The sequence below is a fragment of the Colletotrichum jinshuiense genome, chromosome 6 (assembly GCF_051148585.1).
Source record: "Colletotrichum jinshuiense chromosome 6, complete sequence".
In the NCBI taxonomy this organism is placed as follows: Eukaryota; Fungi; Ascomycota; class Sordariomycetes; order Glomerellales; family Glomerellaceae; genus Colletotrichum; species Colletotrichum jinshuiense.
Window position 1 is genome coordinate 2,803,710 of NC_139313.1, and position 60,948 is coordinate 2,864,657.

The 60,948-nt window shown below is 29.9% G+C and overlaps 8 protein-coding genes across 8 annotated transcripts; 4 read left to right on the forward strand and 4 right to left on the reverse strand.

Moving 5' to 3' along the window:
• Positions 1–42,349: 42,349 nt before the first annotated feature.
• On the forward strand, positions 42,350–42,928 carry EsH8_VI_000710 (NADH dehydrogenase 1 beta subcomplex subunit 9; the record flags this gene model as incomplete). Its single annotated transcript, XM_083271963.1, has 5 exons — positions 42,350–42,372; positions 42,443–42,575; positions 42,662–42,740; positions 42,808–42,849; positions 42,906–42,928. The coding sequence occupies 5 exons, from the start codon at positions 42,350–42,352 to the stop codon at positions 42,926–42,928; spliced, it is 300 nt and encodes a 99-aa protein (XP_083127137.1).
• Positions 42,929–43,762: 834 nt separating this feature from the next.
• On the reverse strand, positions 43,763–44,312 carry EsH8_VI_000711 (histone-fold-containing protein; the record flags this gene model as incomplete). The annotated part of the gene is made up of 3 exons (XM_083271964.1): positions 43,763–43,818; positions 43,871–44,163; positions 44,257–44,312. 3 exons carry the CDS (start codon positions 44,310–44,312, stop codon positions 43,763–43,765), a joined length of 405 nt encoding a protein of 134 aa, XP_083127138.1.
• A 2,436-nt stretch (positions 44,313–46,748) lies between these two features.
• Positions 46,749–47,386, forward strand: EsH8_VI_000712 (histone-fold-containing protein; the record flags this gene model as incomplete). The annotated part of the gene is made up of 4 exons (XM_083271965.1): positions 46,749–46,911; positions 47,027–47,098; positions 47,154–47,241; positions 47,296–47,386. 4 exons carry the CDS (start codon positions 46,749–46,751, stop codon positions 47,384–47,386), a joined length of 414 nt encoding a protein of 137 aa, XP_083127139.1.
• A 363-nt stretch (positions 47,387–47,749) lies between these two features.
• On the reverse strand, positions 47,750–49,939 carry EsH8_VI_000713 (uncharacterized protein; the record flags this gene model as incomplete). The annotated part of the gene is made up of 3 exons (XM_083271966.1): positions 47,750–48,206; positions 48,274–49,750; positions 49,819–49,939. 3 exons carry the CDS (start codon positions 49,937–49,939, stop codon positions 47,750–47,752), a joined length of 2,055 nt encoding a protein of 684 aa, XP_083127140.1.
• A 976-nt stretch (positions 49,940–50,915) lies between these two features.
• Positions 50,916–52,460, forward strand: EsH8_VI_000714 (cysteine protease ATG4; the record flags this gene model as incomplete). The annotated part of the gene is made up of 4 exons (XM_083271967.1): positions 50,916–51,486; positions 51,562–51,730; positions 51,796–52,023; positions 52,073–52,460. 4 exons carry the CDS (start codon positions 50,916–50,918, stop codon positions 52,458–52,460), a joined length of 1,356 nt encoding a protein of 451 aa, XP_083127141.1.
• A 323-nt stretch (positions 52,461–52,783) lies between these two features.
• On the reverse strand, positions 52,784–54,516 carry EsH8_VI_000715 (uncharacterized protein; the record flags this gene model as incomplete). The annotated part of the gene is made up of 3 exons (XM_083271968.1): positions 52,784–52,909; positions 52,968–54,345; positions 54,407–54,516. 3 exons carry the CDS (start codon positions 54,514–54,516, stop codon positions 52,784–52,786), a joined length of 1,614 nt encoding a protein of 537 aa, XP_083127142.1.
• A 2,224-nt stretch (positions 54,517–56,740) lies between these two features.
• On the forward strand, positions 56,741–58,553 carry EsH8_VI_000716 (SPX domain-containing protein; the record flags this gene model as incomplete). Its single annotated transcript, XM_083271969.1, has 5 exons — positions 56,741–56,783; positions 56,948–57,115; positions 57,210–57,959; positions 58,031–58,330; positions 58,411–58,553. The coding sequence occupies 5 exons, from the start codon at positions 56,741–56,743 to the stop codon at positions 58,551–58,553; spliced, it is 1,404 nt and encodes a 467-aa protein (XP_083127143.1).
• Positions 58,554–58,781: 228 nt separating this feature from the next.
• On the reverse strand, positions 58,782–60,736 carry EsH8_VI_000717 (pyridoxal phosphate-dependent transferase; the record flags this gene model as incomplete). The annotated part of the gene is made up of 3 exons (XM_083271970.1): positions 58,782–60,435; positions 60,519–60,613; positions 60,689–60,736. 3 exons carry the CDS (start codon positions 60,734–60,736, stop codon positions 58,782–58,784), a joined length of 1,797 nt encoding a protein of 598 aa, XP_083127144.1.
• Between the last annotated feature and the right edge of the window lie 212 nt (positions 60,737–60,948).

Sequence of the window (60,948 nt, forward strand, 5' to 3'; positions counted from 1 at the left end):
TATGCTATACTTAACTTTAAATATAAAATCTATACTAAATAAAAGTAATAAAATATATAACTTAAAATACTTTCTTAATAATATACTTACTACTTAATAGAATTTATATTAAACTAACCTTTAAAGTAGGCTTTTAAAGTAATGTTTATAAAGTACTTCTAAATGCTTTATAATTAGATAATTATAAAATATATCTTTATTCTTATTATTTATAGATTTATTACTTTAAAAATAAAACTAGAGCCTATATAGATATATCTTTATATCTATATAGTAGTAAAAGTAAGTTATATTTATTTAATAAATATATAAACAGCTATAATAATAAGTTTATAATGCCTATTAATAATAGATAGAAAATTTAAGGTTTTTATTAAGCTACTTTCCTTTTTTTAAATAGAGTATTATAAATCTTAATAAATTTAATACCTATTAGTAATTAATATTTTCTATACTATCTATTAGTATAATATTTACTTTACTACTATATATATAAACATTACTAACGTTATTAATAGGCTGTTAATCTTCTACTATTTTACTTTAGTTAAAATTATATAAACCCTTAGTTTACTGTTTCTTTTATATTATTATACAAATCTTTTTAAACTACTATATTATATATATACTTACAATGATCTACTATATACTATAAGTTAAGATATATATTATTATTACTAGTATAGTAAAGCTATATACTAGTATGTTTATTTTTAACTATATAATAAACTCTTAAGTATTAATTCTAATAAATTATTTAAGAGTCTTTAAAGTTTAATATTATATTTTAAGTATATATTTAGAATATATTATCTTATTATACTTATATAATACTTATAAGCTTTAGTTTTATTATAACAATAAGCTAATAAAAACACTATAATACCTAGTTATTACGGCTTTAATATATAGAAGTAAACAAACTATTTATAACACTAGTATAGCTACTAAAGCTTTAATAAATAATATTTTATAACTTTATAGTATACTATAGCTACTATACTATAATAAAATAGGTTTATAGTTAATTATATTATAATATTTTATTACATAGCTTTAAACTAAGTTACTTTAATTTATAATACTATAAAATACTTTATAATAATCTTTATATATCTTTATTAGTATATAATAGATTACTTTAATAGTAATTTTATATAAATAATATTATATTAGACTAGCATAAGTATATAAAACTAGATTTAAATTTCTTTTATTACTATTTACTATACTACCTATATTTAAAAACATTTTTAACTTCTAAATTTTAATAAATATCTTAAACTACTACTAATATTTTATTTTCTTTTACGTTTTTACATATTTAATTTAATTTATATTATAAAGGCTCTTTTTAGAAACAATTAACTAATATTAATTAATTTGTTAGTAAATAGAATATACTTAGATTTTCTTTAATAGTTATATTTTTAAATAGTTAAATATATTAATTTACTTTATAATATTTAGTTTTAATAGTGTTTCTAGTTTAAAATATATATATTATAAATAATTATATTATAAATCTTATTAAAATATAGTTTACTAAATATGTTTTAGTTAATATATAAAATATTTTTATAGTATTAATTATGTAACTTTCAAGTTAAGTTAAATAATACACCCTAGTATATTATAAGACATCCTTATAAAGTAATAATTATATTTCTTTTTCTAAAGTTATTAGCTAGATCTTGTTAACATGTTTTTTACTTTATATTATTTAAACTATAGAGTTTAAATATATTTATATAATAAAATATATTACATTATATTAAAAACACTTTTTACTAAAATAATACAATATACTATACATAGTAATATTTATTAATATAAAGCTTTATAAGTTACTTTATATATATATTTAAAATCAATATCTATAAGTATTTCTATATACTATAACCTTAACAGTGTAAGACTTTTATTAAAAGCTATAGTATATTTAAGTACTATATTTTAAAATAGCTATATAAAAAACTTATTAATACCTTCTTTATATTAAAAGAATCTAATGCTAGCTTCTAAATTATTTTATCATCTATACAGCTAGTTATATCTATATTATATTAAAATGAAAGCAGTATATAAAAAACCCTAAAGAAGATATATAAATTAATGTATTACTATATAATCTTAGTTGTTACAACCTTTATATATAAAGTCTTAATAGCTTTATCTCTTAATGTCTTAATAGAGGGTTTTCTCTTTAAATAATAGTATATTTAATGTTTCTCTAATAGTTAGAGGTCTATAATAGTTATGAAGACTCTAAGTAAGTTTCTTTAGCTATTTATAAGTCGAAGTATAATTAAATACGCTTTATACTAGCGCCTAATTTACTAAGTAAGTCTTTCCTAATATAAATAGTATATCTTTTTTATAGCTAGGCTATTTACTAAGCTATAAACTGTAATTGCTAGTATATATATATCTAAATAGCCTTTGAAATATTCCTTTTCTATAAGCATTATATAATACTTTCTAAAAAAAACTTCTTTCAATATATTATACTATAAATTTATACTAGCAACTTAAAAGAACTATATTATAGTATTGTAGTTAAAACAATTAATATAGAAAGTATTAATAATAATAACCCTATAGGAAAAACTTCTCTATAGAGTTAGTAAGTATACTGAGTCTATATTAGGTTGACTTAATACTATCTTTAATATACTTTCTAAACACTTAATTATCTTTATTATAGTGTTATTTAGTAGCTATAGTATATTATAGTGTTTTAATATAGTGTAGTAGACTATAGTGGATTATGTTTAGAAGACTAAAGGAATAGGTTTTACTAATATAGTGTTGTAGTTGATATTAGGATTAATAATTATATATATTATAAGCTATTAAATTGAACTTAGGCTTTAAAAATATAGTAAATTATTATTATATATTTAATGTGGTTGTTATCTTAGTAGTATAACTATAATAGAACATTAAGAGTTATATAGATTTACATTATAAGCTAATTATATAAAAATATAGAAGTTTAATATTAAGTATACTTTATATTATATTATTTTTTAAATCTAACTATCTATTAATATAACTTAGTAACTATTACTAATAAGATTCTATAGCTCTCTTATAAAATAAATATAAAGTAGTTATATTTATAATAGAAACTACTATTAAATACCCTTTAAAATGTTTAGTTAACCTATTAATTTATTTCTTTATATTTATACTATAGTAAAAAAGTAATAAAATTTATAATATCTATATTTAGTATTAATAATATTTATATATTAATATATATAATAAGTATATAGGCTAAATAAGTAAGTAAGCTATAAAATCGTTTTAAGATAAAAAAGACAACTATAAATTAATACTAACAATAGTAATTTAATTAAAACTACTAAGAATCCTCTTCTCTAGATATTTACTTATTAAACTAATATATTTAAGTATTATATCCTCTATTTCTATAGATAGTATATTACTATTAATCTATTTCTAGCTTTAGTTTATAACTACTACTTTAATATATTTCCTTATAAACCTATACTTACGTCTTTATCTATAATTTAATATCTCTTATATTAGCTATAGTAAAGCAGCCTTTTTATTTAAACCCTTTTTTATAGCTTTCTAGTAACATCTAAACATATTATTTTCCTTATAAAAGATCTAGTTTTTAGATCTTAAAAAAGTAATCGAATATATAAACCTATATATTTATTTAAATAGATACTTTACAGCTTTAATAATTAACGTTAAAAGGCTATTTTATTAATATAAGATTTAATTTTTAATAAGTTTTAATTATAAAGATGTTTTAATTAAGTTGTTTAATATTTAAGAAATCTATAGTAGTAGTATTATAAAGATTAATCCTAAAGGCGTTAAGGTGTATAATTTAATATCTAGCTTAAATAAAATGCTTTTTATATTAAAAGAAATAAATCTTAACCTTTTAAAACTACTTTAGATATTTTTACACATAATAATATATATAAATGCTTTATAAAATAAAAAAAAGAAATCTTCTTTTATAATATAAATATTACTTTATTATATTTTATCTTTAATTTATTAACTATATATTAACTTAAAAGGCTTAAAACACCTTATATTTAAATACTAAAGGAGATAAAAAGAATAAACTAGTATATAAAAATAATTATAATATTTTCTTAATAAGATATTTTAAATTATATAAAATAGTTACTTCTATATATATTAATAATAAAAAGGTAATATATACCTTTTAAAAGTAGTTTTATATAATAATTAAAGTATTTACTTAATTTAAGCCTTTTTTATTTATTATATATTTATCTTTAGATATTATAATAACCTAATTATTTAAGAAATCTAATTTAATATATTAAGTTAAAAGATAATATTAGCTTATAATAGAAATATATAATAGAATATTATAGCTTAATAAAATAATAATTTAAATAACTAGAACCTATTTATAATTATTAGGTTATATTATTTTTATATTTAATTACCTTTTAGTATTTATTATAAGTATTTTAGATATAATCTAGCTTATTTTAAAGCTAGTCTTGTTAAAATTATAGATGTTAGATTTCTAGATATTATATTTTATAATTATATTTTTATAAATATAAACTAGATGTAAATATTATTTAGATCTTTATATTAAGCTTTTTTATAGTTATATTTATAAAAGAAATATACCTATAGTTATAATTATTATTTAATAAAGTTTAAAGCCTATTGCTTTCTAACTAAAGATATATTATAGCTAGAAAGTAGTTAATTAGCTGTTTCTTTTAAACTACTTAGCTAGAAAGAAAATAATTAGGTAGCTAGATTAATAATCTAATTAACTAAAGTAATCTCTTCTAGTAGCGTTAAATTCTATAACCCTAGTATAAAATTATATTATAATAGTATACTATTAAGTTGACGTGTTAATATAATATAACTAACTTAGTATATTTTTACTACTACCTAGATATTAAGTTTTAGATCTTTTTTATAAGCTTAAATAGCTAGCTGTAATTAAGGTATATTACTAGTTGATTATATCTTTCTCTATAAAGGAATAGATAAATAAGTTTAGACGGTTAGATTAAAACGGTTTTATAGCCTACTTGCTTATCTAGCCTATTTACTTATTATATACGTTATATATTATTAGTATTATAAAATATTATAAAGAGTATTAATATTATATTTTATTCTCTATAACTATCTTAAAGGGTTTTAGTTAAAACTATTAAAGTGTTTAGTTTATAGTATATATATATTTAACTATTTATAATATATATAAGGTTGCTATTTATATATATAAGTCTTTTCTAGCTTTTATAGGGTTTTTAATTATTTATTTAGTTATATATTTAGTAATTAATTTAATAAATTAACATTTAGAAAGAAACTATTTAAAAGGTGTCTTATATATAATAAAGATCTTATACTAGATATAAACTAATATTAGTAAAGCTTCTATAAAGCTAGAGTATATATAAAATAGAAAAGAATAGTTTAACTAAACTGTCACGACGGCGAATTCTATACTGGTTGACACACAGCTGTATTGCCTAATTGCGAAAACTTCAAGGTGAAGAAGAGAGAAATCTATCTACAAGGCTGGGCTGGCTGGCAAGGCTTTAGTGGCGAGGCGCCACAGGCCCACATCACGTGACCCCCGGGTCCACCAGCCATATTCAGCCACTGTGGCCCACTTGTACGCCACAACCTCATGCCGCGCTGTGGCTGCCACGCCGCGCCGTGACAAAACTATATTAAATATAGTTCTCAAAGCTTTATATTTATAGTAAAGTCTTTTTAATATTTACTAATATAAAAGATATAGTCTTTTAATAACTTTAATATAACTAAAATATTATTCTATAAGATACTAGTTTTTAAAATATAAGAGTTTTAAACTAGCTAGATAAATTATTTAATATTATATAATAATACTTAAAAACTAGATTCTAAGGTCTATATATAGTGTTATATAGCTTTAAATTGTTTTAAAATAGTTAGTAAAAGAATTCTATATTTTTGTATATTTCTTTATATTTATTACTACTCTATTTTATAAATAATTCTAATTATTATCTATTATATCTATTATTAATAGGTTATTAAACTTTATAGTTTAGTTAATTAGCTTAATAATAATATAATATAAAGGAAATTAATATATAGGCGTTACATTTATATAGTCGTTATAGTTTAGCTTCTTAATTTACTAAAAAATTAGATATATCTCTACTAAGGCAGTAAAGACATCTATAGTAATATTTCCTTTTCTGTTTTATTCTTTAACTACTTCTAAGTAATTCTCTTTTAAGATTTATAAAAGCATTAATTATAGCCTCTTTATATCCATTTATAAATATTATATAAAGTGGCTATACTATATATTTATACTATAGACTATTTCTTGTTTAACTAATATTACTAAATAGACCTATTATCTTTATTATTAAATAGTACTTTTTATTTACATAATTATCTTTAAATACTAGACTATAATAGCTATCTACTTATATTTTTAGTTATAGTCATTTCTCTACAAAAAGTATTAAAGTAGCTTTTTATTTATTATTAAAATAAAGTTAAAACTTAGCTTTAATTTAAACTAAACTATCTTTTATATTAGCCTTACTACTATTAACTTATTCTAACTTTCTATAAAGCAGCCTTATTTACAACCAGCTAAGGCTTAACTAGTATATACTTTACTATTTCAACTAGCTAGCTAGCTTTTTTAAAGTATAGCTAGCTATAATACAATAGGCTGTATTATGATTTTTAGCCTGCTATAAAGAGAAGTTGTAATCTTGAGGTTAAAGATGTAATAATATAAAATATTAAGTTTAACTAAAAGAGAATAGTTATTATTAAACTCTTTAAAGGGGGCTAGAAATAGCCTTTTAATAAAAGGTATTACCTTTTATACTAACTAGTATTACTTTCTAATTAATAATAAATATATTAATAAAAGCATTATCTAGAGTTTATTAAGATATTTTAAGCTGCTATTTATATACTTTTAGTCTATAAGTATTTTATCCTCTCTATAGATCTATATAAAGTATAGCGTTTAATTACTAATTATATTCTATATAATATTAATAAGTTAATATAGATAACTAAAACTATTAAAAAGGTAATCTTTAATATTATTATTATTTAACCTTATATTAAAATTAATATTAAGGCCTAGGTTTATTTATTTAAAGTTTTCTAGCAGCCTAGTAACTACCAGGTTAAATATATTAAGAAAACAATATATATAATAAGTAAACGTAAAACTCTTGTATTTTAATTATATAGTATAATATAACACACTATTTAAAAGAAATATAAATACTAAAGTTTTAATACTTTTAAATAAAATAATGTATCTATTATATTCTTAAAGGGTATATATATTATATAGAGGTATTTAAAAACTAGTTATTAGTTATTAAACTCTTTATAGAATTTAGTTTAAACCTTTTTAAAAGTATATTTAGTTTTAGTAAATATAATCATATTCTATATAGTTAAAACCCTATAATAGATATAAAAAATTACTTTATCTATTTAAGTATTAATATATATTTAGTCTTTATTACTAAGTTTAACTATTAGTTATATTACTTAGTTAACATCTTTTTTATTAAACTTACTATTATTACTATTATAGCTGTAGTCTTTATTACATTAGTAAAGGGTTTATTTAATTATTATAAAAATATTCTTTATTTTAATATAACGTCTTTATATTTTTATAATTAGAAATTAGTCTCTAGAAATAATATTATTTATTAAATATATTATTTCTAAAGATCTTTACCTAATATTAAATATTAAATAAATTAACTTTTTTATTTTATAAATATATTATATTAATATAGACTATTTATTTAGATATTTAGTAGCTGGTTTTTAAATATATAGAAACTTTATAAAAAGAAAACTACTATATTCTATAGTATACTAGCTTAGTTATCTTTTTATAGTAAGTTTTTATAATTAAAACTTAAGATTTAAACCTTTAATAAAAATAAAAATATAAATATAGTCTTTATAGTATTCATTATATTTTTATATATATTGTCTTTTTTAAGTTACTAATCTAGTTTAATTATTTATATTTCTTATAAAGTAAATCTTTGCTTTTTTCTTTTTTTTAAAACAACTATTAGAAAAAACATTTTTTTAAAAGTTTTATTAAATATATAAAAAGCAATTTGATTTATAAATATAGTTGGTATTTAAATATAGTAGCTTTTAGTTTTTATATAAGATTTAATAATATTATAATAGTTATAATTTTTAAAAAAGCAAATATTTTTATTATAGAGTATTATTTAATTTTACTATAAGCTAAAATAGAATAACTACAAACTACTAGTAAGAGAGAAAAATATTATAAAGATTCAGCTAGATGCTTAACTTAAATTAAGTAAAAAGGATAAAAAATAAATAGTTAAGTTTTAATATATTATAAAACTAAATCTTAAATATTATAACCCCTATAGCTATAGATTTCCCCTTTTTATATATAAAAGCTAATTTATTCCTAAAGATTTACTAATTAGTATTAATATACCTAAAGTTTCTCTAATTATTATTCTCCTCTTTAGCTTTAGTCTTTAAAGCTATATATAACTTGATTTATTAGCTTACTAAGCCTATATATAGGTTCTACTAGTAATAACCTTTATATTTATTATATCCTATATTACTACTAATTTACTACTTTAGTTATAGGTTTTTATAGTTTCTTTATTATTATTTCCCCTTTTTAATTTATATTTAGTTTTATTTTTATTTTATTTATATAATAAGTATAATTTCTATAGCCTTTATATATTTTAACTTACTATAATTATAATAATAATATTATTCTTTTTATAATAGGTTTAGCTATAGGCTTAAATTAGGTAAAAAGGATAGGTGTAGTTAGTTAGATATAGCGGCTATATTATAAAATAAAGCTTAAAGATTATAAATCTTATAGCTGTAGATCTTCTTTTTCTAGATATAAATAGCTAACCTATTACTAAAGATTTGCTAATAGATATTAATACTTTTATATTTCTTATAATTATTCCCCTCCCCTTTAGCTTTAGTCTTTAAGGCTATATATAACATATTTAATCTATTTATTAAGCTTATATATAGGATCCTATAAATAACAACCTTTATATTAGTCGTCTTTATAATTCTTTATATTACTATTATTAGTCTATTGCTATAGTAATAGGTCGTTATAGTTTCTTTAATATTACTTTCTTTTTTCCCTTTATTACCGTTAGGTTTTTATTTATATAACAGGTAGAACTCTTATAGTCTTCATATATTTTAGCCTACTATAGTTGTAATAATATTATTATTCTCTTTATTCCTTTTTACTAATAGTTTTATACCTACCTAGTAGTAAATATATATATATATATAATATTATTATTATTTACTTTTTCTTTAGTAATAACTTTATACTTACCTAGTAGTAAATATATAGTAAATACTTTAACTACCTTCTCCTAGCTGGTTTCCTAGTTAATATATTAATTTGTTAGGTATATATTTTCTTTTCTACTTCTAACTAGCTATTACTTTTATATCTTTTTTATTATTACTATGCAAGTTTATTTTAATTTTTCTAACCTTTTATAATCTCTTACTAACTTTGTTTTATTCTTTTTAAATTATTTAGTTTTACTTTTTACTTTTACCTACCTTTTCTAAGTTTTTATTGAATTTTTTTTATTCCTTTTATTACTACTTTTTTTTACTACCTACTTATTATAATATCTACTATTGTTTATATTACTAATATATATTTAAAGTATAGATATTATAAAAAGAATAGCTTTATTAGCCTTACTAGTAAGTATCTAGTTTATATTTATTATTTTAGTAATTTTTATCTAGATATTAAGAATATATATTATATTACTAGGAGTTATAGTATATATTATTTATAATAGTTATAAGCTTTATAAAAAGAAATAATTTATTATGAGTTTGTTTTCCTTTTTATAACCTTTAACTATTTATACTAACTACTAGTTTTAATATATCTATTATATTATTAAGTTAGCTTATATAAGGTAGACTTATATAGCTAATTATATTTATAACCCTTTAGTAACTATAAAAGGTAAAAATAGTAATACTCTTCTCCTTTAAAAGTTAGGTTTTTTATAAGAGTATTTTACTATTTAGATCCTTTAAAATATAAGTCTTCTCTATTATACTTTTTAGAATACTTTACTACTATTATCTATAAGATAATATCTTTATTAAATATAATAATATTCTTTACTAACTAGATGCTATCTAGCCTATATATCTTTATAATAATAGTCCTATTATTAATCTTATAAAACCTATTAATATATTTAATAATTATTATAATACTTATATTAAGTTTTTTACTTAAGAAGGTAATATAATGTAGTTTTTATACCTCTTATTACCTTACTATTACTTACTTACTAACTATATTAATAACCTTATATAAAACTATATAATTATAATTATTAGTAGCTATCCTATTAGCTGTAATAGTAATACTAAAATACCTATTAAATATAAAGGTCTTAAGTATATTTATACTAACAACACTATTACCAGGATTTTACTAAGGTATTACTATTATAAGTCTCCTATTAGTCTTTAGTCTTTTATTATTATCTTTAATAGTAACTTTAGTAATAAAGACCTTCTTATTAATTACAGCTTTAACCTAGCTTTTTCAAAAGAAATTAGGTTTTATAAGTTAGTAGAAATAGAAAAAGAGTTTATCTCTTATAACCCTTTATTAGTTGCTTATATAAACGCCCTTCTTGCTTACTACTTACTTACCTTTTACTTTATAGCTACTACCTTTATTATTTTTATAATAACTTTTACTTTAGCTATATCTTTATTTACAGCCTACTACTTTAATATATTACTAAGTATTTAGTAATAAAATATTCTTTAGTCTATATACTTTAGTATCCTTCTATTAGTAGCCTTTATAGTTCCTAAAGACGTTATTATTAATATTATTTTTATTAATAGCTAAAAGAAGTAATAATCCAGCTATCTTTTATATTTATAAAACATTAACCTACCTTCTTCTAGTATACTTATAAATAAAAATATAACCTTTTATTAATAAATCTATAATCTTTAGGTAAAAAATAGTATTTCTTTAGTTTAATTAAGTTGTATATATATATTTATAAACTATTATTAACTTATTACTATAATAGCTTTAACTACTTTTTATTTATTCTACTAATAACTTTAAAATATTTATTTTTAATAGTTAGATTTTTACTTTTAACGCCTTTTTAATCTTTAAACTTTAGTGTTATTTTACTATTTAAAGCTACTATTAATATATTTCTTTTTTATCTAGTATTATCACCCTTTTAGTAACTATTTATATTTAATTAAAGGAAATATTATATAATAGACTTTAAGCTATTATAAACTAATATTTACATGCTTTACTATATTAATTATAGTAGTTAGTAATAATTCTATTAATATATTTATATTTAATACTATTTTTAGTATAGTTTTAATAGTTATTAAGTTATTAGCTAGTGTTTCTATCTTTATAAAGATTACTTTACTTCTTTTATCTCTATAAAGTAAAGTTGCTTTACTATTTATAGTTAATTAACTACTAGTTATACTTTTATTACTTATATAGCTTTTATTAAGCTTATTGAAAAAACTTATTTTAAAGTTATTATAAAGCCTATTTTTAAATCTATTAAAAAGTTGTTTTAGAAACTTTTATTATAAAACCTACTTCTACTTATAGTTGTTATAAGTATTATAATAGTTACTTATACTATATAGCCTCTTCTACTATAAGAAAGATAAAAAAGATAAATTAATATAAATTAAGTTTTAATTAGGTTTAACATTATTTTTTCTTCTAAATAATATTATTTTTAATATATATTTCTTATATAGTATTTAACACTTTAAAGCTTCCTCTATATATTTTAAAGGTAGATTAATAGCCTTTAATTATTATTTTATTATTTAATCTAGCTATTTAATAAATTATTTAACATCTTCTTTAATACTTTTTTAATAGTAATTTCTCTTATTTTTTACTTCTTTAGTTTTTTTTTTTAGTTTTAAAGCTTTACTATTAATTTAATATCTATTTAGCTTCTATATTATAGCTTTATTAAAGTAACTAGAAGTATTTTATATACGCTTTTATAAAGTTAAAGTAAGTATATTTAATATATTTAAAAACTAATATATATAGATATAGCTACTTTAATAAACTATAACATTATTTACTTTTTAATTTATTTCAAGTGCTTTAATTATAATTCTATAATATATATTTAGTAGTATTTTTATAGGTTATATTTAGTATTATAATATTAAATTTTTAACTCTACTACTTTATATTAAAATGCTTTTATATATTAATATACTTTAATAATTCTTTATTTATACTTTTTAATCTTTATAACTATAACTTTATTTCTTTTTAGTAGATACTCTATATACTTTAAGTTGTATTTATATAATACTATTATTAGAAATAATGTAATTATATTATAATAGTTTTTATTAAATATAAAGTCTACTTTTAAAACCTATAATATTAAATAATATAGAAAATATTTAGTATATAATTATAAATATTATTTTAAAATTAAGTAAGTGCTTATTAATTATTTATTTACTTAAAGATAAAATATAATAAATAATTAGTATTAAACTATCTTTTTTTATAAACTCTTTTTTAAAAACAACTAGTTTAAAGCTTATCTTTATAATTTATAACTTCTTTTTAAGTTTAAAAATAGTAATCTTATTAATTAAAATGTTTTAATCTTTTTTATAATAGAGATAAACATTTTAAACTTTATTTTTTTATATATAGTAACTAGAAGTATATTATATTTAAAACTATTATTACAAAGGCTTATTAGGTATCTAATAAAAATATATATTAATATTTAAAATAATAGTTTTAAATAACCCTTCTTTATAATTAACTAAATTATCTTTATAATATCTATATAGTTTAACTTTAAGTTGTTAAAGTATTACTAGATAATCTCTATTTTAAATAACTCTACTTATAGAATAATAAATCTCTCCTTGAAAAATAGAGTTTCTTTTTTATTAAATATATTACTTTATTTTTACTAGTAGTATTATAAACCCTTAATATATAAATATAGTAGGATTTATTTTTTATTTATAGTCTTTAAAATAAAACTATTAATATATAAAAGGCACTATAATAGTGCCTTTTATCTTTTATAACTCTCTATAGAAAGGTTTCTAAGATATACTGCTTTAGGTTTATAGCTATAGCTTCCTTTAAGTTTTTTAAACCTTTATGTCACGAGGCGAAATCTAGGCAGGTTGACACACACCAGGTGTATTAACCTATTTATAAAGACTTGAAGGTGAAGAAGGAAAGATTCTCTACAGCGGAGCTAAGCTGGCTAGTTGTCCCTTTGTGGGCTGCAGCAAACGGTCTCCAGTCACGTGCCCCGTTATGTGATCACAAGTCTGCCTCGTCTAGCGGGCCTCCTCGCGCGTTCCACCAGCGCCGGACATTTAAATAATAATTAATAAGTGTTTTTATTTTATTTTTAGCTTTCTGTCTTTTAGTAGTTATAGGAATAATTTTTATATTACTATTAATATATTTTAAAGAATATTACTAATTAAGCTTTTAAAGTTCTACCGGTTTAAAGCTAGAGTTCCTTAGTTACTATATAGCTTCTTTATATATAACACTTAATTCCCTTTAAACTCTACTATATATTGTTTTATCTTCTCTAGCAACTTACTAAAAGAGTATAATGTTTTATTTAATATAAATAAAATATCATTATATAATTAATCTTTTTCTATATAATATAATCTTTTAAATAGACTATCTACGAAATTTATAATATTAAATAATATTAAGTATAAAAGTTATATATTAATAATTTACATTTTTAATTAATTTATTTACAAACGTGTTTTATTATATTAATAATATATTTAATAGTTTAATCTCTTTATAATAGCTAATAACTTTTACTATTTAATTACTTAATAGTATTTTATATTTATAAACTTTTATAACTAGTATATAATATATATAGTAAATATATATAATAGATAAGCAAGTAGGCTTTAAAACCAGCTTAATACAACTATTTAAATACAACTATTTACTCTTTTATAAAGAAAAATATAATTAACTAGTTATAAAGCTTTATTACAGCTAGCTGTTGAAGCTAATAAAAAAGACTTAAAACTTAGCATCTAGATAGTAGTAGAAACATGTTAAGTTAGTTATATTATACTAGTATATCAACTTAATAGTATATTATTATAATCTAGTTTTATACTAAAGTTATAGGATTTAATACTACTAGAAGAGATTACTCTAGTTAATTATATTAATAACCTAAATACCTAGTTGTTTTCTCTATAGCTAAATAGTATAAAGGAAATAGCTAATTATCTACTTACTAACTATAGTATATTTCTAACTAGAAGGTATTAAGCTTTAAACTTTATTAAATAATAACTATAACTTTAAATATTTTTTATAAGTATAACTATAAGAGAGCTTAATATAAAGGTCTATATACTATTTAAAAATAGTATATATTTATAAGGAATATAATTATAAAGTTTAATATTTAGAAAAGTAATACTTATAACTTAATAAAATTATATTTATAAATAGCTAGATTAGGCCTATAGCCTAGTATCGTGTCTGTAGAACTGTTGTTTGTAAAGATTTTCATATTAACTTGCCACCATGTCGGCTAACAGCCATTTAGCTATATAACTCGCCAGCTTATACCTTAGTTATCAAGTATACCTTCATTACAGACTATCTACTTTCGAGATGAATCCAGCCGTTTAGAATAAACCTCCTGCTAATCTGATTCTACTACTGTAATTCTCTCCTGGTTAGCAAAAGACCTTAATGATTTACACGATTTAGCGCAACCTACCCTTATAAGAGAACTAACTTCATGGCATCTATCCCCTTAATAGCCTAGGCGGCAGCGTCTATAACGTCCTTAAAGTACTTAAAGACACTAGCTTTATTAAAGCTATCAAGATTATTACGTATATCTATAAGCTTAGAAATATAGGCTGTAATTATCTTTCCTGTTTTCCTATTGTTATCTTTAGCTAGGAGTTTAAGGCTGAAGATAGCTACGTTAAGCTTTAGATTATTTAAAAGCTTAAGAAATAACGTCTCCTTATTAACAGCCTAAAGGCTGAGATGTTTAGTAATTACGCCTGTTTATAGTAAATCTCTACAGGCAGTATATAAGGCGTAGTAATCCTTAGGCTGCAGTAGACCCTATAGGTTGGGGGGAGTACTTCTTAATGACATCATAAAGAATAAGATCGTCGGTTTTTTAGATAATAAAGAATAAGTTAGCAGGCAGGCCTGTAGGAATCAGGCTCTTATATATACCTGTTTACGTTAAGCTTTTCCTTAAGGTTTTAGATTACCTTAGATAAAAGCACTCTCTAGTATGTTAGTTATGCCTTTAGCGTAACTTACGCTATAAGGTTTAACGACCTTAGTAGTAGGTTTAATAAAGCTATTACTAGGTGGCGTCTAAGGCTCTTATTACTCTCTAGGTAATAGTTAAAGTAAGGTCTAAACCGGCAGCTATTTCGTACTATTAACTGTTTTCAACTAAATTAAACTATTAAGATTTAGTATAAGCTAGAGATACTATATTATAGAGTAATACTGTTACAGTTAGATATCTAACAGTAGGGTTTATATTAACAGGCGTTAAGGTTAATACTAAGAATAGTAGTCGTACGTACTATAAGTCGTTAGGCTAGATCTAGGCTTTAGAAGGTATAGTAATTAATTATATAATCAACAAGGTTGTAGTACTAGTAATATTACTAATAAAGGATATTAAGAGTTATATAAGAATAAATTACAAGTTGATTACTAAAGAGCTATAGAAGTCTAATTTCAGGCCATCCTGAGTTTATCCTATATATAAGTTCTAATTACCCTTAGCGTAATCTAGTAATCGTTACTATAGGTATTCTATAATTACTTATAGATCTACTTTATAAGTACTTATACATGTTAAGCTATAATTACTTATAGATTCTCTACTTAACTAATTATTATCTTTATCTTATCTCTATATAACTTATACTATAGTTCTTCTATATCTAAGTAAGACCTGCTTACTCTTTATGCTTATATCCTGCTTAGCCGCTAGTTCCCTAGTAGGGTGTACCCTAGTCGGTTATATTTATTTCTAACAGGTTGTAATATTAGGTTTCTCTTTAAAAGGTCTAATCCCTTAGACTAATATAAGTAGGTTGCATCCTTTTAGGTTTAAAGGGTTGCTAAATTTCACTATTATCTTTAATTATACTGCTAATAACATGTTAGAAGAGTTTATAATTCCGTCTTCTAATACTAGTGCTGTTTATCTTTATTATCTTTATTATTCCTTACGGATTACTAAGGAAGGTATTAACGTTATACCTTATACTTATTATTACTTAAAGGGATATTATTATAAGATATTACCTAGGTTTTTAATTTATAGTAAGTGCGTTTATTTTAAGAAGACTATAAAGGTCTATAATACGTCAGAAGATGTAATTTACACCTATAGGTTTTTCTTAAAGTCTTTTTGTTTTCTTTACTAATTTTTCCTTATAGTTAAGCGTTTACTAGTAGAGTTATATCATCTTAATACTAAAGAGGAAGCTACTAAGGAAGTATTTTATAAAAGAATAGAAGCTCTATAGAAAGTACAGGCTGATGTAAATAAAGTACTTATAAAGTTAGAGTATATATATAAAGAGAAATAAATAGTTTTTAAGAAGGGTTAGGGGGTGTCTAATATAGTAGGTAAGGATCCTATAGTAGAATCCTTTAAGTCTCCTTTAGCTTAGGAGGTATAGTCTATAGGCGCCTTTAATATAATTAATTAAGGTGCTATAGGTTTAGATAGTAAGCTGGCTGATTTTAACTTTAGTACTCTTAGAGTGCCTGCTAGGAGTATTAGAGGTTTTTAATTAGTTTCTAGAAATTATCTTTATACCTATAGCCTTTCTATTTAATTAGGTATTATTCTTTATTATTTTTTATATAGTAGTTAATAATTTATTTAACTTTATATTTTAGTTTATTTAGTTTTATAATAATATAATCTTCTATATAAGATCCTTATAGTACTAGTTTAAGGAGTAAGATGTAAAAAACGGGGTAGTATTTTATTATATCTAGAAGTTTAAGCTTATAGTTAACTAGTAAGACTTTTTTAAGAATTTTAAAAGGTTTAAGTTTTTTATAGTCTAACTTGTTGCTTAGTTGTTTTATTTTAATATTTCGTTATATAAGATATACACTATCCCCCTCTTTAAAGGTTAGTCCTTTAATCCTTAAGGTGTTAGTATATTTTTTTATTTATTATCTAATAAATTCTAGATCTTACTTAACCTTATTCTAGATCTTATAGATCTTAGTAATATCTACTACAACCTTTAGGGCTTATAGTCCTACTTATAGTTTACTATATGTAGTAGGTTAGTAGCTGTAGTTAAGGTAGAAAGGTAAGTTAAGTATGCTTTCTCTTATAGTACTATTATATATAAATTATACTAGTAGTAATAATAATACCTAGTTGTTTTAATTATAGTTTATATAACATCTTAGGTATTATTCTAGTATCTAGTTTATTTATTCTATTTACCTATTAGTTTGTAGGTAGAAAGAGGTTAATAGTTTGTAATCTACTCTAAGCTGTAAAATTAAGGATTTCTAGAATTTAGATATAAAGAGTTTATCCCTATCTAATATAATTTCTTTTAGTAATCTATAGTTGCTAATAATGTATTTTAAGAAGGTGTAGGTAAGTTCTTCTACTATACTTACTTTAAGGTATAAGATAAAGTAGGCATACTTAGTAAGTCTATCTACTATAACTAGTATACTATTATACTATACTTTACTAAGTAGTTCTTATAACTTAGGTAACTTAATAATAAAGTCTAGTAAGATTAAGTACTATACTTTAAGTAGTACTAGTAATAGTTATAGTTCTCTATAGGGTTTATAAAGGCTATTCTTACTCTTCTTGTAGAGTTTATAGTCTTTAATAGCTGTTAATACTTCTGCTTTTATAACGTACTTATTATAGTATTACTAGATGTATTTAAATGTCTTAGTAACTTCTTAGTGGCTATATACTAGTATACTATAAATCTTTATAATTACTTTACTTATTATTCTGCTAGTTAAGCTGGTATTAATATAAGTACTAATTATTAGAAGCTTTTATACTAGTATAAGGTCTCCTTATTAATCCTGTTTAAGGATTACTAATATCTCTTCTAGTACTAGTGTTTTATAGTCTAGTCTTTAACTTAAGGCGTCTACTTACCTGTTTTCTATTCCCTTAATGTAGATAATTCTAAAATTAAATTTAAATAAGAATTCTAACTATCTAATCTATTATTTATTAAGGACTTTTAATATAGTAAAGTAAGCTAGGTTCTTATAGTTTATATAAACCTTAACTTTATATTTTATTCTAGATAATTATAGTTTCTATTTTTTAAATACTTTAATAATTACTATAAGTTCTTTATTATAGATTTAGTAATTTAGCTTAGGTCTACTAAGTTTTCTAGAGAAGAAGGCGTAGGGATGTAGTCTTCCTTCTTTATTATACTGCCTAAGTTGTCTACTAATAGTATAGTTTAAGGCGTCAGTTTTAAGTTTAAAAGGTTTAGTAGGGTTTAAAATAACTAAAACTAGTTTTAATAATACTTATTACTTAATTTCTTAAAATACTTTTTCTTACTCTTCTATTTATTAGAAAGGGGTATCTTTTCTAGTAAGTTTAATAAGTAGGTTGATTTTACTAGAGTATCTTTTAAGGAATTATTAGTAAAAGTTAATAAATCTAAAGAATACTTAGATGTCTTTAACTGTTTTTAGTTACAGTTAGTCCTTAACTATAGTAACTTTTCCTTCTTCTATATAGATTTCGCCTAGAGTAATAGTAAATTCTAAGAAGTTAACTTTCTTACTATAGAATTCTATTTTTTTAAGTTCTACTAGGAGTTTAATATCCTATAGCTTTTATAATACCTTATATACGTATTCCTTATAGAGTTTTAAAGTAGGTAAGAAGATAAGGATGTCATCTAGATAGACGACTATAAAGATATTTAGAAATTCTTTTAGGATGTAGTTAATTATAGTTTAAAAAGAGGCAGGTGCGTTTATAAGTCTAAAGGGTATTATAAGGTATTTAAAATATCCTTTCTTTATATAGAATACTGTTTTCTATTCTTTACCTTCTTTAATCTTAATAAGGTTATAGGCTCCTTTTAGGTTAAAGGCTGTAAACTATTTAGCGTTATACAGCTAGTCTCTAAGTTTTAAGATTAGGGGTAATAGGTAGTAGTTTTTTATAGTAATTTCGTTAAGTTGTTAGTAGTTAATATAAAGTTGTAATTTCCTATTCTTCTTTAGTATAAACAGGATGGGGTATCCTGCTGGTAATATTAAGGGTCTAATATAGCCTTTTTTTAGGTTTTCTTTAAGGTACTTATTAAGTACCTCTCGCTTAGTTTCGTTAAGTTTGTATATTTTATAAAACTTTAGGTGTATCCCTTCTTTAAGGGGTATTTTATAGTTATAGGAACTGTATTCTAGTAATCCTGTTTCTAGTTCTCTAGCAAACAGTTTGTAATACTTATAGTACTCTTTTAGGATAGCTAAAAGTAGATTAGTTGTCGTTTTAATTTCTACTACTACTAACGTCCTAACTAGATCTTCTACCCTTCTAATATATATAATATATCTCTATTTAGGAGTTACTAAAGGCTTATTTAAGAACTAGCTTTTATAATACTGCTTAGTAATTAAGTCTCCTTATTAAAGTTAGCTTATTCTTTAATCTATCTATAGGTTATACTTTTATAACTATAGCATCCCTAAAATAACGTTTATATATTCTATTATTATAATATTAAAACTAAGTTGTTTATATTAGCTATAGGTAACTAAAGGGAGTTATACTATCTCTAAATTAATAGTGCCTCTATTATATTTAACTATTATTCCTTTAATATTATATAACGTATATATATATTATTTCTTGTTTTATAGTATGTTTAATTAGTTTACTATTTCTAGTAATATAAAGTTTCCTTATATACTGCTGTTAATTACTACAGCTACCTTTTATCTGTTAATAAGGATTTTAATCCTTAAGTGTTTATTATTTCTACTTGTAGTAGTATATAGGGACTTAGTTGTTATAGTTAGCTGTAGTCCCTTTATAGGCAACGTCTTAAGTTTTTTACTAATCTTTTAGCGTCTATTATAGCTTATACCTTAAGTTATAGAGGGCTAGGTCGGCCTTCTTTTACTTCTTCTATATATCTCCAGGCGGCTGCCTTAAGAATATAGTAGATCTTATACTAGTCCTTTTTATAGTTTTTCTAATACAGGTTACTACTATTAATACAGCGTATAGGGTATTTAGGTAAAGGGGTAAAGGTTGTAAGTCCTCCTTTTATTCTTATAAGTGTCTATTTAGGTAGCTGTTAGTTTAAGTAGATTTCTTCTCTAAGATAGACTTTAAATCGATAGGGAAAGAATTAATAATTATGTTTCTCTAACAGGTGGAGGGGGTATTCGTCCTGTATACATTCTACCTAAAATATAGTGTAGTAATATTAGTATCCTAGCTGTAGGTGTTTATAGTTGCCTTTAGTAAGGTGTCTACTAGGAAATACTCTTTAACCTGTTAGTAGAATTCTATAAAATTAGACTTCTTGCTTATCGTTATAAGGGTTAATATCCTTTTTAGTAATCTTAATAGGTACGTCGTACTTATCTTCTTCTTTATCTTTTGTTTCTAAGTATTTATTACTTAGGGGTTTATATTTATTAGTATATTTAATAATTTCTTGTTGTAGTTTAAGTTGTAAGGTTTCTAAATATATACCTGTATGTTGCTAGTCCTAAAGCATTTCGTCTAGTTGCTTTATAGCTTTTCTAGTAAATCTAGAGCCTATTATAAGGGTTTTAGTTAGTTGTTCTTTATTAGAAGTAGTATTCTTCTAAATCTATAAACGTAAATTACTTACTTCCTTTAGGGTAAAAGTGTTTAAGCTTAGTATAAGTTGTCTATTAAAAATAGCTATTACTATAATTCCTTTAATTTAAGCTTCTTCTTTCTTACTGGGTTTCTATAGGAAGTTTTAGGATTTAATAGCCTCTTCTTGTACAGCCTTTTAGAGGTTGTTTGTAAGTTGTAACTGTTTTAAGGGGTTTCCCTAGGCTAAGATTCTAGCTTGTAGTTAGCTTTTAATAGCTTTTAAGGTGTCTGTTATATATAGCTTATTTAGCTGTATAACAGCTTGTTTTTTTATAATAACTAGCTTTATAATAAGCTTTTAATTTTCTTCTTTAAGTTGTTAAATAAGTTTTTAGTTTTTATTTAGTTTTTATTTAAGGGAGCAGCTTCTAATAGCTAGGATTTTACTTATTAGTTTTAGGTACCAGCCTAATTATTTCTTACTGTCTTAATAGGTAGTATAGTCGTTATTAAAATAGGCTGTCTAGAAGAGTTGTTTATAAGGTGTTTCTTTTTAGGTAACTACTGCTTTATAGGTAGGTTTAGTAGCATCTATAGTAGTAACGTTTAGTCCTCTAGTAGTAACGTTAGTATACTTAGTTTTTTTAGATATAAGTTAAAAGGCTAGTCGTTTAGGTTGTTTGTATTCTTATACTATATACCCTATCTAGTTGTAATTATAGTACTTAGTGTTCTTTATATCCCTAAGGGGCTGTTTATTATTATAAATACCTACACTTAGGTCTATTAGTCTGCTGTAGTACCTATAAGTAGTACTTTATTATAGTTAGTTAGAGTTCTAGAATCCTTTCCTCCTGTTTTAGTTATTATTCCTATAGTTAAAGGGTGTATATTTTTTAGATGAATTAGCAGGAGGCCTCCTGTTTTCCCTTTACTCTTTATAGTATTTATACAGCTAGTTATTAATCTTAATAGTAAGTTTAACGTATTCTAGAAAGTTATTAGGTCTATTAAGTTTAATAATTTCGTCTTTAACGTCATCCTTAAGGTTCTAGTAGAATATAAAGATCTTAAATTCATCCGTTAAGTTAAGTTAGATGCTAAGTTGTTAGAATTTAGTAGTATAGTATATAGCTGATTTAGTTTATTTAAAGCTAGTAAGGTCTTATTTAGCTTGCTGTTTTTTATCTAGGTTTTAGAATAAGGACCTTAAGGCATCTTTAAAGCCTTAAAAGCTTTCAAACATGCTTTAGGTCTTACTAGAATAGTATTCTAGCTGTTCCGTATTAAGGAATTCTTTCTAGAAAGGTTTAAACCACTATAGGGCTTATCCTTTAAGGAAGGTAGTAGTATAGATTATACACTTAGTTCTATTATAAAAGTTCCCTTTATAGAAGCTTTAGTAGTTTTTAACCTAAATTAGGAATCCCTTTAGGGTTCCTATAGTTCCGTTATAGGTAATAGGTAAGTTCAGCTTAAGTTTCTTACATCCGTCTGTAGGGGTAGTAATAATATTAGCTGCAGCCCTAAGGGTTTAAACCTCCTACTAGAGTGCTTCAGCTTAGTTGGCTTTAGCCTTAAGTAGCTCTATATATTATATAAGTTTGTTAATAAGGCTTTAGGTAGTAGCTAGATTATTATCGTTACGTTCCAGCTTAGTATGGATTTATTTATAGACTTTACTAGTAATAGTTACTTCTCTATTAGTATCCGGTTTAAGTTCTAATAGGAGATAGTCTTCTATAGTTTAATCCTTAGTAAGTTCTTTAGCCAGGCTTTTAGGTCTAACTAATACGTTAGAAGAGCTAGAGGTAGGTAACTTAGCTAAGGTGTAGGAAGATATACTTATTGTGTTTTACTATTTGTTAGTATTAAGGTTAACTTACTAAACAGGAGCAATTAAAGTGTTATAGTTAGATATCTAACAGTAGGGTTTATATTAACAGGCGTTAAGGTTAATACTAAGAATAGTAGTTATACGTATTATAAGTCGTTAAGCTAGATCTAGGCTTTAGAAGGTATAATAATTAATTATATAATTAATAAGGTTGTAGTACTAGTAATATTACTAATAAAGGATATTAAGAGTTATATAAAAATAAATTACAAGTTGATTACTAAAGAGCTATAGAAGTTTAATCTTAAGCCATCCTAAGTTCATCCTATATATAAGTCTTAATTACCCTTAACGTAATCTAGTAATCGTTACTATAGGTATTCTGTAATTACTTATAGATCCACTTTATAAGCGCTTATACATACTAAGCTATAATTGCTTATAGATTCTCTACTTAACTAATTATTATCCTTATCTTATCTCTACGTAACTTGTACTATAGTTCTTCTGTATCCAAGTGAGACCTACTTACTCTTCGTGCTTATATCCTGCTTAGCCGCTAGTTCCCCAGTAGGGTGTACTCTAGTCGGTTATATTTATTTCTAATAGGTTGTAATAAATACGTACTATAGTTTGCTTCTATAGAGGGTAAACTATACTAGACTGCTTATAGGGGGCTAGAATATTAACTACTACTAAATAAATAGCTAGATTATATATAATATAATTATAATAAATACTAGAAGGTAATTATATATAAAAATAGTATACTTTAATAATTATAAGTAGGTTATAATTATTTAAACTATTAGTTTATTAAGCTTTATATAGTACTTATTATATATTATTATTATAGACTTATATTAACTTTTAGTTTAATATATTAAATTAAATTAGTTTTATAATTAAGTTATTATAATATTTAAAAACTAGTAGGTAATAAATAAAAAAGATTTAAATAAAATAAATACTTTAATTATAATATAAAACTACTTTTATAAAGTATATATTACCTTTCTATTATTAATAAATATAAAAGCTATTATATTATATAAATTAAAATGTTTTATTAAAAACATAATATTATTATACGCTATATATTTTTTACTTATTTTTTTATTTACTTTAGTCTTTATATATAATATACTTTAGTTTCTTTTAAAATAAAAGACTATTAATATAATAATTATAAAATATATAAAAGTAGTATTTATATTATAAAGAAATATTTATTTTCTATATTTTATCAAGCCTTTATATAAAGAAATATTTAAAGAGGTTTTAAAGGGTTAAAATATTTTTTTAAAATATAAAAAGCGTTCTAATTAATTTAAATAGTAAGTTATATACTTAAATACCTTTTAAATTAATTTTAATAATACTTCTACTATAGATTTACTTAAATATTAAACAACTTTATTAAAGCATCCTTATAATTAAAACTTATTAAAAATTAAGTTTTATACTATTAAAATAAGGTTTTAAGTTTAATTATTAAAGCTGTAAAGCATATATTAAAAGTAGTATATAAGTTTATATATTAAATTACCTTTTTAAAGTCTAAAAACTAGATTCTTTATAAAAAGGTTAATATATTTAACTTATACTAGAAAGCTAATAAAATATACTCTAACTAAAAAGGCAGCGTTAATATAGCTAATATAGAGAATATTTAATTATAAATTATAATGTTAATATAAGTTTAAAATTAAATATATTAAAGCTGTAGTTATAAATAAAGATAGAAATAGGTTTATAGTAATATAGAATATAACACCTAAATTTATTAGTTTAATAAAAAAATAGAAAAAAGGGTATTAAATAGTTTAAATTAATTTACTATTATTATTATTAATCTATAGTTATCTTTATTATATAGCTTTAAATAAATAGCCTACTTATTTATTTAGTCTACTTATTTATATTATATACTAACTATAACTAGTCTTTATCTACTATTTATTATTTATTATAGTATTACTATTATTATCTTTATAAATATATTTATTTCTACTTTTATATTTTATAATAGATTTTAATAATTTAAAATAGTTATAAAATAAAATATATTTTTTAGCTTTTAAGTAGCTTTCTTTAGTTTCTCTATTTATATAAGCTCTATTTAAAAGAATATCTTTAATAGCTTTATAATTAATATTATAATCCTAAAATATTTTATAATAAACTTTAATAAAAGTTATAAAAGCCTAAAAATATTTTATATATTTACTAATAATAGTAGCCTTTATTTAGTAAGAGTATATACTTTAAAGCTATCTATATTTACCTCTTTTTAAGTAATTATACGTTTTAAAAATTTAACCTTTTATTAGTAGAACTAGTATTTTAATAGTTTAATATATAACTAAAACTTCTCTAGTTGTTATAAAACTTCTTTAAAGTCTTTTTATATATTAATATTCTATTTTAAAATATATTCTTTAATTGTTTTTATATATAATATTAAAATATTTTATTTATATATAGTATATATATTTTAAAAATATTCTAGTATATTTATTAATTTAAATACTATAAGTATATATTTATAGTAGCTTTATTTATTTAAAAGGCTACCTCTGTTAGTCTTTTAGCTTGATTTTAATTTGTAGTATATATCTTTAAGAATAATGTTTTAAAACTATTTTACTTTATTAGATTTATATAAAAGATTACTAAGAAAGAGTAAAAGATATTTATTTTTTCTATTACTTTATTAAAGCCTCTATAGTCTATATAAATATAAAGTATATAATTTTTAAAAAAGATTTAATATAATTAATACTTCTACTTTCTTTATTAAATAAATAATTTTATTATATACTTTAGTCTTTTTAATATAATAGTAAAACTCTCTTAGCTGTTATTTTCAATAAGTAAAAAAAACTATTTAGTAATTTTAATACTTAACATTAACTTAATAGTATATTTTACTCCTTTTAAAGGTTTCTTACTTTTTAGTTATTAAATACTTTCTATTTTATATATAATTAAAGATAAAGAGTTATAATTATCTCTTCTATATTATTTACCTCCTTTAGATTTATTAGTAATATTTATAGTATATATATTATTTCTCTATTTATAGTAATTTGTAATGTAAATACTATTAGTTGATAATTAAATAATAAATTTAGCTTTATATAGTTATATAATTATATATTAATAACAATAGGGTTTAACTTTATTAACTATTAAAATAATATTAACTATACTATTTCTAGTAGCTAAAATACTTTTATAAAGATCTATTAAATCTTTTATAACCTTTATAAAAGTCTAAAAAAATATTAACTAATTACTATATTTACTAATTTTTTATACTATCTAATATAGCTTTATAGTTAGAGTATAATTATACTAAATAGATAATCTTTAGTTTCTTTATTAGCCTACTATTAATAGTATTAATATATAAATAGGTGATTTAATAAACCTTAAAAGACTATAAACACTTTTTAGTAGTATTTCTAATTAATACTATTAATATTTATATTTTAATACTATTTAGTATATACTTTTTATCTATTTATTATCGAATAACGTAAGTTTAATTATATATTGTTTTATTTAAATATATAGATAATTATAAGAAGCTGTCTTTATTACTATAATAAAGGTATATAGCTTTTATATCTCTTTTTACTACAGTACTATACTATCTAATAGCGTTACTTTTTATATATATAGTATATACTCGATTTAGTAGTAGCTTTTAATAGTATGTTTTATAGATATTAAGATTTATATACTATTAATAAATAAGCACTACTAGATCTTTTTAATTAGAGTCTTTAGTAAAGCCCTTTTTATATATCCTTTATAAAACTTATCTTATTAAAAAGACTATTAATAATATCTATTCAACCTATTATTTAATTATACTATTTAGTTCTAGTTTATAGCCTACTTTAATAGCTATAATATAGTTATCTATTTAAATATTTATTAATTCTTTATTAATTCGCTTATAATTATATATAGATAGCTTGTTATATTCTCTATAGTTTACCTTTAGTATTATTCTATTAGGAAGTATATATAGCAGCTATTTTACCTATTAAATCTTTATACTTTTACGTTTAAAGCAGTATTAAAGTAGTTTATAGTATTTATATAACCTCTATATTTATATCTTCTAGCTCTTTACTTTATATATAATTGCTTTAATATTAACTACTTTTATCTTTATTCTATTTTATAATTAGTATTTCTTCTCTATAAGATTATAATCTACTTTAAAGTTATTATTTACTAGAGGCTACTAAAAGAGATATTACTAGCTAAATAAGTAGTAGCAGTATTATATTTATCTATAAGTATAGTTTCTATAGAATTCTATAATATAACTAGTTAGTATTTATAGTATTATATATTTATTTTACTAGTAGTTTAATATTAATTTTGATTTTAGAGATATTCTTCGCTTTTATATTAATTCTTTTATATAGGTAGAACTCTTAGAATTATAAAGGTCTAGATAAAGGCTTTAATAAAATAAAAAAGAATAGATATAGATAGCTAGGTGTTATTATGTTGTAAAACTAAAGCTTAAAAATTATAACCTTTATAGTTATAGATCTCCCTTTTTTAGATATAGGTAACCAACCTATTGCTAACGATTTACTAACTAGTACTAATATATTTAGATTTCTTATATATAGAGAGAGAGTTGATATTATAATGGTAAGATAATAAGCTTTAAATGTTATAACTAGTATGTTTATCTATCTTTTTTTATTTAAATAAAAATAACTAACTTTTTACTATAGATTTACAAAGTAATATAAAATGTCTATAATTGTTATAATTATGTTATCTCTCTTACACTTAGTATCTAAAGCTAAATATAAGTATTTTTTTAATTAATATATATATATAACGAAAGGGAGAGAGAGAGACTTGATATTTAATAACCTATATATCTATAGAAGCTAATATATAGGTTTTGTAAATTAATTTAATATTATTACTCTTAATTAGCGTTACTATCTTGCGTTTTAACTAGTAAGAAAAATTACTAGTATAATTAAATTATACTAAATGTTAATAAAGTGTTTAACCCTTTTTCTTAATAGAGAGTTTAATTAAATATAATATATAATAAGATATATCTATAATATCTTCTACAGCTAGAATAATAATATCTTATAGCATTAAGCTAAAAGAAGTACTTTTATAAATAACCCTCCTTTAAAACAATAATACTTAATAAATTATAATATTCTATTATTATCTAGCCTACTACTATTATCTCTCTCTTTAATAAGCAGCTATTTTAAAATTACCTATTTCTATAAGTTAATAATCTTTAAAGCTAATATAAATTTATTATTTAACCCCTAATAACATTAATAAAGAATATATATCCTCTTATATACTACTTACTATATTACTTTTATAGAGTTTAAACTTTTCCTTTAATGCTACTTTCTAGATCTAAAGGGTAAGACCTCTATCTAGTTTACTATAAGACAGGTTAATAGCGTTCTTAAGCTTGTTATACAGGTTATTAAAACCAATTAAAACCTAGTAGTTATATTTGCTTAATAATAAAGGTATATCTATTTATAGTAAAATAAATAAAGTCTTTAAATAAATTAACTGCTTTAGTTACCTCTTTGCTAAAACTCTCTTTAAAACTTAATATCTTTTAAATTATGCCTTTCTATTAAACTAAAAGCAATATGTTATCTTCTCCTTTTTTAAGTAAAATTTTTAACTTACTAATACTAAATTACTTAAACCTAACTTATTAAACTTTATCTAAATAACTTAATGGTTTTATAAAAGTTAGTTAGTTGAATATTATAAAATAGTATAAATATAAAGCTTAAAGTTAGTTTATATAATAAGTATTTAAATTTACTTAGGTTAATAGCTTGAAATAGATTAAATATATTATTATTTAATAGTATAATCTTAAAAGTATAGCTATAAATACTAGGTTATTATAGAAGCCTAAAGAAATATAAATAGCTATTATATTATTATATAAGGATTTAATATAGTTAGTATAAATATAGCTTTAGCTTTAAAGCATCTATATATTATTTTTATTATATATATATACTTAGCTAGTTAGAGATACTATTAAAAATATAACCTAGTAGTTTAAATTGTGAATTTATAATTTATAGATATTATTTAAAACTATTTTTAAATTAATTTTTATTTAATAAGATTTTTATAACGCTAAAGTTAAATTAATTATAAAAATTTAAATAAATATTTCCTAACTATAGTATAATTAAGGTATTTAATAGATATTGAATTCTTTATATTATTAAATAGATAGAAATTAAACTTAAATACTTTATTAGCTTTATATAAATCTTTTTACTATCTTTAAATATATAACTAGTTCTTTAAAGTAATTAACATTAATTATATATATAATATTAATTATTTTAAACTTTTATTATTTTAAGCTATTAAATAGATTTATTTACAGTCTATTTCTAATATAATATTTAGCTTTATTAATAATAAAAGATTATAAAGCGTTTAATTTCTTCTACTAAATATCTACTAATTATTTTTCAAACCCCTTTATTTATCAACCTACTATTATTAATAAGCTAGAACGGCAGTTAATTATAAAACAGTAATCCTAGAGGTGGAATTATGTATATTTATAAAGATGCCCTTCTCTTAAGCCAGCTTAAGGCAGCCTTGTATACTAAGATAGGTAAGTAGTTAGCTAGGTAGATAGCTATAGAATTAGCTAATAGCATAGCCTTAAGGTTGGGTAATAGGATGACTATAGGGTTGGCTGGTTATACGCTATTAGGTGGTGTATGCTTATCTTATATTATAGTATAGCTGGCCCTTCTAGCTAGCCAGCTTTATACCTATTAATTATTATTATAAACTATAATAAATAGATAAAACCTTAAGTAAATAAATAGAGTTTTAAAGTTTAATAATAGCTTTATATCTATTATATTAATTTTAATACTATACTTAAAGTATTAATAAAAAGATATTAAAGACTATAGCTATAATAGTATTACTAATAGATTTATTAAAAGGTATTTTTATTAAAAATATAACTATAGTTAAACATAATAATATAGACTAAATATATTTTTATACTTTAATTGATATAGTAGTTTATTATAGTTATTATAGAGGTTTAACTATATAAAAGACTATTGTTTTTATTAAAACTAAATATATATAAAACATTATTTAAACTAAACGCTATTAAGATTTTAATAATAAACATTTAGTTACTTAGTATCTCTATATAATATATATCTCTTTAAATTATAATAACTATTTAATTTTATTTAAAAGTATTAAACTTTTAATAGTTGTATTACTTTTAATATAAAGTTAAATAATAATATCATTAGAGGTTTTTTTTTTTAAAACGTTTTAGTTATTTATACTAACTTATTAATATTACATAGAATATAATTAGTAACTAAAAGCTATACTCTAAATAAGTCTATATAAAAAATAAAGTATTTATAAGCTAAAATTATATAAGTAGTAGCTTTAAATACTTTATTAAAATTAAAACCATACTCTCTTTAATATATTTAAGGTTAATTTAAAAAGCAATACTAGCTAGTATAAAAGATAATATTTTATATTATTATAAAATCTACTTAAAGTTAGCTAATTTAGTTACTTTTAGTAGCACCTTTAGAAGTTATCTACTTTTAGTTTATACTATTAGATCTTTAACTAAATGATTTTAACTTCTCTCTATAGTAGACTAAAGAATGTAATATAGGTTATTCCACTATAGCTAATTAAACTTTAAAAATGCTGGCAAGCTAGTTAAACTAATAGAGTCTATATAAGTAAATCTTTAGCTATTTATAAGTAAAGCGGCTTTATAAAAGTTAAAACAAGTTAACAGAAGTAAAGCTAATATAGAAGATAACTTAGTTAAGTTATACTTTAACTCTATCTTGATAATAATTAAAGATCTACTCTAATGCTTTTAGGAAAAAAAGAATTACTTTAAAATAGTTTAAGAACAAAATAGAAAAGAACATATATAGAAGTCTTTACTACTTTACTAGGAATATACCTATTTTTATAGCTAATTAAAAAGCTAAGGTATTATATCTATATAAGAGTAATACCTATATATTAATTTAAAACGCTTATATACTAAATTCTATTGCTATTATTTTTTTAGTTACTTTTATTACTATAAATCTACTGTTTAGTTATAAGTTTAAATAGTTTATTTTATTATTTTTAGTTTTCTAATACTATCTATTAGATTTATTCTTTTATAACGATATTATATTTATTTAACAGTAAATATATCGTAAAGTCTTAAAGTAATAAATAATAACTAATTATTAAGATAGTATTCTAATTACTAGCTTATTAACTATTATATAATATATAGTATAATTTATTATTTCCAAAATAGTAGTAAATAATTTACTATAATCTAACTCTATTTATAGATTTAACCTTACTTTATTAATTTAATATAATATTTACTATTTAATACTAGTATTTTAGACCTTTATAGTATTAATGTTATAAAGTGAATTTTAAATTTTTAGGCTGTATATTAAAGAATTATAAAAGTTTAAACCCCTTTTAATAACTTTATACTTAAGTAAGATACTATAGGCCTTTAACCTAGAATTATATCTATAAAACTGTAGTTTATAAAGACTTCCATTTTAATCTAGTACTATACTTACTAATAGCTATTTAGTTATACAACTTACTGGTTTATAACTTGGTTATTAAGTATACCTTTACTATATACTTTTAAAATAAACCTAGCTATTTAAAATAAACCGCCTACTAATTTAATTCTACTACTGTAATTCTCTTTTAGTTAGTAAAAGACCTTAATATATTATATAATTTAATACAACCTACTAATTTTTAACCTTATAAGAGAACTAACTTTATAGTATTTATCCCCTTAATAGTCTAAATAGCAGCATCTATAACATCCTTAAAGTACTTAAAGTCACTAGCTTTATTAAAGCTATTAAGAGTATTAGGCGTTTCTATAAGCCGAAAAATATAGACTGTAATTATCTACTCTGTTTTTCTATTATTATTTTTAGCTTTATGTTTAAAGCTGAAGACAGCTAGCTATATTAAGCTTTAGATTATTTTAAAGCTTAAGAAATAATATATCCTTATTAACAGCCTAAAGACTAAGATGTTTAGCAACTATATCTATATATAGTAGATCTCTATAGGTAGTATATAGGATATAGTTATATTTAGGTTGTAGTAAACTCTATAGGTTAAAAGGAGTACTTCTTAATAATACTATAAAGAATAAGATTATTAGTTTTTTTAGATAATAAAGAATAGGTTAGTAGGTAGGCCTATAGAAATTAGTCTTTTATATATATCTATTTATAAGGATTACAGGCAGTGTAGGGCGATCAGCCTAAGTGTAGTAATTAGCTGGCTCTACCTTATAGTAAGTATATAGTACAGCTTAACTACTAAGTAGTTAAACTAGTGGATCTTTTAGTCTGTTAGGTTAATTAGTATACTACCTGATTTTCTTATATTTCTATAAGTATTTAATTTGCTTTATACTATAAGAATATATTATAAAAACTACTTTAAGTTAAAGTACTTTTACTAGTTATATATAGAAATTAAATTAATAGAGACTTAATAATAAACTTAACTTTAACAACTTATAAGGCAAATTAGAGATAAATTATTCTAGAACTTTATTTTACATCTAACATTATAAAATATAGTAGTAATCTTTACTTTATATCCTTTATAGAGATATTAAAGTAAACTTTATAAACACTTACTATAATAATAGTTAAAAACTAGCTATAGGCGTTATAGAACTACTTATAATATAAGGCTTTAATATAGATAATTAGTATATCAATAAGTTAATCTATATACTATAACGAATAATAGAGTTATATATAGATTTTAACTCTATTTAAGCTTATAGAAATTAAAATTAAATAACTAATAACATATAAAGACTCTTATAGTACTTAGTTAAATATAGATAACATAACAACTATAAAGATAAGAAGAAATAGAGGTAATAAAAACCTATAAATATAAATTATTAAAGCCTTTAAAAAGAATAATTAGAGATGCATCTTTAAGAGCTATAGAAAGAACTAATATTATAACAAACATTTTTTATTAAGCTAAAACCAGTAGTTAAACGTGTTAAATATTTAATAAAATATAACTATTAAAGGAGAAAACTAATAAAGCTATTAAACCTATTATAAACTTTAAAAAGACGTATCTAAATTAAACGTTTTTAGTTTATTAAAATAGTAAATATATATACTATATGTAATTTATAGTTTTATAACTAAGTTTATTAATATTACAAGTTATATTTATAAACTTTTTAGTTTTTATATTTTTATTTTTAAGACTAGTTTTTATATTTTTATTTTTAAGACTAGTTTTTATATTTTTTATTTTTAAGACTAGTTTTTATATTTTTATTTTTATAACTAAATTTACTTTACTACTTATAACTAGTTACCTACTAGATATACTTCTATTCTAATTAAGTATTATATTAAGGCTTTAAAATATTACTTTATAAGTTATTATTAAAATATATACTTTAACTTATAGTGTTACAGCGCTAGTAAAACGAATAGAGATTTCTACTAAATAAAGCTAACTCTATAATACTATAATAGGTTATATAACTAGTGACTATTTGCTGTAGTATATAAAGAAATATCTAGCTAGCCTAGCTCTACTAAAGATAATTCCTCTTCTTTACTTTAAAGTCTTTATAAGTAGGTTAATATAGTAGTATATTAATCTATCTAGATGTACTTTAAAATAATAATAGCTATAGTCTTTATTTTAATAAAGTAATATATACTTACTATTTTACTTAGTTTATTTAAAACAATAAAAGTAATAACTTATTATAAATTAAATTCTATTTATTTTAGTTTTATTACTTTCTATATATAAATTGCTTTATAGCTATTATAGCTAAACTTATTCTTTTATTTTTTACTTTATCTCTTTATTAAGAATTATATTAAATTTTAAATTAATCTTTAATATATTCCTATTATTTTATAGATTTTAAGTATTTATAAACCTCTTGTCAAATAGTTACTAATACTTTATAGTTTTATTTTATTATTAATATATCTTTATTATATAGCATTTAAATATTTAATTCTTTTTATGTTTATTATAAACTAGTTATATATAAATAAATATTTATCTTTATTCTAACTAAATAAAAGTAATAATTTTAGTAAGTATAAGTAATAGTATATTTACTTGTATTTAATTGTTATTTTTAAAAATTTAAACTAATATAAAAGTAGTTTATAGTATTTATATATATTTTTTAATACTTATATTCTCTAAATATTTACTTATAAGTATGTACTATTTACTATGTTAACTTCTAATTTTACTTAATATTTTATAACTAAAGTATTTCTCTATAAAATATAATCTATTTTATAGTTTTATTTATATAAATATTAAAATTAATAATACTTACTAAATAAATTATAATAATACTATAGAATATTTATAGAAGTCTCTTTATTTTTAAAATATATTTATAATATTATATATTAATTTTAATATTAGTTAAACATTGCTTTTAATTATATAGGTATTTATTTATAAATCTTTCTTTTATATTAATAATTCTTTACTAGAGAAAGAAGCTTTACAGTTATAAAATATAACTTTGTATTTAATTTAAATAAAAAGAGTAGACATATAGAATTTAATATTATTATATTAAATCTTATAATTCTAATAAGTATCTATAGTCTCTATAAAGATATTTTAATATAAACACTATAATATATAAATAAAAATATGTTTTACTATATTAATAAATAAAACTTATTATAGACTAGTTAAACTATATATACTATTATATAACTTAAATACTTTTATTTTAAAAATATAAATATATATAGAGTTTTATACTTTATTACTTTAAAATTATAAATCTACTACTATATAGTAAATTACTAGGTATTAAGTTTACTAGAGATTCTATAAAAATACTTTTCTAAATAAATTCAATTTAATATCTATAGTTTAATAATATAAATTATAAAATTACTTATAAAATAAAGTATAATAAAATAAAGATAACTCTATATATAATTTAGCTAAAGTACGTTTAATATATAAGAGCTTTAAATTTAAGTTTAATATAAAAGAAGTAAATATTAAAATATAAAATTATTTAATAAAAGTTCTTTATTATTAAATTAAAAACTTTATAGTGTTTTTATTTTAATAAAGTTACTAAAAACTATACTATCTATCTATCTTATGTTGTTTTTATTCTCTTATTTTAATAGTAATTTTTTATATTTAATGTTATATTTATTTTTACAAATATAACTTTTATATATAAAGGTTTTTAAAAATAAAACTTATAAATATTTAAATATAATATAGTTTCTACTTTTAATAGCTAAAAACTAAACTCTACTAATTCTATAATAGATATTAACTATAGATTAAAAATATAATTTAATATATAGTTATATAAATACTAAGTATATTTTGGTTTTAATTATAACGTAGTTATATAGACTTAATATTTATAGTTTATAATAAAGAACTTTATATAGTATATAAATTAAAAATAGAAAAACTAGATAGATAACTAAATATTAATTTTAAGCCTCTATTAAAGTTAATAAAATAAAACTACTAAGTAGTAGTAAATATATAGTGTAAAACGCTATTATATATATAAAAGAGTATTTTTTATAACTTTAATTATCTAAACGTGTATAATTTAAATTAATAGAATTAAGAGTCTTTAAATATATATAATTTTTAAATATATTATTAACTATATTAATTTAAAAAATACAATATAGTCAAAATACTTATTTATTTTATAAATACTAAAATTTATATATTTATACTAATATTAAAGATATATATATATATCTCTTAGTAAAATGTTTATTAACTAGAAAGTTTTAAAAGAATACTAAATAAAATAGTATTTATAGATTTTAAATTTTAAAAAATACTTTAATTAAATAATATATATTATATAGAGGTAAAGTTACTACTAAAACTATTAGTATATTTATACTAAAATATAATAAATAACTATAGTAGTAAATTTATAAAATAACTAAAATTTTAAACTTTAAATCTATAGAATTATATATATTACTAATATATATATTTATTATTTAGAAAGCTAAAGAAACTAACTAAACTTTTACTTTAAATAAATATATACTAATAATAGTAGCTAGTTTTGTAGCTACCTTATTAGTTAACCTTTAATTTCTCTTAATATATTAATCCGCTTTAAGTTGTTTTAATTATAGATATATTTATAAATATAAATTATTTAAAGCTTAATACTACTATTTATATTTATCTTCTACTTTAACTAATTAATTACCTTATAATATATAGTATACTAATAACTTTAACTCTATAACTAAAATTTAAAGTATATATAATACTTTTATTATATAGAAAGTAATAATAGTAATAATATAACTTTTATTATATACTTTAGTATACCTTTTATATAAGAAAACCAGCTTACAATACCTTATTAAATATGTAATTTAGTATAAAGTTTTATATATAGATATTTTAATATTAATAAACTATTAATTACTTTATTTATAAGTATTTAACTAATACTATTAATCCTATGTTTCTAAAAGCTTTAATTTAGATAAGTTAAGATTATTAACACTGTTTTTAATAATAGAATTTAAAATCTTTTTCTAACCTAGATACTTATAAACTTATAATTAATATTATTAACTAGAAGTTTACAAGATGTATAGTATTAAACTCTAACTTGACACTATATATTATACTATATTTACTTACTATCTTTAAAATATAATAAGAAGTCTCTATAGAAATTATATATAAACTACTATATAAATAGAATAATATAAATACTATATATATTATATAGCCTTTAGTATAGTATTATACTTATAATACTATTATTTATAAAGAGTTCTCTTTAATATACTTTAATACCTTATTGTTATAATATTAAATTCTATGCTAGTTAATATATAGCTGTATTACCTAATTGTAAAAAATTTCAAGTGAAGAAGAGAGAAATCTATCTACAAGGCTAGACTAGCTGGTAAGGCTTTAGTAGTAAAGCGCTATATGCCTATATCACCTAACCTATCTAGATCTACAAGCTACTTTTAGCTACTATAGCTCACCTATACGCTACAACCCTATGCCGTGCTGTAGCTGCTATACTACACTATAACATTATTATAGTTATTTAGCTTTATACTTTTTATTTTATTTTAGTTATTAATTTTATTTTTTTAATAATTAGATACTATACTTAATAGTACTATTATAACATCTACTATATATTTTCTTTAATATATAATTGTAAATAATAAATTATATTATTTTAAAGTTATAAACTACTTAAAAAGTAAAATATTTATATTTAAAAGAAAGCTAACTTTATAAAACCCTTATATTAACTAAGCCTTACTAATATTACCTAATTATCGCTAGTAAAACTTTTTAAATATATTAATAAACAGTTTAATATTATTTATAGTTTTTATAGTAGTATTTAAAAGGCTAACGTTTTAATATATATCTTCTAAATAGCCTATATAGTAGTGTTTATACCGCTTTTCAAGTATTTAAAATAGCTAACTATATTAGACTAATTAAGGTTATTTATAATTAATAGTTAATACTAGAAATATAAGTATTATATTTTAGATTATATAAAAGCTTAAAAATTAATCTCTTTATAAACAGCCTAAAGGCTAAGATATTTATAAAGTATATCTATTTATATTAAATATCTATATATAGTATATAGAATATTATAATAATTAACCTATAAGATACTTTACTAGTTTAGAAGAAGATTTCTTAATAATCCTATAGATCTTATAGACTATTTAAATATTCTTATTAATAATATAAACAATATAAAGTAGATAAATAAAGAGTTACATAGAATTTAAGTTTTAAAATATATCTTCTTATATTAAGATTTTTATTTAATTTCTAAATTACTTTAAATATAAACACTCTATAATAAATAACATATATATTTTATATATAAAAATTATAAATAATATAAAGAAATTAACTTAAATATAGAGACTAGCTAGCTATAATACCTTACATTAAATATATAGTGTAGTTTAACTACTAAGTATTTTAATAATATTAAACTATTAAGCTGTAATATATACTAGATATACTATATTATAATTTAATATTTTAAAAACTAAGAAATTAAAATAGTTTAAAAGTAGATATTAATATTACGTTTATAATTATACTTTATACTATTATAAATTTAACTTTATAATGTTTATAAAAAGGTTGCTAGATAATATAATATAATAAATATAAGCTATACTTTTAAAAGTATTTAAAAATATTATAAATAGTATAAAAAGCTTATTTTAAATAAATAAGTAATATATATTACAACCTTTAATTATAATAGATTAGTATTAGTTAGAAATATATTTACTATTTTTAAAATATAATTAATATTTTTATAAAACTACTACTTTAATAGATATTAATTTTAATATTAGCTATAAGTTAAATAGTATTAATATATTTAGCTTAAAAGTATTATTTAAATTATAACTTTAAAGCTATATAATATAAATTAGCTTATTATATAGTATATTACTTTTTTTACTTAACTAGTAAATATAAAAATACTATCTTAAAATACTTTTTAAATATAATAGACTTATAGCTACTATAGATTTAAAATAAACGTTTAAAAATATTATTTATAAAAAACTTAATAAAGCTTTACAATTACTATATTTATCTAACTTAATTTTATTTCTAATATATTATTATTAATTTATCTACTTTTAGCTGCTAACTATATAGGGAGTTTACTTTCTATCTAGTAAAACTTTATAAGCCTATATAACGACTTATATTCCTATATAAGCTTATAAGATAAAAACCTAACTTCTTTAAATCTATCTCTAATTTATATATTTACCTAATATAGAAAACTAATTTATCTTTACCTAAAGAGATAAGATATCTATAGTATACTAATTATATCTCTAGAAAGACTCTTAAGGTTGTATAGGCTTCTTTATAGTCTTTTATTACTAGCCCGCCTTAGCTGCTGTTAATTAGGAGGAGGGCTCTTTCTACCTCCTACCTATTGCTAGCCTTAGACGTCTTCTTATAGCGAAATAAGTAGGGATCTACCTTTATATAACAGCGCTTTTACTACTACTTGCTATAGTAATAAAAACTCACTTTCTACTACCTAACCTTTAATTTCTTTCCTATTTAATTTAACTTAAAATTAAGTAAATAAAACACCATTTTAAAGCCTTTTAAATAAGGCCTTATAAGCCCTCTTGTAATCGCTAACTATATTAAGAATAATATATAAGAAATCTAAAAAGAAGTCTTTAGCTATACCTATAGTTAAGCTTAAAGACTCTCTAGACCTTAAGAGGGCTTCTTTTACTATATATCTCTACTATATCTACTAGATCCTTAAGAATAGCTTTAGATCTTATATTACCTATATTACTATATATAAGTCTAAGCTTTTATAAGCTCTTATAAGCTTTTATATTATAGCTAACTTTTCTAAATAGAGACTTTATTTATCTTTTATATTAAGCGTTATAACTACTATATCAGCTAGTTATATAATTATCTTTTAGTAAGTTCTCCTACTACCTTTTAAAGACTCTTAAGCCCTTTTAACCCCTTATAGATACTAGATTAATACTATACTACCGTCTTTTAGCTAATAATAAAAGTATATATAGTTTACTATAATATATAGCTTACTAAGTATATATAACTTACTCTATATATTATATATATTATTATAAAATAAAAATTAATATTACTATAATATTTAGCATAATTAAAGATAAAAATAAAAAAGTCTTAATAATAAAGCTAAACTAGCTAGCTATCTCTTTATAGGCTTTAGTAAATAACTTTTTATTATATAACCTAATATAAAATTTTAAATTACTATTATTTAATATTATATTATATATATTCTAATAGTATTATAGTATATTAATATATAAACTAAACTAAATAATATTATTACTAAATATAATTACTATTTTAATACTATATATATAAGTATCTAGAAATTAGAATATTAAACTTCTTTTTATTTTCTATATATTTACTTTTATTTGTTTTTAAAATACTTATAAAATTAAATAATATAGAAATAACGTTATTAATAATATATAATAACTAATATTTATTATATTTTATAACTATTAGTTATTTAAATAATATAATTTATAATATAAATCTTATAATATAAGTAAAGTCTTAATTATTAAATATATAAATAGTATTAACTATAATAATAATATATTAGCCTTTCTTAATAATTATATTTAATATATAATAAAAATATCTTTACTATATTAGCTTTAATAATATAAAGTTATATTTTATATACTATTATTTAACTTTTCTTAATACTTAAATTTTAATTTATATAGAGTTTTCTTTTGTTTATAATTATTTATACTATAGTTTAAACTTTATTTTCCTATTAAGTATAAGCTTTTTTTATATTTTTATATAATAATAGTAAAGTATAAATATATTAGCTCTCTTTAATATTATTAATAGTATAAATATAATAGTATAAAGAAAATATATTAAATAATAATATTTACTTTTTATATATATTATATATAAGTATTTTATTTAAATAACCTAATTTATTATTTTTATAGTTAAAATATTTAGTATATAATTTATAGTATAATATTTTTTTTATAATATAGTTTATATTATATTTAGTAGTAGTTAATATTCTAGCTCTTTATAAGTAGTTTAATATAGTTTACCCTTTATAAAAGTAAACTATAATATATATTACTTTATAATATAATATCTCTAGTTTATAATAAATCTTAATAGTTTAATTTAGTTAGAAATAGTTAATAATATAAAATAGCTACTACTTTAGACCTTACTTTAACTATTACTATATATATAAAAGTAAAGCTAAAATAGTAGATTAATATAATACTAATAAAAGCTTTAAACGCCACCCTAATAGTAATAGCTTTATTAAACCTACTATTAAGGTTGTTAAACCTTATAATATAAGTTATACTAAAGGTATAATTAATATATTAGAAAGTACTTTTATCTAAAGTAATCTAAAACCTTAAGAAAAAGCTTAATATAAATAGGTATATATAAAAGCCTAATTTCTATAAGCCTAATTTCTATAAGCCTACCTATCAACCTGTTTTTTATTATCTAAAAAACTAATAATCTTATTCTTTATAATATTATTAAGAAGTACTTTCTTTAACCTATAAGGTCTACTATAGCCTAAAGATTACTATATTTTATATACTATCTATAGAGATCTACTATAAATAAGTGTAGTTATTAAACATCTTAGCCTTTAGGCTATTAATAAAGAAATATTATTTCTTAAGCTTTTAAGTAATCTAAAGCTTAATATAGCTATCTTTAGCTTTAAACTCCTAGCTAAAGATAATAATAGGAAAATAAAGAAGATAATTACAGCTTATATTTCTAAGCTTATAGATATACTTAATAATCTTAATAGCTTTAATAAAGCTAGTGACTTTAAGTACTTTAAGGATGTTATAGATGCTGCCGCCTAGGCTATTAAGGAGATAGATGCTATAAAGTTAGTTTTCTTATAAGTCTGCTTAGAGAGTAGTAGGTTGCACTAAACTATACTGTAATACATTAAGGTCTTTTGCTAAGTAGGAGAGAAAGTAGTAGAATTAGATTAGCATGAGGTTAATTCTAAACGGCTGAATTTATCTCGAAAGTAGATAGTTGATAAAGGTGTACTTAATAACTAAGGTATAAGAGTTATATAGCTAAATAGCTGTTAGATGACATAGTGGCAAGTTAAGATGAAAATCTTTATAAACAACACTTCTATAGATATTATATCTAGGCTATAGGCCCTTTTATATTATATAATATTATACTTATTATATAATTATATAAGTTTAGTTTAAAAACGTTAATAAATAAATATAAATTATAGATAAAAACTAAGCTTTAATAAGAATAATATACATAATAGTATAGATATTTATTTATTCTATTAACGTACTGCTTTAAAATACAATATTATGTTGTTAATTCATAGCGTTGCTACTGTGTAAGCTGTATAAACAATGACAGAATCAATGGGTTGTAGTTGGAATGCGGCTCAAATGTATTGCCTCAGGCCGTCATGCCAATACCCACTATTCTGGCTTCATTCCTCGCTGCACGCGCACCTTAACATCATCTCTTGCATCACCACTATCCATGTGCCATTGATAGTTGTCACTTCGTCCTATGCCTACAATTCATCGCGGGCGACTCTGTACTACTTCCCACTGGAGCTTCAACCGATCTAAAACCACTTAGTCGACAGCGCATCCACACCATGTCGACCCGTCAAGCGGCATTGTGAGCTCCCGCATCCACCACCAACGATCGACCCCCGAAAGAGCCGTCGAGCTGACAATTGTCATGACAGGTCGCTTTATCGACGGTCGCTGAAGCTGGCCCTTGATTGGGCTGTTCACCGCCATCTCTGGAGAGGCCAAGCTCTGTATATCCGGTCATTGTTCGAGGCGAACAGAAATGTGACGGATTCCCGACAGAAAAGAGTGAGCCAAGCTCCCAAATACCCCTTTCGACTCTGTGCACAATTACAAACCAGATGGGGCAAACTGACAAACCATCAATCAACTAGGAGCTTTTGGTCCAGACAGAGAAGTTGTTGGCAAAGTGGAAACACCCAGAGCCCTACGTGCACCCAACAGCCCCTGGCGGTTCGTAATACCCATATCTAAAGTTTCCTACCAAAGTCGAGCGGTGTACTAACTTTTGGAAACACAGGTTCCAAGTACGAGCGCAACCTTCCGGCACCCATTCTCGACCGTGAGTTCTTCGACGCCAGGATCGCAACAGTATCTATACGCTAACACAGTAACCAGCGCCGCCTCCATTGAAGTTTTAAGCGAAGAAAGTTGGAAACGGGATGGCTTGGAGTGTAAATATCGATAGCGTTGTGCATGACAAGAAGCCGCTGCCATTACCTATGTTCTTTTAAGTTCGCGACCTGAAAGTGAGCCATGCTATCTGGGGAAATTTGGAATGGGCTTGGCGGACGAACTTCAAGAGGTCTGGTTAGCTCGATGTTTGGCATGTTATCATTGGCCTAACTGTACGCGAATCACACCTGATTCTGGAGGGCAGCCAGCCTTGATTCTCTATCTCGAATGTATTGATTCTGCTATGGAGATACATTGGTGTCAGTCACTAGATGTCCGCGAATGGAGCTAGTGGTGGCTAATTACGTCGAGTACAAACCATTTAACCAAATCACGCGAGGTAGACTCAGGCAGGCAATCAGATAGGAACCAGATGCCGGGACTATGAACCTTGTGAATGTGTTTGATGCACCACTCAACCGCAGTAGTAAAACTGCTGCGGAAAACGCAACCGTCATTGTCACATGCGAATTGTTTCCACGATCTGTACACTACATACTGCGTACGAGACGAAACCCATCAAATCCACACTAAATACTATTAACTGCGGACATGGATTCTTATTTCACAAATAGTACCAAATAAGGTCGAAGTAAAACAAAGTCAAAACGCTGTGGCATAATCGCGCAGAAATGATCTTCAAAAGGTATTCTCATTCGTAACCACAGCTTCCGCTGCCGTGGTATTATTGTACAACCCAAACGTGAAAATCAACCGTGAAACCTGAACCGTGACCCCGATGTCATGACAACCCAAAGCAGCCGACCAGCACGAAAGAAACCCAAACCCGAGACACCCATTTACAGCTCTTGGCTCAGGTTCTTGCCAGTCTTGCCAGTCTTCTTGGGCAACAGGTCTACAAGCCTAATTAGCACTACATTTTAATACAAACACAGTATGAAACTTACTCTGGTGAATGTTAGGCAGAACACCACCCTGGGCGATGGTGACGTGACCCAGAAGCTTGTTCAACTCCTCATCGTTGCGGATGGCGAGCTGGAGATGACGGGGGATGATACGGGTCTTCTTGTTGTCGCGAGCGGCGTTGCCAGCCAACTCAAGAATTTCAGCAGCCAGGTACTCGAGAACGGCGGCGAGATAGACAGGGGCACCAGCACCGACACGCTGGGCGTAGTTGCCCTTGCGCAGCAGACGGTGAACACGACCGACGGGGAAAGCGAGACCGGCCTTGGAGGAACGGCTGAGAAAACAGTCGAGTCAGCCAAGTTCGATCGAATGCACAAAGCGGGAAAACGCGATCACTGATGCGTGAGCGCAAAGAGGAGAAGCTTACGATTGCGCGTTCTTGGAACCGCTGGCCTTGCCGCCGGACTTGCCGCCTCCAGTCATTGTGAATGTGAGATTTTCGGTTGAAAAGGTGGGAAAGGTTGGTTAATGTGCGTGAGACGCGAGAAAAGCGACTGGGCTGGATGCTGGCTGTGGGTTGCGGATGGAAAGTGAGATGAAGATGGAAGAGAGTGAAGATGGTGGGGAGTCAAGAAGTTAAGTAGTTTTCGCGTCGGAGGAGCTCGATCACGGATCACCAGCGCGCGATTTAACGCTAAGCCGAAATCAGAAATTCCATGTTGTTGTGCATCTTTTCTGGGGCCCACGGCAGGAGGTACGTACCTTATCGCTCCCGCATGGTGGAGGAGCCTTGTGCCTGGAAGTGGTGCTGGGTGGCTAAAGGAAATAAAACCCCGGGGGTCCCGCCGTTGCCCTCCACCCCACGTCTAGGACACGTCCCTTCTCTGACTGCCTCTTTTATTTTATTCCAATCCTTTTCGAATAATCTAACTGGCCAGGAAAAGAAGGCACCTCGCCAGTGGTTCTGACGATGCCGTCTTCTCCCCCGCCTCTTTTCCTTTTCGCTTTTTGTTTCTCTTGCATCTTTGGAACAAACACAACACAAATCAGGCAACACAATCAGCTAAGTATTTTCGATATTGACACTGACGCGGTCCCTACCTCCTTTTTATTATTATTAGATTGTATTGACATCACCATTGCTTATGAATCGTCTTCATACGTCGACCTCTTGCTGCCAAACTATTCATTTCACCAGACTCCCCATCTCATTAGGCTATGTTGAAGTTAGGAGGCTTTCACGCCAGTGATTTCAAACCTTTTCCTCTTCCGGCTCACCCATCTGCGTCTATGATATCGACCGGCTGTGGTCTATCTACTGCATGGAGATTGACCTTGGAGGATCCGCCGAAAGGCTCTTACCCGGTCTAGAAGGCTCTCATGTACGTGATGCAGACACATTGAAATACGTGTAAGCGGACCCAGCTACCTGGGTCTTACATGGCCCATCTTACTGCTCCATCCTGTGTTGGATCCGGAAGAATCAGATACAGTTCGGTCAGAGGCCTCATAAAGCGACCCCTGCGTGACTGTGGTGGCAATGTGTCAATTGAATTCAGCCTTGCGGCGGCAGTGGAGTGGTTAGGAGAACCCACCAAATTGCCTTCCGCCGTGGTTTCGTCTCTGGACAGCGCGTCGCGATCTAGATTTCCGCTCTCTGCTCCACGTTCAATGCCGCACGTTGCCTTGGCCTGTATGTATCTGCTACTAGGGGTAGATCGCAGAGACTGAGCTACCCAGACATGTGGGTGGGAGCCGTGCGGGCCCAGTCTAACCCTGCCCAGTCCGGCGTCGCGTTGGACGCGTCGAGCATGGCAGAGGGGAGTAGAGCGGAAGCGGAAGAAGACCCGTTCTACTTCCCTGGCATGCAGTGGTTTATGATCGTCGTTTGCGCTCCATCTTTGCAGGAAGCAGTGCAATGCAGCAAACCGAAAGGTCGTTCAGCGTTGCAGGTCAAGCGCATACCAGACCTGGCTACAACAACCTCGCTGCCTTGCACTAGAACATTCGGGTTGACATTTATTGATAACTGCGACCACCCCTTCACTATGATGCACGGCGATAGGTCATAAAATGGTACATGGTGAAGGCTCGATAATCTGCCACATGATGCGAGACAACATGCTGGTAGCGATGGTCCTAATAAATTCAGAGTGCTTCCAACCAACCAGAACTCGTTGGATTGAGTTCGTTGCACCAAACGAAATGCACTGGTTTGCGGTACGAGAGTAAGTCAGAGGTAGAATGAGAGGCATGGGTGCTAGAGATGACGCGCTCGCGTCAGCTTCCACCTCCTTATCGCGTTATCTATGAGATACGTATCTAGTTGGTACACGGGGCTTCCATTTCCCTCCCCGGAAATTTCCTGATTGGGTCTGTCGATTGCAGTCTTTTTTTGGTCGTTGACCACTGCTCAGTGAGCAACTGGTGGGTTCTTTTGCAAGTAAAAAGCTGGTTGGCTCGCAATGCTGCACTGTCATTGGTGGTTGCTTCTGCTTCGTACTACGCGAGGAAAAAAAAATACTTGATGCACGTATTTTTTTCATAGCGCGAACGCGTGTATACCCCAGTCCGGCAGCCGCTCTTGTGGTCTCCACTTCACCGTTCTGAGCCTGAGCCTTGCTGTTTCCCTTTCTGCAAGGCAAGACCACCCCCCGGACCAGACTGCCCACTGCCCACTGCACCACTGACCACCCACCCCTCCCCAAAATCACTCTGGCCTCGCATCAAATCAGTAACGCCGCTAGTGCCCGTCGCGTCCAGCTACAAAAACCCAGCCCACCCCCCATTCTTCTTCTTGCAACAACAACTCTTCCACTTTCCATCCATCAGCTCAAGTCACGGTCGTCAAACTCATCTCAACCCAGCTCAACGCATACCCAATCTTCTACTTTCTCACCTTCAAACCAAACCGCAAAAATGCCCCCTAAGGCCGCCGACAAGAAGCCCGCCTCCAAGGCCCCCTCCACTGCCTCCAAGGCTCCCGAGAAGAAGGATGCCGGCAAGAAGACTGCCGCCACTGGCGACAAGAAGAAGCGCACCAAGACGCGCAAGGAGACCTACTCCTCTTACATTTACAAGGGTGAGTCTCACATGATTTCCTCCCAGTCTGGGTACAGCGCGTCGCGAACATTTATGGCGTCGCGTGTCCCCGGTCCCTGCATTCGCGAACAAGATTGCTAACCTTGCACGCTTAGTCCTGAAGCAGGTCCACCCCGACACTGGTATCTCCAACCGTGCCATGTCCATCCTCAACTCCTTCGTCAATGGTAAGCACCGGCACCCATAGCTTCAATATCGCGCTTTCTCTAACATGCCCACCAGATATCTTCGAGCGCGTCGCCTCTGAGGCCTCTAAGCTTGCTGCGTACAACAAGAAGTCCACCATCTCTTCCCGTGAGATCCAGACCTCGTATGTCAACCCGCTGATTCCACGCACATAATGTACACAACTGACACACAGCAGTGTTCGCCTTATCCTGCCCGGTGAATTGGCCAAGCACGCCGTTTCGGAAGGCACCAAGGCCGTCACCAAGTACTCTTCTTCCACGAAATAAGGGGTGCTTGTGCTGCTTTTCTTTTCGGGCATTGGATTTTACTTGGCATTTGGGTGTCATGATGAGACCTGCCAAGGTTACCAATATCCTTGGAGTCTCTTAATGCGTTACGGATGGTTTGCTTTTTTGGGGGCAATGTCTTCACGGTCAAACGGGGTTCGCGGGCTGTACAATACACCTTGAGAATAGGGTTTTCGGACGAATGAATTCGTGCACATGAACACAAACACTGGTTTCCACATCGTCTTGCGCGCTTGTTTTGAGATCCAGTATATACTCAATCTACAGGCGCATCCGGCTTCAGCACCTGACACCCCCATCTCCCCGCACACCAGGCGACATGCGGGCATGGGGCCTCGAGTGTTATCCAAGGCCTGCCTTGCTACGTTTAACGACATGGGCGACTGGTTGCAGTATGCCCTTGTTATTGAGTGCGCCAAGAGCGGTACCGCTGCTCCAGCCCATCTTCTCAAGCATTGTACGTCCCTTGTTATCCTGGCTTAGTTCTGGCGCGGAGCCACCAACAACCTCGCCATCTCGATAAAGAACACCCGCATGCCCGCCGCCACCCCCGCGGCGTATTGACTGCCGCTGGACTGCAGCCCGCAGCGCCGTGTCGTTACGAGGGAAGTATTTCCGCCCAACCCTGGCAATAGCCATGTCAAATGTTTCCTCTGCGAATTTAGTTGTTCGAAAGCTGCGATGAAGCATGGGTCGCCGTTGATCACCCGACCCCGTCGACTTCGATTTGATGTTGAACTTGCTGGCTAGCTCGTGAATAATTTTGCGGGCGTGATTATCCATGGGAGGTAACGTCAGACTACAAAATTGCGTCAGTTCATGGAAGCTAGCGAAAACGAATTGGGACCATATTTGGCATAACTCACCTGGGCTGCGAGCCCAGAAGGAACTTCTTCAGCTCTTCGGCGATCTGGTCCAGTCCCATGCCTTGTGGGTACTTGACTCTTAGATCTTCTGGGTTCGCGTGTTTCCCAAGCAGCCCTTGTTGTCGCAAAGCCTGTCGTTCTCTTTTCCTCTCGGCCTTCTTCAAACGGTCATTCTTCCATGCCGCCTGCATCCTGCCTTCCAGCTCCGAATCCGAAATATCAAATATGGGGGCTTTGCCTTTAGCCTTCTTGCGTTTCAGCACCGGGCGGTTCCAATCCATGAAGTCGAAGTCATCGATTTCGTTGGCAAATCGATCTGCCGCCGATGCAAAGACGTCATCCTCAATATCCTCTTGCTCACTTGTCTCTGATTGCAGTGAGGCATCTTCGGCAAGAGATTGCTCAAGGGAGCCTAGGTAAGAGGCATCCGTCTCGAGAACTCCTAAAAGTGCTTCATCAACCTGTGCCGCCTTGGTTCTCTTCGCGTGCTTGTGCGCGCTTTGCCGAGGCCCCTCATCATTGCCTTTGAACATGTCTTCCGTCTCAGCAATCGTGTCGTCGGGCCCACTCGTACTGCCCGTTGCAGACTTTGGCTCGTCTATGGCGGTGATAGTCTGGAACGACTCTTCAACACTCTCAGACTCACTGAGGGAGCCGCCAATATCCCGACGAGAATATGCCTGGGCAGGGATCAAACCTTCGTCATCGCCGTGTTCCCGCATATTAGCGATGTAGTCCGCGATCAAGTCGTCCTCTTCCTGGCGATTTTGGGGTTTGGTGTCTCGACGAGAATGCCGCTTCAAACCTGGGCCGCCGTTTCCAGAAGGACCCGCGAGACTCTTTCCCTTAAAACCAACCGTCTTCTCGACCATTTTAATTTCTGAATGAATCCCACCCAAATTGAAAGGCTTTGGTTTGTCGTGGTCTTTGGGGGGATTGTTACGACCTCTGAAAAGAATGATTTCCTCACTGGAATCGGATGCGACAGGTGATGGAGAGCGTGCGAAAGTTTGCGTTGAGAGTGTATCACGCCAATGCCTGTCTCCTATGACATCGAGGAAGAAAGGTAGCGTTGTGGGTGCCTCCTGCATTGGAGGAGTCTCGGCGCCTGTGAAATTGTCTTCTCTGTGAGAAGCCTTAACCTCCATGGCTTCATCTTCATATAGTGGAGCTTCAGTCACACTCAAAGCATTGTCGGCCGATGTAACACAATGTATGCACGCGTCATCGTACATGGAAGTGGTAGGCTCATCGATCAATCTGTCGTCGCCTTGGTTGTTCGAGGGTGTAGGAACGACATCAGGCACTGCTTCGGGCTGATTTCCCGACTCCTTATGCAAAATGCTTTCCAGTTGTTTGAGTGGCTCGGTGGATCCTGTACTCACGAAGCTGACAGGCCGATGGCGTAGTCTCGAATCACTACTCCAGGGCGACGAGCGGTGCGCTGTACTTCGAGCCTCATCCTGCAAAGTGAATCCTGTTAAGCATCCGGTTAATTGAAACTCTCGACTAGAGAAGAACCTTCCTGGGCCTGCGTTAACTGACCGGTTGATCCAGTGCCGACTGCAATACTGGGACCAGGTCGGTCTATACCACGGGTTGATCGCAGATGATGAACACTGCGCGATGGCGCTCGCGCACCACCTCTTTTCCCACCTCGTGGCATCCCCCACCCACGCAATGAATAGGGGGGAAAAGGGTGTTGTGGCGCTGCGTAGTGATTTCCGCCTTTTCAATAAAAAACAGTGTTGAGTCAGATCGTGGTGAAAATCCCAACTACCTCATGGTAAGGTAGTTAGTCTGGCTGGGATGTAGGGTAGAAACAGAAAAAATCAGATGCTTCCCCTCCGCAATAGATTCTACTGCAGGGCCAAGTAGCTCCAGGTAAGTACGGATACCGTAAGCTTTGTCACATTGTAATTGCATGTTCCACTCAATAGCAAGCGGGGCTTTTGACGCACCTCTTATCGATAAGAACACATTAATGGCCAGTTGGCTGAGCTGCAGTGGAGCGAAGTACCTGAGGTAGCATAGTAGTTGCCGATCAAAAGAGGACCTATGTCCTGGGGCTTCCCTAACAGACTAAAGCACTTCTATCAGCGTTGCAGTGTTAGGGGGGGCATAACATTTGGTCCGTGGCTGAGACTCGTCCTCATGGTCAACCTCGGTGACAACACTGAACCACGAGCCCCGCCATGCTTGGCCGATGCGTCACAGGGACAGCCCGCCTGTTATCGGTTACCAAAGGAACTTAGGCGTTTCCCCTTCACCTTAAGGTTCCCTCTTTCCTTACCTCAGCTTGCCTGCCTACCCCCGGCCTTCTCGTCACGTACCTTGATCCAACACCACGGCCCTTGTTGCTCTTTCTTGCAGCTAGCCATCTTGCATTCAAACGACTGCCTGCTTGTTACCACGCGGTTACAACGCGGTTACAACGCGACGCAATCTGGGCCCCTAATTTGACACCAGGACTGACTTTTCCTTCATCTTCTAGCTTGTAAAGGAGCCAACCATACTATTAAGGGCGCCACCAACGATTGTATCCTCGTCTTCTCCTCGCCCGCACCCACGCCTCCAGCAGTAACGGACTCGCAAACGCCGGACTGCCCATCTTCAGGACCTTGCATCTTGGCTCTACCTTGATGAAATCCGCTATGGCTGCGGTAGATATCGGTCGATACCGTCGCATCGTTCAGATGTTCTGGGACCCTGAACCCACCAACGACTACCAGATCGATCTTCCGGTTTGGTGCCTTGGGCGCTCGTACACACTCAACACCAAAACCGTCAAGGACAAAGACGAGCGGGGCCAAACTCCTCCTCCGACCGACACTGCAGAAGCAGAACCGAAAGTTGGCAAAACATCAACCGCGACCTCGGCCAAAGGCCCCGAAACCCCACCAGATTCCATATCAAGCAGCTTCTCATCTTCACTCGCCTACGATGACGATTATTCCGGTCAAGATGGAGGGTGGCCATCTGCTTTCCTGGACGACTTCGAATCCAAGTTCTGGATGACGTACCGGTCCGAATTTCAACCAATAGCGAAGTCTACGGACCCTAGAGCATCGTCGGCGTTGTCTTTCTCGATGCGCATTAAGAGCCAGTTGGTGGACCAAAATGGCTTTTCGTCTGACAGTGGTTGGGGTTGTATGATTCGATCAGGCCAGAGTCTATTGGCAAATGCGATGGCCGTCATTAATCTGGGGCGCGGTACGTCTCCCTGACCTTCCCACGGACTGTGGTGTAGGTGCCGTTTCTCTTCTTCAATGTTAAATGTTGTAATAGATTGGCGCCGAGGCGAAAGCCCAGAAGAAGAGCGGAAACTTTTATCCCTGTTTGCGGACGATCCGAGAGCCCCATATTCCATTCATGAGTTTGTCCAACATGGGGCTACCGCCTGCGGCAAATATCCTGGGGAGTGGTTTGGCCCTTCTGCAACTGCTCGATGTATCCAGTAAGCCTAAACACGCTCGGTTTGGTGTCGTTGGACCCGGCATGACTACTAACATGGAATCGCAGGGCTTTAGCCAACGCTCAAGAGCAGCAGCCCTTAAGAGTGTACTCCACCGGAGATGGTCCAGATGTCTACGAGGACAACTTCCTGAAGATCGCCAAACCCGATGGTTCTGAATTCCACCCGACTCTTATTTTGGTTAGTACTAGGTTAGGAATCGACAAGATTACCCCGGTCTATTGGGAGGCTCTCATAGCCGCTCTTCAAATGCCACAGTCAGTGGGCATCGCAGGGTAGGTATGTTCACTCGGGCTAGCATTCATTTGCTAATTTTTCATGTAGTGGCCGGCCTTCCTCTTCGCATTACTTCATAGGTGCGCAGGGGTCTTACCTATTCTACCTTGATCCGCACCATACCAGACCTGCGCTTTCCTTCCATGAGGATCTTTCTCGTTACACTGAAGCGGATGTTGAAACCGTGCATACCCGTCGTTTGCGCCGGCTACACGTAAGGGAAATGGACCCTAGCATGCTGATTGGTTTCTTGATCCGGGATGATGACGACTGGGCCGAATGGAGGCGGAATGTCAAGCATGTACAGGGAAAGGCTGTGATACATGTTGCTGAACATGATCCGGTGTCAAGAGGCGGCGGAGGCGAAAGAGACAGCGCCATCGATGAAGTTGAAACCCTCAGCGATGATGATGGCGATACCATACTAAACGCTTGACGCCTCCACTACATGATATCATGAAACTAATAGGCGCTGTGAAATGGGTTTGTTTCGGCGTTGGGAATGCAACGAGGCAAATCAATCAACGCGTAACTACTCCCTTTAGTGCAGTTGGGCATATGCTATCTATTGGGCCTGGAATTGGCACGGTCATGGGCGTACAGGATGATCAGTTCAAGATCAAGGCAAGGCAATAACTGGTGGGCGAATTCTTGAATATTTGTTTATCATTGTTTCGGGTGGTTCTGACTTTGCCCTGCGCTACTGGGACAACCGCAATAGGAAGAGGGGAGGGCATGGTCTTACAGATAAACAGTAATCTAGCGCTTCTTCTTTTTACCACCTCCAGCGGGGGTTGACGTAGGCGCTGCGTGATCAAGATCCCTGATATGCGTGAAGAGCTTCGTCTTGGAAGGAAACGATTCCTTGCAGACCCCACACGTGTGCTAGTGAACCTGTGTCAGTAACCATGTTTCAGAATGAATGAACCATGCAAGGACTTACTGTCCCGGAATGGGCCTCTTCGCCCGCCTGTCGTGCTGCTTTCTTTTCGCGCTTGGCCTTAGCCTTGCCCATTTTCTTGGGCTGCGGCCAGTGATCATTGTTGTCGTCTAGCGACAAACCTTTCAAGCTGGATGATGCCTTGTCAACATCGCCTTTTGGAGTATCCTCTTGGCTTGTTTCGACGATGAAAGTCTCATCAGCGAACAGTCTCTTCTCGATGTCGACGCGGGAGGCGTATTCATCGTCTCCCAAAGACTCAGACGAGGTATCAGAAAGGTTGGTTTCTTTAACATCAGGTACAGACTCCGTCATATCGCCAGTGTCTTCCTTGGTAACGTGTGGCTCGGCTGCTTGCTGAGTTTCCTCCACCAGCCCAGCATTTTCGGGTACAGCAGCAGTCTCATGAAGGCTTAAATGAATATCCTCATTCCTCATCTGGCGCCTTAATTGCTGGACGGCTTTGATGTGTTTCTTACTCCTCTCATGTGCTTCAAACGACTTCTCACTCTTGAAAGTCTTGTTGCACACGACACATTCGATCTCTTCAACCTCAGACTCCTCCTCCTCGCTTTCGGAAAAGTGCCCTCCAGGATCCCCGTCATCCCTTGCTTGAGCCCATTCGGGAACAAATGCCTCGGAAAGCCTCTCTTTGTTAGCAGCGCGAGAGCGTGCAGCTTGAGCAGCTGCGGCACTGCGCAGGGATTCCTGGCGCTCTGCAGCAGTTTGCGTGTTTGGCAGGTACCGAGGGTCGCGTTTGCGCACAAAGGTGACGAGGAACTTTACGGCGTCGTTGAAGTCCCTAATTGCCTCGTCGCGCACTTTTTTGTTTTCCTTCTCCATCAGGCGCCTCACACGACGGTCTGGCGCATCTGAAAGCCGGTATTTGTCCTTCCAGGCAAAGGTCTTGCGAGTTGAGAAGCTTGCCCAGGCGCTGTAGAAGGGTTTTGCAACGGCTTCATAGCTGTCCGTAGAGGAGCCAAATGTAGGGTGGTCTGGAATATCCCCCGGCGCATACTCGCCTGCGGCGATCTCTTCGTCCGAAAGATGGTCGAATGTCGCCTTCGCAATACCAAAGAAGCCCGATGGCTCATCTGTAAAAGGAACGGTGGGGTTGAAGCGACGAATCAAAGAGAAAATGTCTTCGGTGGATGTGAGTTTGATGTTGTTGTACTCAGGGCTACGGACGTCCGAATCGTCAGGATCGGCACCCCGCAGGATGGCTTCGCGATGTGAATCGTACCAGGCCCTCTCCTGGGGGTCGGACAACACTTCATATGCAGCCTGGACTTCGGCAAAGCGGCGAGTTGCATTCTGGATGTCGTTCAGATTTCTGTCTGGGTGAAGCTCAAGGGCGCGTCTTCTGTAGGCTTTCTTGATCCTGTAGATACAGAAGGGATTAGAGAATGGCGATTGATGTTGACGGCAGAATAATCACATACTCTTCATCAGTGGCATCGCGCTCGACGGCGAGAAGCTCGTAGTAACATGTCTTTGTTTGCTGGGAGGGGCCATCGCCCTGATCTCGACCAGAAGATTGCTGAGCACCCATGGCAAGTTACGGGCACTAGGGAGATCACAGAAGCTGTTCACTTCTCCACTTGCCGTGTGTGAAATAATCCGTTTACACAGCACGAGAGTTATTGCCAAATGTGCACACGGGGAGGAAATCGGGGGGCCAAGTCCACGATGCCTAGCTGAGTGCAGAGACGGCAAATGAGATCGACTCCGAGGCGAGACGAAAGTCCGCCGGCTCCAAACGAAGTTGCGATATCTTGGCAACCCACTGTGATAGGGTGGAAGGGAAGATATTGGTTGAAGCAGTATGGTGAGATATTGTGCGATGGGGAGATGGTGATGATCGACTGGAGCCGTCGAGGGAGATGGTGGAAGGTTGAAAGTCGGTACCTGTAACTACGATAGGGTCCTTGGAGATATATCTTGTGGAATGCTGCTTGTCGGTGGCTCCCTCAACTACGCCGGTGACTCAGAAGTTCGAGTCGGGTATCCGTTATGCGAGATAGTCCTTTGCAGAGCATAAACACCCAAAGTCGATCTCTTGCCGACGACGTCTCTTGTAGCTTTTTTTTTTGTCTTACGATAAAATAAAATAAAATAAAATAAAACCCATATGATTCAGTGCCCCTCCATTTGTCACAGCCCCGCGACCCCTCATTCCCCCTGGGCTAGATAAGATAAGTGACGGGGAACGAGTGAATCATGCCCACTAGGTACTACCACTCTTTCAGGCCCACCTAATGCAAGCTAGCTGAAGAAAGCTGATGATTTGCGCTCAACCTGTCTTCTAAGAAAGGATAGAGGGAGGTAGCTTAGACCTGCGGTTATAGGGATAACACCGCCGCAAGCAGTTTTCGGCCTGTCTGGAAAAGCTTTCGGCGAGTGTCAACACGCTGTTTGCTACTTGTGGAATGCCCATAGCGGTGATGCAGCGACGCTGCAAGTCCCGTAGACCCTAATTAACTGTTTGCTTTCCGGCCAGACGAACCCGGAGTCTTGGTCCGGTCAGTCCCTCACAAGACTTAACTGAAGTTGGGAATGCCCTCCTGTCACACAGCACCAATCTCGAAGCACCAAGATAGATGTTGGCGACTGGATTAATCGTGCGGGAAATATCCGTACCCGCGCAGAATTTGGAATTATGTCAGCTACGACAGGGCACGCTGTTAAACCTTGGCGTAAGTACCTGGTGCCATATCCGTGCCTTTGGAGATGAGATACTCTGCAAACCGGTAGCATCTTCGAGGCAGTTTACTATATGACTCAAATGTGACTCGAATATGCACCGAGCACTTCCCAAAGCAATATTGGGCTGGTAGGGCTGTATGCAGTTGCATGTAGTCAAGTTGCATAGGTCGTCGTCCCTGACTGCGGTACCGTTTCTTGGATTGATACGTATCCACGTCCCAAGAATCACAGAGGATGGAGCGCTGGGATTTTCCTCCGTTGGCCCGCCCTAGCCGACCCTATCCCATTGTACCCACAATGGACGAGGCGAGGTACATATATTACTCTCTACCAGTTAGATACTGTAGCACGATGTTGACATTATTGCCCGGCATAATTCGATGCATCATCGCCAACGAATGTGTCATTCTTACCTATGTATGCACGGGATTCTGTCCCTAGCTTTTTAGCGCGGCTTGGGCTCTGTCCAATGTGTAGTGTAAGTACGTCGAGGTAGGTAAATTGGCCTGGCTTGGTCTGGCCTGGACCGGACTACACTGTATTGGTCCCAACTCGGACGCGGCCTTTGCTGGTATGACTTGAAAGAATTGCAGTGGCTACTTACTTGTTTACCCGCGTGCCAGCCGAGTATCTTACCTACCTGCCTTGAGTAAGGTGCGGTCCGGTCCAGTCAGTGCCTAAGGATAGACAGGGAAACCGAAGGCAACGACGGGATGCACCTTCCGGCCATTGCTGTGCAGGTAGGTGGTGGTGCGTTCATGTACGTCCCTGTCCCTGCTTGTCCTTGCCCTTGTCCTCAGCAGCCCGGTCCAGTCCAGCCGCACCCATTGAAGAAAACAAATTTGGTTACGTACTGTATCCGTCCCGTGCCTGTATTTTTTTTTTATATAGTGCAACCTCGCTGCTTGCCCTCTGCCGTCTGTCCCTCTACATGTCCCCCCTTCGACGGCGTACCCTGAACCCTGGGCTATCCTTCTCCTCCTGTCTCGTCCACCCGGAAAGGAAGCCATGTCTTCCGTCTTCGCCAAGACACTCGTCCCAAAATCGTTACACTGGTGATCTGATGAGCCATGAAGTTTGCCCATGATTTCAAGGAGACGCTGAGGCGTGAAGGTAAGTCCTTTGCATAACCCACGGCCGATCAACAATGGCCGCATCATCCCATGTCCATTCCTTTCCTGCTCCTATCCCCTGCCCGTTCCTCTCATTTCGGACTCCATCCTTCGCGGGTTGAAGTTCAACATTGAGCATCACTGACTGCGAAATTGGCCTTTCAGACTTTCCGCCCCACTGGATCGATCTTGCCGTTCCATATGGTCAACTGAAAAAGGTCCTAAAGCGTGTCGCCCGCGAACTGAACGATTTGGGACTCGATCCCGAAACTTTGCGCCAACTTCTCGACCCGGCCGCTGATTCGCCACTGGCCGCCAAATACCGCCTCAATGGTAAACTATATGCCCCCTCCCGCACAACATCTTTGAGTCGGCGCCACCTTCATCAGGAGCAAACCACTGACACTCACTTTTTGTCATAATTTAGCTGCCGGGAACTCAAAATTGCTGAGACCCAAGTTGACCGTCTTGGTACACATGCGTGATGGTAACGCTGTAGATGCATCTTTGGCACCTGCATCCCGCGCTCTCATTGAACGCATTGCCGCTTTGCAGTCTCCCAACCCCGACCAACTCGTGTCAGCCGCATCTCTTAATGAGAAGACCTCCTCGCCTATTTCCTCTGCTGAGTCTCTTGCCGCCGCCGAGATTGAATTATCCGACACACAGCACCCTGACCAGGACCAATACCAGGGACGAGGTCAGGTGGTGCCAGAAGTGCATTATGAGCGCATTGAGGTTCCCCTCGTCTTTGATAGCGAGTTCTTTGACATCTTGCAGAGCGATGTCAACAATCTCGATGCGCTTCAAGCCAAGGAGGAAAGAGCCATGGTGGCAGAAATTGTCGCGTTGCGCCAGGATGTTTCCCATTTGACCAAACCCAGCCGCCTTTCAAAGAGTGACCTCGCAAGGTGGCGCGCTATTTTTGAGCTGTACCTTGATGCTCAGGTCTTCTTTTCCACCCACGAACAGGACCACGGGTCGCGCAACAGCCAGACTGCCGCAAAACAACTTCAGTGGTTCCAAGAAGAGATCACGAAACGCAACCTGGTCAAGTCTTTCAAGATTGCCGAGAGCCGCGAGGCCCTTGTCCGATTTCTTCGGTTAAACGCTGTTCTTTTGAAAAACTTGCAGTTTCAAGAAATCAACCAAGTCGCCATCTACAAGATTTTGAAGAGTGAGTCTCGCCCGTTCCTCTATCTCCGTCGCTGCAACAGTTTGTCGTATAATAGAGCTGACTATCATCAGAATTCGACAAGCGGACATGCCTGGGGGTTTCAAAATCTTTTCCAGTTCAGGTTCACTCTGACAAGCTGCTGGCCGGCTCTGTGGCCAAGGATATATGCGCTCAAATGTCCACCGACCTGGTATCTGTTGTACCCCAAATTAGTGACTACCTGTGTCCTATCTGCTTTGCTATCGCCTACCGGCCCGTCCGACTGGCCTGCCAGCATATCTTCTGCATACGATGCATCGTTAAGATCCAGCGTCGAAATGAGAAGCATTGCCCCTTGTGCAGGGCTGACACCGTTATGAAGGCCTCCGCAGGTGAGTAAAAATACTTTGCTCTGAAGCACACAAACGTTGGGTACCAAGAGTCTGGTTTTCTGACATATGATCACATGTAGACAATTTGGATATCCAGCTGGAGAGGTACATGCGCAAATACTTCCCCAAGGAGTCCAAGGAGAAGCAACGAGCCAACGAGATTGAAAGGGGTATTGAGGACTACGGTCCCGAGTATGTGCACTCCGAATGCTTGGTCATGTAACCGCATTGCAAGGAGGCGCTGTGATATTTTGTTTGTGCCTATAGATTCCCTAAAGATACCCTTGACAGTTGTAACACGAGCACCCGGTGATCATCACGAGACTCCAATCCCTTTCGTCGGTGAGCGTTATTTTGCTTTTGTTCAACAACTGCGTGATGTTTATCCAGTTTGCCGCCATTTCATCTGCCTGCCTATCTGGTGGGGTTGGTACAATATGTTTCACGACTTTTAGGTCTCACTTTGTTTCTCGGCCGCTTGAAGGGCATCCGTGAAAACTTTTCGCAACTCGTCCGTCTCTTCGAGGCCAACACTGACCCGAATGAGATCTGGATCGACACCCAGTCCGGCAGCCCAGTCAAGCTCCTGATAATGTGCTAGGAGCACGTAGGGCGATGTCAAAGTAAAGTTCGTACCCAAACTAGGGCCCTTGGCCGTGTTGATGGCGTCAAAGAAGGTGACAGCATGCACCTTCTCATGGAACGTAACAGAGAGAAGGCCGCCGTAGCCACCGCCAGGGAGTTTGCAGAGGTCGTAATTGGGCCTTGTCGGGTTAACCTTGGGGTAAAAGACACGTTTGACCAACGGGTGAGACGAGAGTATGTCGCAAATGGTCTCGGAGTTCGTGTTGATACGCTCGATGCGTGATGCAAAGTCGCGGCTGTTCCGCTCCATGAAGACAACGTCTTCGGGCCAGTACGTATCCTCCAGGTCCTCGGCCCAAGCACTCTTGAACGCTTGATAATACTTACCGCTGGGGTTCAGTATGGCGCTGCCGCCCATAACATTACAGTCTCCCGAGAAGATCTTGGTCAGACTGCTCACGACGATGTCGGCGTACTGCAACACATCAACATTGATGAAGCTCCCAATCGTCTCGTCAACGACGACACCAAAGTCGTACTTATCCGCCAGGCTGCGAATGCGCGCCAGGTTGGGACACGTCAGGAGAGGGTTACCAGGAAACTCGCAGAACAGACCCAAGAAGCGCTCGCCATTTTCCAGTCGCTTTTCAAGGTCGTCCAGGTCCTCCTCCGAGGCGTGACCGTAGAACAGACATCCAGGACCAAACTTTTGCAGGATTTTAAGCGTGTCGACGTAAGGGAAGCCAAAGTTGACAGATTTGAGGTCGCCTCGAGCGCGTAACATGGCCCGGTGCGCGTTGTAGATGGCGTTCATACCGCAAGGGAACAGATAGACGTCGCTCTCTTGCAGGTCTTTCTGGCCTCTCGAATTTTCCGCCATAGGAGGCAGGGAGCTGATGCTCGCCTCCATGTCGGCGGCCATGGCACCCGCAATCCTTCGCTTGATCGCTGACCTGGCACGTTCGACGAGAGAGAGGTCAAGGTTGCGGCCGAAGCGCTCTTCTAGGAAGCGCAAACTCTCCTGGGTCTCGAAGGCACTCTGAGGGTTCGCCTTGGCCGCGGGATGGTTGGCCGTCTTGGTATCATCGATGGAAGACGGGCGATGGTATCTCTTGGGACCCCTGCATGCCTTTCCTACGGGAGACTGAGGCCTCTCGACGGGAGCGAGGAGGCCCTCTCTCAACAAGCCGTGGCAGAATTCGGCCCGTCGGCTCGAGACCCCGTCTCCGGTGTGTTGCCAGTACTGCTTGGCGACGGGGAAGCACTCCGCAGCATATACAACGGCAGAGACAGTCGGCGACAGCGAGCGCAGGAGCGGCGAGACATCTTTGGAGGTGTCCAATCCAAAATCAACCACGCACGCATCAGAGGTGATGGAGGCATCTGCGTGTTTCTTTACAAATGCCAGACATCGCCTGGCAGAGCGAGGGGTAGGAAACAGCATAGTCTTCTGTCCTGGCCGAGCATATTGGGACGCCAAGTCCTCGGCAAGGGCTAGAATGCTCCTATGAATGAAGAACCTGCGCAGAATATGAGTACGCATATAGTGACAGTGTGAATTGGGCATGGCATCGGTAGAGTCATTTTGACAAGGACAACTCACCTGGGGTATCCGGTTGTCATCTTGTTCACGACCCATGATTCGCCTTCCTCGTAGCCCACATTCGCCTTCCATGTTGGCAGATGAACGCTCACTGCCTGCTCATATTGTTAGTCACGGCGTCATACATAAACCTTGATTAGGCTTGATTTATCCGAGGATACGATGCATACATGAGCAGTATCTGCCGGAATGGACTGTCCTAGTTCCAAAGTGGACATTTTACAGCAGTTTTTGTACGTCTACCTGGAGAGCAATGGCTTGTTAGAACGCGACGGTGCGCGGCAATGATTCAATATGTGGTTAAGTTGGTTGGCATCTCACCAAGGCAATCGAGTGGTTTTATCTCCTTGTTCGGGTTACCCGCAAATATTGACTGCCAATGTGAAATGAGTCAAGGTTGACGGACTGTGTCAAGCCAAGCAAGCGGGCG